Raw genomic sequence first — 72,089 nt, 5'->3', positions numbered from 1 at the left:
TTGAAACAATACTTTATATTAATAGCGTATGATTTCTAAATGGTTACCATGTTTTTGATAGTAGTAGAAGGAGTCTGCCCCGGTTATCTGGGTCATGACAAGGCATAAGTAGGATACATAACTGGATCCGAGGGCCGTAAACACCTGTGTCGACCTGGAATAAAGTACAGCTTTGACCACAGGGGTTTCTCTCGAAAAAAACATCACCTATATATACTGTATATACACATGGGTTTCTCTCGATGGGCAGCAACTGAACCACTTAATACTAACTTGAGGGTGAGGATGCCTTGCGAATCAAAGTCCACCATGCTGGCACATTCCCATGTGTCAATAGATCTCGTGGACGGGTCCTTAGCGGAGACGTCGATGGTTAAACCACTCACTTCCGTCGCGGAGAACGTCAACGTCCCTCTTGTGTTGTCCTCCCATGTCATGCTGGCGAACGCGCTTGGCCAGTTACAGCCACCATCTGAAGAGGTACGTAAGTGTAATATACCGTGGACAAATACTTCACAATACAACCCTTCATATGGTTTACTTCATGTCCTTTAGTTTCATTTTTCAATTTGCATTGTTCTGAATGTTTCGCTGGTCTAGATCATTAGACGTCGCCCGAAGGCCATGGTAACAGTCACGGCTTTCCCGCAATACGCACAAATCAAGTAGACCTACTTGACAGTGGATTTCCCAAAGTTAAACTTAACAAAATAACCAGTTACTGCTAAAAGCCAAAAAATGCATTTAAAGATAAGTGGTAAAACAAATCTAATCTAGTTAACCAGTTATTATGTAACTTATTAAGTGGAATTCGCAAACCATTACTAGTTAACCTGTTATTGTCGTACAACTAAAAACAGGTAACAGGGGGCAGTTGTGGGCACTTTCACGCCAGTTTTTAGTCTTATGATATTTATCTTACCAAAAAAGTTTCGCCAATATAAACTAGATAGCTATATAATAATCGTGAAAATATAGTGGTTAACACAAAACAGTTCGCGGACGTTAATCGGTTTCATATGGCAGTTATATGCCACCATAGTAATTTGTGAGTTTATTATAATCCATAATGGAGCTTAGACATGCGAGCGTTCACCTTGGGGTCATGTTTTAATTTATATAATGACGTTAAGCTGGTTTTGATACATACTGAACATGCAATTGTGGCGTACATTATAACCATGCACATGTCTATTAAATAATGGAAATGTACCTGGTGGTTGCAGACAAACCAAGCTCATGTCTCTAATATACTGAACATTGCGTTAGAATTCACATGTCTCTTACATGCAAAGGTTGGGTGCAGAAAAACAAAGCACATGTCTAGAATCTAAATTACAAAATTATTCAAAAATATATATACGATCGACTGTGCTGAGATAAAGTAGACCCATGTCATTTGATGTATCCGTTTACGGATACGTTCAAGTGATATTAAAGAGAAATTCGAGTTTGAGACTTTTGTGTATAATTTTGTGCAAAAATGAAGTGTTTATCAATAAAAAAAATAATGCTGATTTAAGCAAGTGCTTCAGACCTTGAAATTTTGTTTAAAGTTGGTTCAAGCTTATACTGTTATAGAAGTTTTCGTTAACCCTTCATAATAAGAAAAACATAAAGGCAAAATTCCATTTACTTCCTATGGGTCCTATTCTTGCAGTAAAATAAATCGAAAACACGGTTTTGTGTTAAATCAAATTCAACATTTCTACAGCCTATCTACCCTTGACATTTCACACGATCCAGATATTAAGCTAGGCACAGTGGTCCTTATATTAACAGAATTTAATGGAAGTGTTCATTTCGGATTTACAAGTTAATAAATAGTTTTTGGTTTAAATCTTTGTTTGGATATTACATATGAATGCCTTAGCATCCGTTAGCCAAATGATAATGGTGTATACTAAATGGTTTACTTTCACAGTTAATTACAGGTAACATCAGTTTGGGTAAATCCATCAGTTCAGCATACTTTTAACCGTTTCTTTTGCGCCGTTAAAAAAATTAAAAAAAAATAAAAGCGATAGGGGAGATCACTGCGTTCTGTTTAGCACTTATTTGGGATGACCCTAAAGAGGTTGAAGCAGTTTATACTGATCTGTAACCTAATGACGAGCCGACCTTGTCATTTCAAATGTCGTGCTGAATGACGAGCCAGCTAGACATTGACACTTACATTTATCATTTTGTAGGCGAGCTGAAAGAAGAACTGAATGTTGATTGCTGATGGATATGCCAACTCACGCACCCAACTGAACAACGGAGACTGTATAAAACTGGTCTATAAACAATGGTATCATAATGCCATGAAAAATATGATGTCATTAACTACTGTATTTAATAAATGGGAACGCCCAAAGATAGTTTTAACATGCATGTGACTTGTTTTCTTCTGTCTGGAGCTTTAATATAAAGAAATTTTATAAAACAATATATCAAAATAGTTACAACTGTAAAATACTCACGGCAAAGCACTGAAAATACAAAACAGAACAATTGCTAGGATGTATAAGGGCACCACATGGCACAATAATACAAAATATACTTTCACGAAAAACGCTTATAAATATGAAATTGTTAATCTAGAGTAATAAAAGATGCTGCGACATTGTAATGATTAATGTATAATGAGACCATTATAACGTAAGTTACCGTAAGGATAGAACACAATGGATGCCCCAATCTGGGTGTCGCTTGCGTCAACGGCAAGATTTGATGACGTCATTCTGCTTGTGCAACTGTTGTACACGACTGTCGCCAGCAGACTGTTGGACGCTATTGCCTGAAAGTAAAGAAATGAGACAAGCCTTGAATTTCAAAATAATAAGCCTACACATGTATGCTATTATGGGCACAATGATTTGATTGGAATGAACGCTTTGGTGTCATTTGACCTGTACAAAATTTAGTTACATTTAACCTAAAAAAAATCTTCAGATTTATCAAAGGGGTCACTCCAACTAATCTAGTATAAAATCACTGCACTTTAACAATATCAGAAAATATCCAAATACCTAAATAGAGGACATTGAACTACTTGTATGCGGGGAGGGGGTAGCACTCAGGGTGTGCCAAACTTACCAGTTCAACACCTTGGTATTGAATGTGATAAGTTTATTGTATGTATACCTTATTGTGTAGTTGATATCAATGGTTTCTGAGTAAACCCCCTGGTACACTCAACGAACACAGCCTTGTTACATGGTTGGTGTCTGGCGTGAAGTACATACCATACATGAAAAGCGGTACTTTGTCGTTCCGTCAACGTTTCCCTGAGGGTTGTAAAGAGCGGCGAATGTGTCGCTTCCTGACGTCACTGACGCCACACAGTGAACTTCCGCATCTGCAACGTAACATCGACATGAAGATTTTTTTAATAAATATCATTATATACATTGAAGGTCTTTTCAATGTTGAGAGTACCTCAAGACTTCAAATATTCAAGTAAACGATAAATCTTTCAGCTTTTCATAGTTTATGACCATGTAAAAACGTCTGAAAATGGCTTTACCGGCGTAAACAATGGACGTTGTGCATGTATAGGAAAACTCTAGTTTGGTTTTGTCCGTGCAGACGTCCATGCGCTCGTGTCCGTTGGGTGTGTTCTGGGTGGGGTCATTACACATCTCAGTCCCCCCTGCCACCGTGTAGTTGAACTCGAAATGTCCCAGCAGCACGGACGGACACTGGGTATAAGCCGTATTGGCCAAAGCTGTTAGTTAAATTTAGATTAATTTCATTTATTTAAAGGTATTCGGTGAACAGATAAGCTTGTCAATACATTGAGCCATTAACGCTAATGTTGAATTTTAATACATTTTAACCCTGTAAAAATCGATATCATTTAGAATGAGTTACTTACTGTTAAATATGTCACATAAACGACCGGAAATGCATTACAGATACACCTTTATCAGTATGTATGTTCATTCTTTATTTTAACAAAAATCGGTCGTGGAAACCCTATTTACTGATCTTTCAAGGCCAAATGTGCTTGTTTGCATTATATTTTGGGGTATTGTTTTACACATTCTTTCTTTAAACGTCAAACCCTTGAAAATAATACCAACATGGGGTCACCAGGTTATCCAAAATTATCATTATTTTACATCAGATACCTGGATTCAAATCGATTATAATTACGTGTTAAATCAGAAAAATATATAGTTATATAAATGGACATTCTTGTTATTGTTTGTGTCAGCTGGTCATCAAAGAGTGTTAATTTATGATTTATTAAATGTATTGTTGTCTTAAGCATTTCAATTTGGCATTAGAAAGTGTTTTGTAGTGATTAAGGCTTTCCCGCGTTATTGTAATGTCAAACGATAAACTGTTACTGGTTACGGTCGGGTCGTTCCATTCACAGGATACCATAAGAAAGAATAACTCAAAAGTTTTTCTTAAATAAAAATTGATTTTTTTAAGCAATTCTGGAAAGAAATAGTGAACTATTGGTGTAAATATAAGTAATGAATTGCGTGATTGATTTTAATATCAGAGACACGACCGCAGCTGGGCTGGTTAAAGTCCTTCAGACTCCACATTCGACTGCCTTCATACCAAGATAATGACATCAATCAATTAATTCCTTCCTTAAGTATACTTTCCTAAGGGTACGTTGTGGCGTAACGTCGTGAAGCAAGTATTGCGGATCTAACTTTAATGAGATTGACAAAACACGTTAATGAAATTAAAACGTTTGGACAAAGCAACCAATACAAGCGCCACGATGCGACGAAAACATTTTTTTTTAATATGGCCGATCAGAAATTAATGCAAATTAATTTCTTGTTTGAGTTTGGAGAACGAAGCAGCCTTTATCTTTACTTTTATAAAAAGATACGTTACTGAAAAAAACTCTAGTCAAGTAAAGTATGTGTTTAGTTTCCATCAATTCTAACTTAAGTTGATGGGTGAAAACCATTTTTCTGCTTTTGGTTCCATCGACCTTGACCTTGACGAAACACCTTTAAAGCAATCCCAAGCCAGCTGTCTACATAAGCTACCCACACACCAACTTTCATTACTGTCTATCGATTCTAACCTAACCTAAGTAATTGCAGGGAAACCATATTTCTGTTTTTGGTTACAGTGACCTTGACCTTAACCTTGACCCTCACCCCATCAAAAGCATTCCCAAGCTCTCATATCGGATAAGCTACATACACGCCAGCTTTCACCACTATCCATCAATTTTTACTTAAGTTATTGGGCTGAAATCATTTTTCTATTTTACTAACAGTGTCCTTGACCCAATCCCATCAAGAGCAATGGTAGCCACAAACCAATCTCACAGTCACAGGTTAGATTGCCGGCCTGGACGCATGTGAGTTTGGATTGTGGTCACCAAGCCGGACAAGCGGGTTCCTCCGGTTGGTCCGGTTTCACCCACAACACAAGACACATTCGCGTAACATCGTGCCAATGAGAGTATTAAATATAATGTTGTAATAACTTTTTTCACAATCGTTGGAAAATAAATAAGTTTAAACTAAACTAACTAAAGTTATTGGGCACAAATCATAATTTCTTTTTCAAGTAACAGTGACCTTGACATTAACACAGACCCCTCAAAAGCAATCACAAGCAAGCTCATCACATGAGCTTATAAAGAGGAAGGACGTAGTTCTTATTAAGGGAGAATATCCATAAGTTTACGTTTTTACAAACCTTGATTGACTAGAGTAATAAACTCCTGGCCAGTTGCAGCGTTGGCTGAGTCACAAACATCAGATGCCGTGCTAGTATCAATATTTGATGTTTTCACCCGGTTTTTGTTAGCAGTTTGATTTTCGGGTTCTGAAAAAGGTAGCCATGCATATTATAATCCACAGTGATGGCTGCTATAATAGCAATGGAAAGAACAATATCCATTATGCTATCTTAAATATATGTGTGCGATTACGGAAATTACTTTAATAAGCGAAAAAACAGATTATATTGACTGTTACAGATATTTTTACGAGAAAAAAATGATATTTATGTTTTTGCATGCGTCCTAATGTCAGGAACAGTGGACACCTACCGTTTTGTAGATAATAGATGAATGACGAACTTGTGAGTGTCGTCAACTTCATGCAAAAATAGACGTATTAAGGCGTGCTTGCTAGTCCAGGGAAAGATGATTTCGATCTGAAAAGACAATGTTTTGTGGGGTGTAACTATAATCGTATTGCACAATAACTGACTTTTACTGAGGTCAAAATTTCCTTTGGTTGACATATCGCGCAACATTGACCGAGAATAGACTAATGGTATACATACCTAATGAGTAAAATGTTATTTGATGTATATTGAGAGTCATCCTGGCATATCCATGTATCAACCGTTCCGTAAAAAGTATATTCAACCACCAACCCCCCTGCCGATATTTCAGTTGAGGTGAAGGTTAGAGTCCCGTGGGCGCTGTCTTCCCATACTTGGTTGGCGATGGCGGCTGGCCATGTACACTGACCTTCTGTAAAAAGAGGAACCATATTTTTAGTATAAATCTCTGTACTAATTTGATTCAGTCCGATAAGAAGCCTATACGTCGAAACTAGTACTAATATTAATTTTGAGAGGTCACTAAAGGGTGTACACGGTGAAATTCAATCTAATGATGTCGTGTGTAAAAGGCGATCACCCATATACCTCACGACCACTCCGAGTCTCTCTACTTACATAAAGGCGACCACCCATATACCTCAAGACCACTCAGAGCTTCTCTATGTATTCAAAGGCCATCATCCATATACCACACGACCACTCAGAGCCTCTCTATAAACTTAAAGGCCTTCACCCATATACCTCACGACCACTCAGAGCCTCTCTATAAACTTAAAGGCCTTAACCCATATACCTCACAACCACTCAGAGCCCTCTACATAAATAAAGGCATCACCCATATATCTCACGGCCACTCAGAGCCTCTCTATATACATAAAGGCGATCACCCATATACCTCACGACCACTCAGAGCTTCTCTATGTTCTTCAAGGCGATCACCTTTATACCTCACGACCACTCAGAGCCTCTCTAAGTACTTAAAGGCGATCATCCATATATCTCATGACCACTCAGAGCCTCTCTATGTACTTAAAGGCGATCACCCATATACCTCACGGCCACCCAGAGCCTCGCTCTATATTTAAAGGCCATCACCCATATACATCACCACTCAGAGTATCTCTTCGTGCATAAAGACCATCACCCATATACTTTACGACCACTCAGAGCCTCTCCATATACATAAAGGCGATCACCCATATACCTCACGGCCACTCAGAGCCTCTCTATATACATAAAGGTGATCATCCATACCTCACGGCCACTCACAGTCTCTCTATATACATAAAGGCGATCACCCATATACCTCACGGCCGCTCAGAGCCTCTCTATCACCTTTATACCTCACGGCCACGCAGAGCCTCTCTATATATAAATGCCATAACCCATATTCCTCATGGCCACTCAGAGCCTCTCTATTTACATAAAGGCCATCACCCATATACCTCACGGCCACTCAAAGCATCTCTATGTACTTAAAGGCAAACATTTCACAATTTCAAGGGAAGGATTCAATAAGACGCGTTATTTATTTTTTATTATACATGTATTTTGGAATAAAACTATATTCTATTTTAAATTTCTTAAGCTCGATTGTGACCAGAGTGGCTTGATGACAAAGGCTCATTAAAGTCATTATAAATCAGTTCAACTAGCCAAAATTATATTTTACACATACTTGAACATGCATGTCTACAATATAATAAATTGCCTTAAACATAAAATGAGAGTTGACAAAATTCAAAAGTACCCTATACTGTAACATGAACAAAGTGAAGAATGTTCGCACGGCGAAAATGTAAACAAAGACCAATTATCGTTGAACATTATAACTTCTTCGTAAGCTACAAACGAAATACCTAGCTTATAGATGCAGTGGCCAGTTATTTGCACGTTAACACCGGTATCGTTGTCGAGAGAAACAGTCTACGACGAAAATGCTTCAAAATACGAATTATCACAAGCGCTAGCCAGACATTGTTCTGTCAAAATGACGTAGTTCCCGGTTCGCTTTCATAGATAAGCGAAAGCGATCGAAGGACGGGAACCATCGGAAAAGGGTTGAGTGTTCCGGTAGTTCCCGCCCTTCGGCCGCTTTCGCTAATCGATGAAGGCGAGCCGGGTACTACGTCATTTTGACAGAACAATGTCGTCATCGGCATGGGGAAGACGTTACTAAGTTGTTAGAACTTGTGTCCAACCCATTTGCTTTTTTGTACACTCTATATCATTGTTGTAAATACCGATCATGTTGAAAGAAAAAAGGCAATAAAATATGTTTAAATCAAATCATCGGACAAGTGCCCAATTGCTGTAGTTCGGTTTCATCGTTAAATTATTCAGGGGTGAATCCAGGATTAGGCATTAGAGGGAGCGCAACTTAGGGTTGCAGCTTTGGTTATGCGCACCTTCCCTAATAACCGAAATATAATTGTGTGGCGAATCCAGAGCATAGGTACATCTTTGAGTTAGTTATTTGTTAATGTTGCAGCATTTACATTTTTACCTAATTGCGATCATTTGAAGTACGATTTTTTTTTTGGTAAACTAACATAATATAACATAACAATTATTCGGCCTAAATGTTGGCGACAATCATAGCCGCCAACATAAATTATACATCACATTGCCATGAACAGCGGATGCATGGTCAATGGAGTGATGTTGCATTATGTCATACATATTAATAAATTAATAGTATTTTTTTATCGTATTAGGTTCTCGATCGTAATATAAAGTGTTGTTTCGTAGGTCAATGGCATAATAAGGTTTAAATTATTATTTTCTTATTATTATGGAAGGAAATGATATTCATTTTTAATAGCATTCATGTTGCAATCAGCACAAACTCTATCTGTATTGGGGATGTTATGGATGTACCGAAATTAGTCATTGTTTCAGTAGTGTTGGCCCTTACTGTAAAGGATTGTCCACACAAAGATGTTAAGATTTTAAATAATTGCATCAACCGAAAACACTAATTGTATACGTCAATAGTTTCTGTATTCCAATATAATCAATGTCGTAACAAGAAAAAAATGATTCATAGCATCAAGTCGGCGCAATAAAAATAGAAGAAAAACATGCATGTAGATCATAAAAAGTTGCTAATTACTTCAATAATAGCATATGTTCGAAATACATTATTGATGATAATACTGTAACAATTGTATTTGTTTTTTTTGAACACACTTTACTGTTATGAGTAAATGGAACGGATATAAAATAAAGACTATACATTATGAGGGAATAATCTGGAATTTATTCTTTCGAATGACATTTGCAAATCAAACAAGCTTAATGTTAGTTTTTCAAAACTCCTCGTTTCGCTGCTATCCAAGGGATATAACTGCGTAGGAGGTTGAGAAACATATATGAAAAATTGTTACAGTATCATGTTACCACGCGTTTTCTACTCGGGATAAAGTTGGTATTTAATATCAATATTTTAAAAAACAATATCCAGGGCCGTTATTAGTTAAGACTTCGTTATCAATTAAAGAATACATGTAGTTTTTTTTATATAAAACGTACTGTACGTTTCATCGCGCAACGTTGAAAATATCGAAATCATTCTTCTGCAATTTATTAACTGGTCCCTAAGTTGGAGCAATATTTCGAACAATATCAAAATCGCCGGCGTCCTAATAATTAAAATAATCTTTGTCTTAAATCTTCATTCTTACACGAAATAAGGTTTAAAAATATGACCATTTGATACGATCGTTCATCAAAGAGCCTTAATGTTACTGTGAAACATATTAGACGTGGATTGGTTTATATGTTGTTTGTCCGCTTAGTTATATCTTCTTAAAGTCGCTCAGAGTGAGGGATAAATATGCCTGCTTGCCTTCAAAGATGTCATTATCAAACATGATAGTATATTTGTTAGTCGTTTTAAGCATTTTGATCCAAGACAACATTGCAGTTGTTTTTTTAACTTGACCTAAAGTTTCTCAAAAACCGATGGAACCAATGCATATTTTAGTCTTCAAACTTATTTAAAAACTTACCAATTAATTGACCAGTAGATGCAAAAATATAAATCACTAACACAACGAACACAGAGTGACTCATATTGTAACACATCAAAAAAAAATCAAAAACACAAAATAATACAAAATAAAATATAATATATTTAGTTTCCACGCGGACACATTATATCATTATTTCGTTTAAGTATACGTGTTAGTGATCTTGAAGTCACAATGCCTATGTGCGGTCGTGAAACTTTACGCAGACTTTAGCACCTGCATCCATTCACAGATCTAGTGCATTAAAACTTAAAATGTATAATCATGTCATGTCCCTTCGTATACTTGTTAGCCCTTTCATATACTTTTCAGTTCTCAGTGGTGTTCTACTTAAATGAATTTTGTAAAGGACTTGTAATTTTCCGCTCTTTAGTCTGATTAAATCTGGGCTGATATACCAAAGTTGTTTGTGCAGCCCAATAATCGAGTGTCATATTCATAAAAAAAAAATAGTAATGTCAAAAGTTGAACAATCAATGTTTATATTAAAATAGACCATCGCCTTCTCGGTGCTATCGGCTTGAATTGATTTGACAGCAATTCTAAAACATTCAATTCTTATATCACAGTCAGTATTTGCACAGCTTCGCCTATTTTTAGATGTGATGATATCAACTCAGCGTGTTTACAATAGCTGTATCATTAAGGTATTTATATGTTCTTCCTCTGCACATTCAACCCTTTTCAAATGGTACCCACTTATTCAACTATTATGAGGTCACCAGACATCAACATTTTACATTATTGTACATAAAATACCTTGACTGAAGTGCGTGTCTATGATATAAGATGACAATATAGAAGTAATGGTTTTAGTTGCAATATGAATGGTTCATTAGAGGATCACAAATCATGCACAAAATACGATTATCCTACATGCATGCCCCGGCATTATGAAATGATATATTGTCAAAGCATTTAATTCCCCTATATGAAACAGATACCGAGTACTTTCATGATTTTGAAAGTAATTTAACTTATGTTGTTAAAGAATTAATCATATATTTAGGTGCGTAACTGCCTTTACGCGAGTACGCGGCTGAAAACACATGATTCTGACTAAACAAATCCAAAAATTCAGCCAAAGTTGACTTGACTACATGATCCTCAAACTGTCCATTTCCCATTACTAAATAAAGCACCTCAGTACACGTAGAAAACACCAAATTGCACCATGGTTTTTGAGGGATGGCCCCCCGAACACCCCTAGCACAATTATGAATCCACATAAATAGAGGGCTAGCTACGCCCCTGATGTAATATGTAACTTGCGGGACTATTATAATCCGTAATGGAGCTAAGACATGCGAGTGTTCACCTTCGAACATGTTTTAATTTATATAATGACGTCAAGCAGGATTTGATACATGCTAAACATGTAACTGTGGGGTCAATTTAAACCATGCACATGTCTCTTATATAATGGGAATGTTTATGCTGGATGTAGACAAACATGTCTCTAATATTCTGAGCATGCAACTGTTGCGTGCATTATAATCATGTACATGCCTCTAACATACTGAACGTATGTACTGTGCCGTACGTTGTAACCATGCACATGTCTCTATAACATACTGAACATATGTACTGTGGCGTGCGTTATAACCATGCTAATGCCTCTGACATACTGAACATATGTACTGTGGCGTGCGTTATAATCATGCACATGCCTCTTACATACTGAACATATTGTTACGACCTAGCCCCGTGGTCCGTCGACGCTATCAACTGTCCCTTTTAGGGAGACCAAGTATTTGAAGTGTTCCCCTCGTGACTGCCCCTCGGTACTGGTAGCGAAACCTCTCAATGGCAGTTAAATTGTATGTAGTCTAACCATTGCGTGTCAAAAACTAGTTCACCGGGAAGACAACTCAAATCGATGTTTACAAGTTTAATAAACGTTGGAAAACAGTACACCAGCGGAATAAATCATCATTTAAACATCAAAAGAAGAGAAGGTACAGTATGCAAGCGCTGGGTAGACACAGGAAAACGCTATATCATCGTGTTGAATTTTCTTTAAGTCCTTTAAACATTAATTTTCCGCGAATTTCCTATATAACTATTTTTGGATTTTATCAAGGAGACAAATAACAAAAATCGTTTCATTTGTTATCGTTTTCTATTTCCAGATAAATGTCAAAACCAAATGCCAAAATGGACGAAACGCCCGAGGGCGAATCGTACGGGATGTGCTTCAAGCTATGTCCATGTTACGTCTCCTCCCGATTCTGGAAAACCCCGCCTTATATACGCACATGGTCAAATGACCGAAAATCATGGTCATATGACCCGACCGAAAATGACCCGACCGAAAACGACCCATATATTTGGGTCAAATGACCCAAAAATATTGGCTGACAGCCAATCCAAGATGGCTTCGTCATAGATCGTGAACTATTGAAAAAGTAAATAAACAATCTTCTCTACATGAACACGTGGATATTCACGTCTGATTTTCTGTGTCTTTACCCAAGTTTATCAGGTGTGTGAGCAATGAAATCTGAATAAAATAAATGTAGATAGCTTTGTGTAGCATTTGTAATAACTTTCATCCCTGTGGAATGATTGCTCACTCGGCGGTGGCAAAATTCAAACAAGGCTGGCGCGCCTGGAATGTCGGGGCGTTGCTAGTTTCTTGTGTGATTTGCCATTGACCGATAACAACAACAATACATATTATACAAAGAATTAAGTTAAGTGCATATATTTCTAACACAATCGTACATATGCTGGTGCATATCAATATGTACTGTGGCGTGCGTTATAACCATGCACATGCATCTGACATACTGAGCATGCAACTGTTGCGTGCTTTATAATCATGCACATGCCTCTAACATACTGAACATGTGCACTGTGGCGTGCGTTATAACCATGCACATGCCTCTTACATACTGAACATATGTACTGCGGGGTGCGTTATAACCAAGCACATTTCTCTAACATATTGAACATATGTATTGTGGCGCGCGTTATAACCAAGCCCATGTCTCTTACATACTGAACATGCAACTGTGGCGTGCATTATAACCAAGCTCATGTCTCTTACATACTGAACATGCAACTGTGGCGTGCGTTATAACGATGCACATGTCTTTAACATACTAAACATGTGTACTGTGGCGTGCATTATAACCATGTTTATGTCTCTTACATACTGAACATGCAACTGTGGCGTGCATTATAACCAAGCTCATGTCTCTTACATACTGAACATGCAACTCTGGCGTGCATTATAACCATGCTCATGTCTCTTACATACTGAACATGCAACTATGGCGTGCATAATAACCATGCTCATGTCTCTTACATACTGAACATGCAACTATGGCGTGCATTATAACCATGCTCATGTCTCTTACATACTGAACATGCAACTATGGCGTGCATAATAACCATGCTCATGTCTCTTACATACTGAACATGCAACTGTGGCGTGCGTTATAACCATGCTCATGTCTCTTATATACTGAACATGCAACTGTGGCGTGCATTATAACCATGCTCATGTCTCTTACATACTGAACATGCAACTGTGGTGTGCGTTATAACGATGCACATGTCTTTAACATACTGAACATGAAACTCTGGCGTGCATTATAACCAAGCTCATGTTTCTTACATACTGAACATGCAACTCTGGCGTGCGTTATAACGATGCACATACTAACATGTGTACTGTGGTGTGTATTATAACCATGTTTATGTCTCTTACATACTGAACATGCAACACTTGCGTGCGTTATAACGATGCTCATGTCTCTTACATACTGAACATGCATCTGTGGCGTGCGTTATAAACATGCACATGTCTCTTACATACTGAACATGCAACTGTGGCGTGCGTTATAACCATGCTCATGTCTTTAACATACTGAACTTGCAACTGTGGCGTGCGTTATAACGATGTTTATGTCTCTTACATACTGAACTTGCATCTGTGGCGTGCGTTATAACCATGCACATGTCTCTTACATACTGAACTTGCAACTGTGGCGTGCGTTATAACGATGTTTATGTCTCTTACATACTGAACTTGCATCTGTGGCGTGCGTTATAACCATGCACATGTCTCTTACATACTGAACATGCATCTGTGGCGTGCGTTATAACCATGTTTATGTCTCTTACATACTGAACTTGCAACTGTGGCGTGCGTTATAACCATGTTTATGTCTCTTACATACTGAACTTGCAACTGTGGCGTGCGTTATAACGATGCGTATGTCTCTAACATACTGAACATGCATCTGTGGCGTGCATTATAACCATGTTTATGTCTCTTACATACTGAACATGCAACTGTGGCGTGCATTATAACCAAGCTCATGTCTCTTACATACTGAACTTGCAACTGTGGCGTGCATTATAACCAAGCTCATGTCTCTTACATTATGAACATGTGTACTGTGGCGTGCGTTATAACCATGCACATGTCGAGATGCTAAATAACAAAATATTAATTATTTAAAGGAATATATGAGAACATTTATGCTGAGATAAAGTAGACCCATGTCATTTGAAGTGTCCGTTTAATAAGGATACCCTTAAGTGATTTACAAGGAATCAATAACGTAGCCCATTCAACAACTTATAAGTTTGATTTTACAAAATTACACAAACCCAAATTTAAATTTGTTAAATAATTTTGGTATAAATTCACGTTTGAGACTTCTTGCCTTTGTGTATAATGTTGTGCTAAAATAAAGTGTTTATCAATATAATATGTTAATGCTGATTCTGGCAAGTGCTTTAGACTCTGAAATTATGTTGGTTCAAGCTTATTCTGTGATGAAAGTGTACTTTGTTTTCGTTAACCCTGCATAATAACAAGAAAAAAAACATAACGGCAAAATTCCTTTACTTCCTTCGATTGTTATTTTGCAGTAAATGAAGCAGAAAACAGAGTTTTGTGTTTAACCGAATTCAACAGATATTAAACTAGGTACACTGGTTTTAGAATTTTCACCATGTCCTTATGTTATCAGATTTAAATGGAAGTGTTTATCTCGGTTTTCCTAGTTAACGAATATATTTTGAATTAATTTGCTAACAGCCAAACATTTTCTTCATCATCTTATAATGTGCAGCTCGGTCGTGCATTACATAAATTGAACCAATAGAAAAACAGAAATTACTTCAATAAGACTGACAATTTAGCTCAATCTAATTACTTCTGATTTCAAAAAGTTCTAACACTTTCACTGTTAATTACAGGTAACGTCAGTTTACGTAAACCCGTCACTTTGGCATAACTTTAACCGTTTGTTTGCGCCGGTAAAGTTTAAAAAAATATCACAGTTATAGGGGAGATCACTGCGTTTGGTTTAGTACAGTTTTAGGATAACCTTAATGAGTTTAAAGCAGTTTGAAATGATATGTTACAATATGGCGACCCGGCCTTGCCATTTCAAATGTCGAGCTGAATGACAAACCAGTCAGATATTGACACTTTGTCATTTTAAAAAAACTGAAAGCTGAAGGTTGAGCTGAATTACTCTCCAGCTGTGTCATTTTTATTGCCGAGCCAATTGACAAGATATATGGGCATTTAGACATTTAAATTTCAAATCTCAAGCTGTATGTCAAGCTCATTGACGAAATAGATCGCCATTTACATTTTATCATTTTAAATGCTAGCTGAATGTCGACCTGAATGTTAATTGCTGATGGACTCCACGCACCCAATTGTACACCAGAGACTTTACAAACGGGGACTTTAAACACTGGTTTCATAATATGATACCATTTACTCCTGTATTCAATAAATGGGAACTAGTTTGATATAACATGTATCTTGTTTACTTCTATCTGGAGCATTAATATCAAGAAAATTAATGAAACAATATGTAAAAATATTTACAACTGTAAAAGAGTAAAAATCAAGGTACTGAAAATACAAAACGTTGGTTAAGATGTATGAGAACACAACATGGTTCAATAATACAAGAAATACTTACAAGGAAAATATAAATATGTACTTATTAAACTTAAGTAATAAAAATGCAGCGGCGTTGTAATTTTTAATTTGTCAAGAGACCATTATGACGTAATTTACCGTAAAGATAGAACATAATGGATGCCACTATTTGGGTGTCGCTTGCGTCAACGGCAAGATTTGATGACGTCATTGCGCTCCTGCAGCTGTTGTACACGACTGTCGCCTGGAGACTGTTGGACGATATTGCCTGAAGTAAAGAAATGAGTCATGCCTTGGTTTTCAAAATGATAAGCCAGGATTTGGCGTAAGAGGACACTTAACAAAGGGGGCGTAACTACGGACGAGCGTCACTCCAGCAAAACCGAAAATACATGTTTTAAATTAGGTAATGGGGTTTTGCCATCTTCACTAGCACTGTCAATAATGGCTAACTACTTAAGTCTGAAATGATGCATTCTGGTGTATTAAATCTATATTTTACTTTGTTGACATAAAAAACTCTCTTGAAATTCTTGTGTGTGTGTGGAGGGTGAGGGGGGGGGGGGGGGCGGGGGGCACTCAGGGTGTGACAAACTTAATTTGGTAGACGATTAAATATACACTGATACACCATTTCAACACCTTGGTGTTGAGTGTGATGAGTTTATCGTATACAATTGTTTGTGTAGTTGATATTGATGGTTTCTGGGTAGCCCCCTTGGTACACTCATCGAACACAGCCTTGTTACATGCTTGGCATCTAGTGTAAAGTTACAAATACATACCATACATCAGAAGCTGTACGCTGTCGATCCATCAACGCTTGCTTGAGGGTTGTAGAGCGCGACGAATGTGTCGCTTCATGACGTCGATACGGAACCTCCGCATCTGCAAGGTTACATCGTCGTGAATCGGATTGGACATTTGTTGTCTGTGTTAAAAGCAGTGAGAATGCGTATTTTTATAAATATCATCTCGAATTCATTGAAGGTCCTATCGATGTCGGGAGTTCCTCAAGACTACAAAAATTCATTAAAAGTATCAATTAATCTTAACGCTTTTCATAGTTTATGACCATGTTAAAATGTCTGAAAATGACTTTACCGACGTAAACTATGGACGTTGTGCATGGATAGGGAAAATCTAGTTTTGTTTTGTCCATGCAGACATCCATGCGCTCGTGCCTGTTGGGTGTGTACTGGTCATTACACGTCTCCCCCCCCCCCCATGCTGCCGTGTAGTTGAACTCGAAATGTCCCAGCACGGACGGACACAGGTTATGAGCCGTACTGGCCGAAGCTGTTGGTTGTATTCAATTTTATTCTATATATTTCAATTATCATACAATCTTATAGGTTCATTTAAAATTTTAGTATCCATTCTTTGATGTCCTTGTGCATGTATATAATAGGTTGACACGAAAAGCCATGAAAAAGAAGGACATGGTATCAATACTTTCCCGGCCAGTGGAAGCTTTGGCTGAGTCACAAACAAAAGAAGCTGTTCAAATATCATTTGGTTCGCACTATGTCTTTGTTCGTAGTTTGAGTTTCAGCTGCTGCAAAAGGGAGACATCTAATAATCCACATTGATGGCTACTGTGATAACAATGGTAAAACCAATGTACATTATAGTGTTTTATATATTTGTGTAAACGATAAATTACTTAAATAAAGTTTAAGAGCTATTATATTGAATACTCCTGTAGTTGAATATGGAAATAATGTTAGACAATGAATACCCACCGTTTTGTAGATTTTAGGTAAATGAAGAACTTGTGACATTACATGCTTACTAGTGCCTGGCAAGGAGACTTCGATCTGAAAAGACAATATTTGAAGGCTTTTTACTATAATTGTATTTTTACACAACAACATACTTTTACTGAGGTCAAACTTTTCTTTGGTTGACATATCGCGCAACATTGCCCGAGAATAGACATACAGTATACAGACCAAATCAATAAAATGTTATTCGATGTATATAGCGAGTCGTAGTGGCAAATCAATGTGTCTCATGTTGCCACGTAAGTAGGGTATGTAACAACGATCCCCCTGCCGATATTTTGGTTGAGGTGAAGGCTAGAGTCCCGTGGGCGCTGTCTTTCCATTATTTGTTGGCGAAAGCGACTAGCCATGAATACTGACCTTTTGTAAAATTTAAAAACAACATATTTAGTTCAGATCTCTATACCAATTTTGAAAGGTCACTAGAGCGTATAACCAGTGGAATTCAATCGGATGACCTCAAGTGTGAAAGGCGACCACCCATATACCTCACGACCACTCCGAGCCTCTCTATATACTTAATGGCGATCACCCATGTACCTAACGACCACTCAGAGCCTCTCTATATACTTAAATGCGATGACCCATATATCTCACGACCACTCAAAACCTCTATATACTTAAAGGTGATCTCCCATGTACCTCACGACCACTCAGAGCCTCTCTATATACTTAAAGGCGATCACCCACATACCTTACGACCACTTAGAGGCACGCTACATACTTAAAGGCGATGACCCATATACCTCACGACAACTAAGAACCTGTCTATATACTTAAAGGTGATCACACATATACCTCACGACCTCTCAGAACCTCTCTTTACACTTAAAGTCGATCACCACCCTCACGACCACTCAGGGCTCTGTGTATACATAAGGACAATCAACTATATTCTTCACGACCACTTAGAACCTCTCTATATGCTTAAAGGCGATCTCCCATATACCTCACGACCACTCTCACGGTCTATCTATATACCTAGAGGCGATCATCCATATACCTCAAGACCACTCAGAGCCTCCCTATATACATATAGGCGATCACCCATATACGTCACGACCACTCAGGGCCTATCTATATACATAAAGGCGATAACCTATATACCACCTCACGACCACTCAGAACCTCTCTATATACTTAAAGGCGATCAACCTTATACCTTATGACCCCCAGAGCCTCTCTGTATACTTAAAGGCGACCACCCACATACCTTATGACCGCTCAGAGCCTTTCTATATGTTTATAGTCGATCACCCATATACCTTACGACCACTCAGGGCCTATCTATGTACATAAAGGCGATTAACCATATACCCCACTACCACTCAAAACCTCTCTATATACCAAGAGGCGATCACATATACCTCAAGACCACTCAGAGTCTCCCTATATAGTTTAAGGCGAACAAATCATGTTTTCAAGAGAATGATTCAATAATTTACGTAATTTATTTTTTATTGTATTTTGGAATAAAACTATATTTTGTTTTGATTTCTTTAAGCTGGATTGTGACGAATTGAATTCAGGGCATTTATTCTAGAATGTCGTAACATTTCCATATCTGGGCAACTAATAAACCGCCATGCATAAATACAAGATGTAAGAACAGATATACAAACAAAGGGAATAAGAAATTATATAATCAAAAAGTGAGGTAAACCAATGTCTTATGGAGTAGGAGAGGAGGAGAGGAGGAGGTGGTTTTCCATTTTTTAGCGTGATCCTGCCGTTTGTATATCAACGAACAGTAATGAAGTAAGAGTACCTTGATTGGCTAATATAAGACACGTGGTTTTAAGTTTTGGTCACGTGATTTTAGGCGCTAAGACAATTGGCTCTGAAGTCTGAAGATCTAAATATACATCTAAATTATAGCAAACAAAAACATAGATACTTTTATATGGTTACAAAGTTCATTTATGTTCTATTGTTTTCGGTGTAATGGACAACCTGGTTTCACTATGTATTGAAATAATAACAACACGTGTTTGAATTGAATTAAGGGCATTTATTCTAGAATGCCGTTTTTAAGCTATATGTCCATACCTGGAGAGCTAATAACCCGCCACAAGGAACGACGGCCAGATGAAACCAGGATAAACAAAACCCGAACATTTTGTATAATTGATAGACAAATGAAGTGGAAGAATCATTCATATTGAACTGTGATTAACTGAGAACAAAATTGTGTCTAAAAAAATTAAAAAAGAATACTTACTTTGTAAAACACAGATGACTAGAAAATGATGTAATGAAAACGAAATGGGCAAGACCAGCTGGCGGTTGACGAGACCGTTGTATGTACGGCACTCAAATAAAGATAACAAAAGATCATTTATATGTATAAAACATGGTCTAAAGTCAGTACTATCCAGCTGGCTTGACCAGACCGGAAGCAGCAAGAATGGAGAAATCCCAAAAGCATGAATACATAAGCAATACATCAGCTGGCTCTAGCAGACTGTAAAATGAAGACAGTAAAGAAATGTGTTTGACAAATGTTAGTATGTTTAGGGTGGAAAACAACATTGTCCCTCAGGCTAATAACATGTAACTTTTACTTATACAAACCTTTTTACAGCTTCATGACCCTTAAAGATTCATATTGCAATCTGCTGGCTCAATCAGACAGACAGAATGAGATAAGTGTACTGACAGCTGAGTGTAAAAGACATGATGAGATATGTATAAAATTTAACATTGTAAGGCTGCCGGTCGGATATATTTCATGAAAGCATTAGATTTCCATCGGCCTAGCAGCCTGATGCGGGAACCGCTCAGATTTGATTCGTAAGCGTGTGTTGCTCCCCCAATTCTAAATAAATGTGCAGAGTAGTGTTGGGGGTCGACGTAACAGGAAATTTCCGTAGTTATGTCCTAAAGTAAGCATCTGTGACTGAACAACCACAGGCGAAGTGAAATTGACTTATTAGAAATATGTTGAGTGGAATTAAAGTATTGTTAAAGGGAATGTACTGGGCAGTGATTTGTTTTGTTATCTATGAAGAACAATTATAGCACTTTGACCATGTGAGGTTTTGAATTACAACAACTTGAGCGTAGCCGACTTCACTTTTGAGTTTGTACATTGGAATGAGACATTGGAGGCACAAATTGTGTCCTGTGAAGTTGTAGGAGTTACTGTTAGCTTTCCAATACGCAACAAAGCAAAGAAGGCTGTGAGAAACATAGTTTTACATAGTAATTGCGGGTAAGGGTTCTGCAAAACAGTAAGGCTGATTAAAGGCATTTCAGTAAAACATAAGTTATGGACAGGCGTTTGTCCGCAGTTGAATTTCTGCGTAAGCCATACAGCAGTTATTTGACAACAAAGGTTTTTGTTGGGTCGGCAATATGCTATGAACTGGGCTATCTGCTAGGTAGAGATTCGAAGCAATGAGCTGGGACCGTAACAGGAAAGATGGATTTGTATGTAAGTATTAAAGGCATGCCTATAACTGCGTGTAGTAGGTGGAGCTGGAGAGGCACCCAATAATTTTTTGACAGAACGGTTCAAAGATTAAAGAGGTGGTCGGATATGACTATTTGGTTTGCGTCCCTGTGGCTGGCCAATGACCGGAAGCGCTCGATCTGCAAACTTTAAAGTAAATCAGGTTATATGTTGTCTTTTCCTGGGATATGGGCTGCTTTGACCAAAATGTTTTATGTCATACAGGCTAGCACAAGACGTCATGCAGAATCATGTATTTATCTATCAACAATCAACCCCAGAGTTCAAGTGAGCAATTGAGAAAAAATCTTTGAAAGTGATATTGTGCGAACTGGGTGGTGTGGCCAAGCACCGTTACAACAATGTGCCTTAAATATATGCCCATTGCGAGATGCTTGTAATTCAATGTGGTTTCTGACTGTGAGAGGGAGTTCGAAACATGACTTCATGTTAACACTCTGCAAAGACCAATAAAACCGAGTTTGAAATCCTGACTGAAACCTGAAATCAAGTAATTGTAGTCAGTATGACCCTGCAAGAATGTTCACCCGGATAGGTATTATTATTTCAGGATTTATGAGGACGGGAGGATATATTAGCGACTTTCCCGGGAGTATTGCTGGTGAGCGAGTTTGCAGCTTGCTCTTCAGAGGTCTGCTCTGGCATTGAATGTCCAACAGGTATGGTCAAGAAACCGATTCTGCTGTTTTTGGATTTGTTTGGGTTGACCAGTTGAGGAACACAGACCTAAACGAAAGGAACGGTTTTTATCCGTTAGCTTGAGTTGTGAACATTACCAAAACCTCAGTATGCAATCTATCCCAGGGTATGACCGGATCCTCTCGCAGCAGACAAAACTGCATATCATATTGTTGCCATGCCCAACCACCATGTTTTGGGGCAAAGTCTCGGACAATTTCTGCATATTTCATTAAGGCAGGATTTTCATGGGGTGCTGTGCAGGCAGGCAGGCAGGCAGGCAAAATGCTCGCTATCATAAACTGCCCTAAAGAGCATAATTGCAGCAAATAAAACATCGATTTAAGGGACTATCCACCCGATGATACAATTGAATGAAGAAAAGAAAAGTGTCTAACACAAAATCGATATTGTTGTGTTCAACGGATTCGATTTCACTAGTTAACTGATGTATCACATCGCTTACAACACATTTATCTCATGCAGATTTTGCGAATTTTTCAAATTCGAAATTCACTGGGTTTAACTTCCAAGTAATTTTAAAAGTAGGGTCGGGTTTCACATTCTTAATATTCTTTCTTTACGGATGGTGCAAGGAAGCGAAAAACACATCGGCGATGACATAAATCGATGGAAACTTTATGAAAGAGATGATTACTGCTGAAAATGACAGCGAATTGGCTAAAGCGCCTATTAACAGGTAAGTGTGTGAAACGTTCATGTGACTTGCAACGTTTTCTGAAAAAATATGCAGCGCTATTTTAAACCGGGGAAACCATTCCGTGCTACTTTTAAACTGGGAAACACGAAGACAGCGTGTGGGCGACATGACTGATTGCGTTTATTCTTTAAATCATGTTAATTGATGACAACCACATATACTAGCACGTATTGACCATTGTAGGCTTTCTTTGAGGAAATACTGTTTTTGCCGATTTGCGGACCATCTGGTTCTAGTCCCTGTATAGGGTGACGGCTGAAATAAAAGATCCTAAGTTGCAGTTGCGTTAATTTAGCGAGTATGGTAATGACTGTGTGTCATATACGGTATTATCAATCAGTTAACGTAACAGTGAAGCAAAGCATAATCGGGTACATGTATCCCTAAATGACAAGCTTAGAATTAACTTTGAGGTATATACCGGAAAGGGTTTATGTAGACCTGGTAGATGTTGATCAATGCAATTTAGAGCCTGCGAATATATCTAAGCATTGCTGTAGTCATCTCTCTTTCTCCCAGATACGTTCATTTAAATTGTGCACGTGTTCGTCCGTCTGCACTAACCCAAAAAATAAGTTACACAAGGGAGAGAAGAGGGGTGGATCTCGGAACATTTTGATGTTTGTTTTTGTGATATTCCAGATGTTTGGATATATCCGATTTAATAAATCCTTTTGTCAAACCTAAACCCATTTCTATCCTTTTCGGTTAAAAGAAAGAGAAAGGAAATATTATAAATTAAGTTTTAGTGGCTTCGATTGAGATACGCAAAAGTGTTGATATTCGATTATAAGCGGAATAGTTTTCAGTGTGTGTATAAACGAGATAAATTACGTCATCAATGCTACATCCGAAGACAACATTTTGCTTAAAATGAAGACTTAAAACAAAGACAACTGTTTTTTACTACACCATTCTAAATGAAACAAATTGCAGTCTTTGCCGCTTAAGGAGCCCCGCCTTTGTTGTATTACAGGAGTTTGATAAGGTGATTAGTTACATGTACACTCTAATTTATTGATGGGGCGGAATGAACGGATTTTTGTAAATAATCAAGTGCGTTCAATATCTTTTTGCACTCGTTTTATTAAAAAGAGAAGGTTGAAACAAAACAATGATAAAAATAACGTAATGTAGAAACACTTACAAAACACAAAGGAAAAGAAAACAGGTTGTGCTACATTCAAGCAGATAGTCCAGTAACACATGTAAATAGTTCGATTATTTGCCGTAAAACCCTATTTAAGTAACATTATAGGCTTAATTTTCGTTTCCGGTTTCATAACAGTAATTTAAAAAACAAAACCAAAGATACACTTAATGATGAGCTATCCTTGGAGAAAATTTATTAATCGTAAAATTGTCACCAAAATGTCCAATGTATGATTGGGACTAAGAATTGTGATTAGTCGAGTTGCCCACAATGGTTATATGTGGTCTGGCTTGGGAATTCGGGGAAGATTTCCATATCAGATGGGTGTTTGTCACGGTGACATCTCGCACATGCCCGAGAGTATATGAAATATCCGAGCCCATCTCTCAGTTGGTAGAACGATCGACTTGCAGGCAGAGGGTTCCGCGTTTGGTCCTTCGAATTAAGCATGTGACACATATACAAGTGTACAAATACTGAAACGCCAATCCGAGTCCCATAAGGATGCAAGAGTTATGAAATGGAAACTAAATCTGAATACTATGCGCCCAATAAAAACAAATCTTCTTTCATTAAAGATAAAAAACATTGATGAACGTAGAAATCATAAAAATAAAGAAGAGTTTGGCTTTTAAAGGTGTAAATAATAAATGCATCAGCAAAAATGATGTATAAACAATTTGACACTTAATACCTTCATTTCTGTCTTAAAACAGATAGTGGTTAACTAACAAAGAACGCCAGAAAACAATATAAATATGTCACATTTCATCTCCTACGTATATCTAGCTGAGTAGAAATTGGTGGCACAACAAGTTGTAAATCAGGATGGCGACTTCTTGGCAAAGGCGTCAGGGTGTTCCGTTCAAGCGGGGTGGCCGTCAGCGCAGGATTGTCAATTTCTACTACCGTCATGCGAGCGACATGGCCGTTATCTGCTTCGTTAGTTGTGAAACCGGCTAAAAGTACAAGTAGTTACTAAATCATTTAACTTCACCCATGGAAATTGACCAAATGACAAAAATCAATTGCCAGGTCTCACAGTTATTAACTATAAAAAGACAAATTATAATCAATAGTCATTGGTTTATTGTTGCAAACGGATTTGAAATAGAGTAAGAGGGAGGGGGAATTTTTATGTGCGCCCCTATCCCTGGACTAAAAATTATATTGTTTAAATGTGATAAGGGGGATAAGGCTTCTAATTTTGACTGTAAGATGTGAAATTGTGCATTTCATAGTTTGTTTTACTCCAGTTATGACAGAAATTGTTCACTCTGACAGATTGGGGGAGATGGCGCCCGGAGTACAGATTTCCAGATAAAGCGCAGGGTGTAATCGAAAACCGGACAAACGCTCTACGTAGTAAGTAAACTCGTAGTGATTAAGAAGGGCGGTGGCGGGCGGAATTATGTAAAATAATCAAGTAACGTTCAATGTCTTTTAAACTTATTTTATTAAAACTATGAGGTTGAGACAAAACAATGATTAACAACGCAATGGTAGAAAAAAAACATCAACGAAACAGAAAAAGGTCGTGTTACTCCTAACCACACACAAATAGCATTCATGTTAACCATATGGCTCACCAGTTTGCCATTTAAGAAAGGCAACAATTTTGTTATATTTTTTCATATAGTTATTGCAAGGCTAAAGATACGTTTCCTGTTTGTTATTAAACAGTTATTTCAATAAACAAAGGAAGACAATATAGTTTTATTGAACCTAACTTATTATTTGACAAAAATCACCAAAGTATCCCGTGCATGAATGGAACGGAGAATTGGTGTGAGTCGAGAAGCCCACAGTGGTTATATATGGTCTGGTTTGTGAATCAAGGAATTCGTGGACAATTTCCAGCACAGATGAGTGTATGTTACGTATTTGACTCGCACATGACTGTGAGTGTATGAAATATACGAGCCGGTACCTCATTTGGAAGAGCGCCTGACTTGCAAGCAGGGGGTACCGGGTTCCGGACATTGACTTTTCTGAGCATGTGACATATTTATAAAAGTGCATATACTGAAACGCCAATCTGAGTCTTATAAGGATGTCAAGTGTCTACCACAGTGCATAAGTGGTTGGGTAAGGTCAAACATGTGTCAAAAGTTGATGTTTAATCTTTTCATCATTTGTGACATGTTAAGTTGTAAAAAACAAGTTGACCAAATTCTACGAAAGAAGATTTTACGACATTTTGGATAAAAAAGCGTTTGCTTTTTCTTCGAAAATGACTGTCGCTACTAAAAGTATGATTCTGTGTCAAAATGCCCAAGACTACCCAATAAACAATGAAAAATGTTTTTTGAAGATCTCTTTACAAATAAGAAAGCTATTCAATCAAATAATGAAAGAAGACGATTAGATTAATTTTCTGGTTACAAAAATAAAAACTTCTTTTTTAAAAATAGCTTAAATCACCACAAACACCACAATACATTGTTAATAGGATAGGTTTGACTATTTTGACACAAAACATCTTCATTTTGTATAATGTCGTTTCAAAAGAAAATGCAAACTGTTTTATGATTGAAAATCTTCCAAAACCTTCTTTCGTAAAATCTGCTCAACTCCTAATTACACCTATATATGTTACAACGGAGGTATGGATTATGCTTGCTAAATAGTGAATCTCAAAAGTAAGTAAAACAGGATTTAAAAAAAAATATGTTTTCGTCCTTCAAACTAATTTTGCACTGTGAAAAATCCTTAATGGGAATAATGCGAATGACTTGAACATATAATCTGAATACTATGTGCACAATATACAAAACAAACACTCGTTGAATTAAGACTAAACATACATATTTAAATACTGACATCGCAGAAAGTTAAAGTAGAGTTTGGCTTTAAAAAGCATAAATAATACATGTATATACATCAACAATGAAAAGTGTATAAATAATATGATAATTAATACTATCCTGTCTACTTCTGTCCATACAAAAATACTGTTTAACTAACACAGCACGCCGAACACGCGATCTCTACCATAAAAATATATCATGTTTTATTTTTAAAAGGTTTTTGTAGCTGTGTACAAAAAGTGATAATATATTAAAACCAAGGACTCTGCCTTGATAAAACAAATAAGAAATTCAAAAACATTTCTCGAGTCCAGAACATATATATAAAGATATAAAAGTAAGCCTTGATCATTGTGCCTGTAAACAAAAGCGTATAAGAAGTTAAGTTTTTGGGCTACTGGACCTGTCCTTGTAGTCTTCACTGGAATGCTATATTAAACTGTTTGGTTTTGCTTTACTTTCAGATGAATGTCATGAATGTGAACACTCTGATGGATGTTATATAAAACAGATAAGGTAGTTGCACAACACATAGTAAAATGATTTCTTTAAATTAAGGTTATATTCCCGTTGTACACATTTCATCTACAATCAATTTTACACGTGGTTAGGAATTGGTGGCACAACAGGTTGTACATCCGGATGGCGGCTTCTGGGTAAAGGCGTCAGAGTGTTTCGCTCGAGCGGGCCGACCGTCAACGCAGGATTGTCAATTTCTTCCACCTTCATGCGAACCACATTTACGTTATCTGCTTCGTTATTTGAAGAATCGGCTGTAAGTACAAGTAGTCAAATTATCATTGCACTTGATGAAATCGACCAAATGGAAGTAAATCTTTATTTATCACGTGTCACATCTAACTATTAATGTGAACAAATGAAATACAAAGTAATCCAGTAGTCATGTAAATTACTGATTTATTGTTACATATGATCAAAGAGCATATAAATATCTCTATGGCATGTTATAAATGAGTATGACATCATAATGCCTTCGGTGGGCTTTCATAATTAACTTCAACTAAAGGTAATCACCACGAACAAAGCGTTATTCTGGCACAATAAGTCAGACGTGTTGGATTGATACCCAGGATAATAAGCATCCGAGACCTGCAACTTCGTACGTGTTATTGCTTTAAAATGCTAAATTACTGAAAAATTTGATCTGCACAAATATTTTAAATTAATGTTTATGCCGACAATATCATATGTGTCATATTTAGCTTGTATCAGTTACAATTCAAAGCTGATTGGAAGCGATCGTCTGCAGCAACATCTATATATACCAACGCGGAAAACATACTCTTAAATTCAAACCACCAAATTAAATACGCTTTAAATGTGAAAATAATTTACATTCTGATATAAACATTTACCACATGCTATTGATTGTTTCCGGTTTAAGATAAGATTAGATGAGTTTATTTCCAATCATGGGTAATCTGACATGACATGTTAACACAGTGTTCGTAATCCATGAAACATACGCAACTTGTATGGGTTGTTAGAATAGAAGAGTACCAGTACAATAAGAACCACAAAGAAGAGCAGTATTTTATTATTTTAAAGTTCGATGTTGTATGTACTATGACCATTGATAATACGAATACTATTCTATATCAATACAGGACTACAATGAGGTATTCTAGTGTATCTCTTGGTGTGCCTAGATGTAGGTTAAATAACTAAACTATATTGGTGTTCTGATCGTTATTAAATCAAAAAAGACTTTAAAGGGACTGTGTCACAGATTGGCACCAAAAAACGTTTTTTTCTGTAACGAATCTCAGGACAATTATCTAATAGAATGTGTTACGCTTTGATATCATAATTGTAAAAAAAAGTACCAAAATGTAAAAAGAAAAATTGTGTCGGAGACCGGGTTCGAACCCGCTTCGCCAAAATTGTAGTCCAGCGTCTTACTCACTGCGCTTCAAATGCTTATTCTTATTGGGTGACATAATTAAGCTATACATCTACCTCTGTAATATCACGTGATAACACCGACCAGCCAATCACGCATAAGCAATGAATTCTACCTGGTAGACATACCCAGTAATCTTTTTTAATGGAAAAATACGAAATAACTGCTAAACTTAAATAAATTGTAAACAATGTGGTACTTTAGTCAGTAAGTTTCAATGCATTGTACACATTGATGCCCAGTTTGTGTCAGTTTTCGACAATTTTCTCTTTTTTTTTTCGCTATTTTATCATACGTGAGACTACCCCTTTAACTGATACCATGCATACACAAAGTTGGCTAGCTGGGTGTTTACAGCTTAATCTTCATTGCTAAAGGGACATAGAAACTTATTTTTTGTCTGATAATGGTAAGTAGTTTAAATTCTGTGCAAGTTGGACAATTTTACCAAAGAACACAATTCTTTGACAATTATAAGCCTTACATAAACTGATAAAGTGGACTTCGTCTTCAATTCCCCAGAGAGAAAGACCGTGCAAAATCGTGTTCTCGAGAAATACTTTTGTATCTTCGTATATACATCTCTTACTTGGATAAACTGACTCTAAATTTTGTAAAACCTATCTTACTTCTTGGCATGAAACTATGGCTCTTAAGACATGTTTGTTTTAAGTTAAGCATATGATCTTAAGTTTTCCAATATCATTCAACAACTTTTTTCAAATGTGTTTATACTTATTTATACAAATGCTGATCATGGACGGTTTGTACAAACGCTTATCATGGATGTTTTTGCTTAGCAGTTCAGCGTTAGGGGACAAGTCATGGAATTTTTAAATTGGTCAGGGAAATTTTGAGAATGGGCAAAATTCATGAAAAAGTAAGGGGAATTGGGAATCTGAGATCGAGGGCAATGGAAACAATTTGAAAAATAAGAGAAAGAATGTATGATTTTGAATAAGTACCATGTGCATGTTGTTTTTATAAAGCAAATACACTATATTAGAAGAGTTGGTAATGACGGGGATGATGGAGGCCAACATTATTAATTTATGCTCCTATGAACACCGATAGGTTTTTCAGGGAAAATTGAAATTTGGTCAGAAAAAAAGTCCGGGAATTTTATTACCTCTGATTTGTTGAAACCCTGATAACAAATTACTCTCTTCAGGAGCACTTCTTGACAAGCTTTTAGTATCAGATGACAATAAGCTATAGAAATGTTCTACAGTGGTTATGACAATATAAACATACAATTGAAATCGACCTGATTCCCCTATAACTGCTATGTTTGTTGCTTTTTTGTGAACACATACAACATATTTCAAAAATACATGTAGCTTTTCGCAAGATGATAAAAAAATGTCAATCTCTAGTTTACAAGGTCTTGAAGAAGCGGTCTCCCATATTCTACTAGCAAATAATACGACAGGTATACATATCAATTTGTCAGTAAGAGAATGTTACAGGTGATGAGAATAAATTTCCAAGGTCTTTGTAGGATGTTACATGTTTTATTTCTTAATCTTTAAAGTAAAATGTAGCATTTGAAATCTGGCCACCTTTTGAGAATGTGAGTATGGTGTCTTATTCAAATTTACACTTATAAAATGTTGTCGCTGTTCTGTGAAAGTTTATTAAGACAACTGTGTGCTCCCCCACTAGTTGATATAAAAAAGATAACAGCGTGTTTAAGAGACCCGATATTCCGATATTATATTTACTCAGAGTATTAGAACGCTTTAGCAAAATCAACATAGCAAGCAAATAGTTTTGAGCCATTGTTCATATATTTTTTCATAAAAGGTCTTAAAACAATCATATGATCCGACACTCTTGCTTTTCGTTGAAAGCCAATTTCAGCCTTATTGATGATATTATGAGAATCATAATAGTTCTGAAGCCTTTCATTTAAAACACTCTTGAAACCTTTGACGAACATGGCATTTTACCTCTGTAGTTAGATGTATCATTTAGATCAATTTTCCATACAGATCGTGGGTGGGGGGGGGGGGGGAGTTAGAAGTATATGATTAAATATTTTAAGAATACATGGGATTAACACCGTTTGGCCACAATTTATACTTTCATTTGATCAACGATCTGATCGATTAGACATTTTGTTTCAATGTGTCTTTTATTGAGGATATTATTTCCATTTCTTCCTTTATAAGATAATACAGGCCATGCGCTTTTAATCTCTTTTTTACATCTCAATATTTCTTCAAAATGACAATGTGGGTCAAGAAATATATTTGAAAAATGATTTGTCCAATTATCATGAGATATATTTTTATTTTGATCATCATCATTGTGCCAGGTAATCATTATTATATAACATTTTCTAGCGCTATATTATTTACTTTTTAAATTCATTTTTCTTTTTCTTACAGCCTTAACTACCCTCAGACCACCTACTAATTGGGTCAGATAGGATTTGGGAGTATGACAAGCTTTTTTTGTTATAACGTTTTCTTTGTTTTTTATTATCAAGCCACTTCTTTTTACGACTACATGCATTTTTTTCTCTTTAGCCTCTTTTATAAGGTATTTTCAACAACATAATATATGATTTTATCATCATCATCATCATCATCATCATCATCATCATCATCATCATCATCATTATTATTATATAGTTAATAAAACGAGGTTGATTTACAAAATCGTGAATTTTAGACTTTATATCAGTTGATTCGAATGCCTTGGAATAGATAATAGAAGAATCTTTAGTTCAGATGTAACCAGTTGGAACATTAGAATATACTGTTCTGTCATAACAACAATATCATCACAGTCTGCCGCAATTTTCACAAATAGCAAAGCATGTTGATGCAAAAAAACCCAAAAAACTATTGTATTACAATATCGTAATAGAATAAACTATGTAATGGTTATACTATACACGAAACGAGCAACTAGTTTAAATACTATAAATAATTAACAGTAAAGGCGAGAGACAGCCCTGTTTGGCAGCATACGTACCTTCTAACCAATCTTAACGGAGTAAAATAGTAACAACATGCGAACTGAGGGATGAGATGAGTGACTTTTACTAGTACTAGTTACTAGTACTAGCCTCTAGAGGTTTTGTGATACACTAATTCCATATTGTACAACATTTATGTCTCGATACAGGAAACCAAAAGCTCCCTTGAAATCAATAAAACATTAACAAGGAGCTTATGCTTTCCATGATATGTCCGAACGTTAGCCACGTTTGACTTTCTCAAATTCCGTTGGATACATGTTGGATTGTCTATTTTGTTAACTAGAGGAGATCACTGTATCATTTTATTACGTTTATGCCGCATTCAAAATTACTCTACAGAATGTTTTGCGTCAAGTTAAAATTTGTACTATAGAGAAATAAAATGTATTCCCTTGCAACAACAATTGCGCCTGATGACTGGATTTACCCAAACAATAAAGGAAATACTTTAGGTAATGTGAAGGTACATACGTCTAGAACATTTCTGTTTATGATATACTTGACTCAGGCCATTGATATTTTAAATAATTGGTTAGTCATATTTCCTTACTATTTTTATGTTTTGCTACATGTTTGTGTGTTCATCATTTTAAAAGCTGAAAGACTACTCGCCCGTGGCCTTACCTATATATGGTCGGTTTATTTGATTTGTCTTTGAAATGGTATTCGCAGAAAGCATCTACAGTAAAAAGTCAGAAGTGACCGTTACACCGTCATCGTGTAAATTACTGTGTTATACTATATACATGCAAAATACATAGTTTATTGAAAATAGAAATTCATAGAGTTTTTCTTTTAATTGTAATGGTCATAATCATGATTCAGTGTGTATGGTCAAGTCTTTCTTCTACTGAAAAGCGATATATATAAGCGTAGTGTACTAGATGGCGTTGTACCCTAAATACTTAGTTATTGGTGCTATTTGGCTCCGCTGTGTTTGGCGCTGTATAGCCAATTCCACCATTTTCCACTGTTGTTTCCGGGGTAAAGGATGTGGCCTCATTGCCTTTGTGGAGGATTAGTTTATGCTTATATAATTCAAGACAGGAACCATAGGTTATTTAGACTCAAACCTTTCCTGTTGTTGACCACAATCACATAGATATATAACAATAATTTATGTAAAGGGCGCTTGTGAGTTTTGTATGAGGTCAACAAGCCGGACAAGTGGGTTTCCTCCGGGTACTCCGGTTTCTCCCACAACACAATACCATTCTCTAGTGTAACATCGTGCCAACGAGAGTTATTAATATAAAGTTGCAATAACTTGTTTCACAATCGTTGTAAAATGAAGTTTAAGCTTAAGGGGAAAGAGGCCAAGTCATGCATAGTTAGTTGGCACCCTGATATACACTTTATATAAACCAAAGCTTTTGCAAAACGTGAATATAATTTCATTTACGACGATGCCAAACCAATAACACAAACATACATGTAAACCACAAACAAACATCAATGCAAACAGTTAATTATGGCCTTTCCACAATGAAAAGTGGGTGGGGAAAGTATAACATTTCAAATTTTCAATATATACGATGCTATGGTCACCCTTTCTGCAATGTAAAACTGTATATTCTTTGTTACCTGCTTTGCTTTGTTTTGGAAGCAGTTGAGCAAATATTACAATGGAATATAAAACAGTTTTGTTAAAAACTGACTAAACTCCTCCAAATAAGTAAAGGCCCACTTTTTGTTATTAGAAATATCTTATCAAGTATCATTTTCATAAAATTGGTACAGGTGGATTTTAATTTATATTTAAAATAAGAATGCATACAGGAAAAGAACTCAAACAGCGTATAATAGCGAAATTTCAGGTACACAATGCAATGCTTTGGACCTTAAAGAAATGTAATAAATCAATGCAAAGTACAGGGTTTCCTCTCTATATCTAAGATTAAGAATGTTTCTTCAGATTGATATTTTGTTTATGTCTGAGTGACGCACATACTTTATAGTTGTTTTACTTTAGTCCAATCTATCTCAGATATATAATATGATGCTTGACCAAAATTTGAATGTCTGTCGGCCTGATGCAACATAGATTCCTTGAAATAATAACTGTGCTAAACTTAAAATTGAGTGAAATTTCTTGGGAAAAATGCAACATAACTTTTTATTGTTTAAACCAGTATTCGATAGACTCAATTTAGATGTCTTTTATTATATTCGTTTCACATATTGAATGTGCAAAATTATCTGAATTGTGAGGTTTTTAACATATTTTGAGGAGTATATGTCAAAATATTTCTTTGTTATTTTGCTGTTCTCAGTATGCATGTATACATAATGAACATAGTCCATTTACATGTACAAAAAGATACATCTATTATTCTATTGTGCTTTTTAAACGTTGGACATACAACTTCACGTTGGAAGGTGAGTGTGTGTGTGTGTGTGTGCGCGTGCGCGCGTGCGCGTGTGTGCGCGTGTGTGTGTGCGTGTGTGTGTTGCCCTGGTCATCCATGTTTGTAATGAAGCGATCCGTTGAATAATATTGCGTGCAAATCATACCAATTGGCATTTCCGTCGACTGTAACAGTGGTCGCACAGAGGCCATATTTGAAAACGTATTCGTATTAAAAACAAAGAAAATACGGTAAAATGCAAATAATTTTATCAGTTAAATGGAAACAAATAAAAAAGCAAGTGGGTGACTTACGTGGTATGCCGGTTTTTTCATCTGTGTGTTCCGTGACACGGTTCTTCTTCCGCTTCCAGCAATAAATAGCGATGGCAACAGCAAGAAGCAAAAGCAGCAGGCCGACAACAGCTCCAATGATGATTGGAATGATACTACCACCTTCAGGCTCTGGCTGTGTGCCCGCAGTTGTGGCGGACGTGGTCGTGGTTGTGGCCGTTGTCGGTTGCAGAAACGCTTGGTAATAAAAACATGTATATGACATTTACACTTCTCATACGAACTTGACATTAAAACTGCTCTACATATTTTTTTTTATTATTTTTTTTATCATTTAGAGATGCACTCTTACTCCCAAATAAGATTTACCACAATTAATACAATTGTTTTAATATACGAAAGAGGATAACTAAATGTCGAAAACAATGCTTCTTAAGAAGGATATCATGTTTAATTTGAAAGAAAGGTGCAGAAAACACGGTATTTCTACACTATGAGACGATAGTCGATAACAGTAAATATTTTTAGCATTCACCAATCATTTAATATTTTTGCGATTCCGGCTATAGAATACATGGTTAAAATCGTGTTATAAGTAATTAATATTTTCCATACATGCATTATTTAGTAAGAAGTTAAAGGTTTATCAGTCAAAATTGATGTTTGTTATACATGCGTATTTATTGATTTTGAATAAGAGTGTCACTTTAATCTTTATTCCGATAACATATTTTGAACTGCAAGAGGGGTGTGGTATCCACTTTTCCTCATTTGAAATTAAATATATTTCTTTGAGTACTTTAACCGATTATAAAGAGAAATGTCAAAGTAGACTTACGACAGGTTTCTGAAAAGTAAAAAATAAACAAAATTATGTGAGTATTTCTACATTCTGAGTATAACCTATGGGGGTCTCCTTTAATATAATTGAAATTATTATGTTACACATGCTCTTTTACTACTTTGTTTTACAATTTCTCTTCTGTTATACATGTACTAAGTACTCTTCTGTAATACATTTGCTAAGTACTCTCCTGTTATACATGTACTAAGTACTCTCCTGTTATAATCTCCTGTTATACCTGTTCTAAGTACTCTTCTCTTATACATGTACTAAGTACTCTTCTGTAATATATTTGCTAAGTACTCTTCTGTTATACATGTGGAGAATACTCTTCTTTAATAAACTTACTGAGTACTCTCCTGTTATACATGTACTGAGTACTCTCCTGTTATACATGTACTAAGTACTCATCTGTTATACATTTGCTAAGTACTCTTCTGTTATACATGTGGAGAGTATTCTTCTTCTAATAAACGTACTGAGTACTCTCCTGTTATACATGTGCTAAGTACTCATCTGTTATAAATATACTAAGGACTTTTTAACACAAATATTTCTGTTATACACGTACTAAGTACTCCTCTGTTATACATGTACTAAGTACTCCTCTGTTATACATGTACTAAGTGCTCTTCTGAAATACGTGTACTAAGTACTCATCTTTATACATGTAATAAGTACTCTTCTGAAACGCATGTTTTAAGTACTATACTGTTATACATGTACTAAGTACTAGTATTAGGGATGCAAACGAATATTCGAATATTAGATCGAACGTTTGGTGTTCGAATGTCAAATCGGTAATCGAATATTCAATGATTTTTTTAATAGATAAAAGTATAAACTTTTTTGCACCACTGTCTTGTTGTGTATACATTTTGCTTGACTTGTTTTACAACGAATATCCCCTAGTGTCGGAGGCGTGAATGTGATGGTAATACAAACACGCGTCATATGTCAATTATGGACATATCGTCGGGGACTGTAAGTTTACGAAAACAGGCTATTGGACAAGTGATACCGAATAAGTTTCAATTATTTTCGGCAATTTTTAATGATTAAAGGATTTACGGAATCGGCCACCAAAGTATTGTCTTGGCTCCGATTTACCGGAGAATCGCCGTGATGATGTGAATGACATGTGCTAGTAATATGCTATAAACAGTTTTCCATGTTTAGATAGATTCAAGATTCAAGATTTATTTACAGAATATCCAGAAGGCCATAGCATAGTCCATGTGGACAAATATATATACAATATAGTGTTTTCAGGTGATTCCATGCATACAAATAACAAAACTAGACAACCAAAAAAAAAAAAAAAAAAAAAAAAAAAAAAAAAAACAACAACAACAACAACAACATAAATATCAAATACGCAAATACACCAACTTCATAAGTTCAGTAAATCAAAATATTTTATAATGCAATCTATTAATTAAATTAACGTGTCAATAACGTTATATGTTTAATCACAGATAAGTTGAAATAAATACATGTACATATATACAATAGTTGTTCTATAATGAGAGTTGTGTTTGCAAAATATCTGCAACTCCCTATATCGGACAACTTATACAAAACGAAACTATAGGAAGCCTAAGGGAAATCACTTAAACTTTAAAATTCACTTTTGTAATAGTCATATCTGAATTAGGTAAGATTAGATAATGACTGTAAATGTAACAACATTTAGAGAATCATTGTACATGAACACTGTGTGCAAATATAACAATACAAACAGAAAGTGTGTGTCGAAGTGAAAAGTTATATTTAATAAATACTTATAGATTTAAGCAATCATGCGTACTTTTAAAAGCGTATTTATTTTGTTTTAGGTACAGATTCTTCACCAGAAGTATTTGCATACATCATTTATGCAACTATCACTTTCGAATTGTTTTACTAAATAATAAAAGCTGAACACTCACTTATATTAAAAGTATATCATACATGTTTGTTAAACTAGTTAATATTTATAACTAACTACACAATACAAAACGTTACATGATAAACGGATAGATCACAATGCACATGCAATAATTAGGACGCATACATGTCAACTGATGTAACTAAAGATGCATTGTAAACATATATACTAAGATTTCTTAATATGCCTTCTTTATCAGATGTAATTAATTGGATAAACGTTTGCATGTTTGGTCTACGTCTATAAAATATTGTTATATATTTACGTCTTATATCAGAGTATAGGCCACATTCCAGAACAAAGTGGTATTCGTCTTCTAAGACTTGACATGTATTACATTTTCTCTCACTAACGGGTATTGGATTGGGTTACGCCCATCTTCCACTCTCGATCATAAGTCTATGTGCAGATACACGTAATCTTGATAAACTAAATCGAAACTTTTTAATACTGCATGAGATTAAGTAAGTTTGTAGTTTAAAACATGCTATATTATTATAAAACAAAGCTCTACTAGAGGCTTCTAATCTTCTGTTCCAGTTTTGGATAAAATTATCATTTAGTCTCTGTTTAACATAAGCAAGAAATAATTTATCGTTCCCTACTTCTTGGAAGAGCCATACATCATAAAAGCCGAGTGAACTCAACAGATCTCGTAATAACGAGCACCAACTTTTCTTATTAGAGTAAATTTCACAGTCATTCAATAAAGTAAGATATATTTTCTTATTAAACTTATTATCACTTGTATGTAATAACTTTATAATATTACTTATCTAATTGTCTGATAGTTCACACGTCCAAGCTCTCCATAAATAAAATCATTCTGTGTACTTCTTTTAACACCCAACAATCTTTTACAATATTGCATATGTATTCGCTCTATGGCGTTACCTTTGACAAAGCCCCAGACTTCACTACCATAATTTAGAATGGGCGAAATAAGCTTATCAATCAAATCTAACTTGTGTTTAATAGTAAGGTCCGTAAATTTATACAAATACTTGTTCATCTTAAAAATTGCTTATAAAGCTTGACCTGCAATTGTATTTTGGGCATCTGAAAATGAGCCCCTGGGAGTAAAAACCGTTCCCAGATAATTAAACTTATTAACAATCTGAATTTCATAACCATTATAATAAAAAATAATATTTGCCGGAAGCCGTCCTCCCTTCCTAAAAACAATTATTTTTGTTTTATCAGTATTCACAACTAATTTCCAACGTTCACAATATTCTGACAATAAATTAAGACTTTCTTGCAATTCCACAGCATTATTAGCAAACACAATAATATCATCAGCATACAGTATTAGAAAAAGTTTAAACGAATCAATATTGATACCATTAATACCCTTTTCATAGAAAATTGACTCTAAATCATTTAAAAACATCGAGAACAAGAAAGGCGATAAACATTCTCCTTGTCGTACACCTATCACACATTCATATGTTCCACTCAACTGGTTACAATACTTTACTCTGGATTTCACTGACGAGTACATGGATTTAATTATACCAAAAACTTTTCCTCGTAATCCTAACTTAATAACTTTACTCCAGAGATTATTCCTAACAACATAATCAAAGGCTTTAGTAAAATCGATGAATACACAGTACAGTTGCTTACATTGATTAAGAACATGCGTTAATAAACCATGAAGTACAAAAATATTATCTATAGTACCCATATTCGACCTAAATCCAGCCTGCGCTTCAATATATACAGAGTAACCTTCGGCCCACTCAGATAGTCTGTTGTTCAAAATTCGTGTAAAAAGTTTCCTCAGTAGCGTTATACCCCTATAGTTATTTACATCATTTATACTACATTTCTTATGTAATGGCACAACAAAACCTTCAGAACAATATAATTTAGCATTTTTAAATCTAGCTTGCTCAAGCTTTTTAGTCTGTAACTTATCATAGATAAGCCTATGATCTTATACATGTTTTATATTCTGACCTGGCAGCATTAAGTAAAACCCTATGTTCATCCGAATTATCTTTTCTATAAATATTCAATTGTCTATTAAATATATTTCTTTTCCTAGCACACTCAGTAGTAAACCAAACTTTATGAGCAGAGTTGCGATCAATATTAGCATCAATATTGTTAGTTCTTATTTTTCGTTTAAAAATAGTGGATACAACTGTATCTAATATGTCATTAAGCTGTAAAGTACTAGCATCGATATCATGCATTTAAGTACCATTACTAAAACATCATTCCATATATTTAACCTATCAATAGTATTTTCACTGCATAATCTTTCTTTATATGTTTGTTTATGGTCATTCTGTTATACACGTACTAAGTACTCTTCTGTTATACATGTACTAAGTAATAATCTGTTATACATGTACTAAGTAATAATCTGTTTTAGACGTTCTAAGTACTCTTTTGTTATACATGTACTAAGTACTCTTCTGTTAAACATGTACTAAATACTCTTCTGTTATACGTGTACTAAGTACTCCTCTGTTATACACGTACTCAGTACTCTTCTGTTATACACGTACTAAGTACTCTTTTTTTATACATGTACTAAGTACTCTTCTGTAATACACATACTAAGTACTCTTCTGTTATACGTGTACTAAGTACTCTTCTGTTATACGTGTACTAAGTACTCTTCTGTTAAACATGTACTAAGTACTCTTCTGTTATACGTGTACTAAGTACTATTGCACTATATATGTTCTAAGTACTCTTCTGTTATACACGTACTAAGTACTCTTCTGTCATACATGTACTAAGTACTCTTCTGTTTTACACGTTCTAAGTACGCTTCTGTTATACGTGTACTAAGTACTCTTCTGTTATACACGTACTAAGTACTCTTCTGTTATACATGTACTAAGTACTCTTCTGTTTTACACGTTCTAAGTACGCTTCTGTTATACGTGTACTAAGTACTCTTCTGTTATACATGTACTAAGTACTCCTCTGTTATACACGTACTAAGTATTCTTCTGTTATACATGTACTAAGTACTCTTCTGTTATACACGTACTAAGTACTCTTCTGTTATACGTGTACTAAGTACTCTTCTGTTATACGTGTACTTAGTACACTTCTGTTATACATGTACAAAGTACTCTTCTGTTATACACGTTCTAAGTACTCTTCTGTTATACGTGTACTAAGTACTCTTCTGTTAAACACGTACTAAGTACTCTTCTGTTATACATGTACTAAGTACTCTTCTGTTATACATGTACTAAGTACTATTCTGTTATACGTGTACTAAGTACTCTTCTGTTTATAGACGTACTAAGTACTATTGCACTATATATGTACTAAGTACTCTTCTGTTATACACGAATTAGTACTCTTCTGTTATACATGTACTAAGTACTCTTCTGTTATACACGTACTAAGTACTCTTCTGTCATACGTGTACTAAGTACTCTTCTGTTATACATGTACTAAGTACTATTGCACTATATATGTACTAAGTACTCTTCTGTTATACACGTACTAAGAACTCCTCTGTTATACATGTACTAAGTACTCCTCTGTTATACACGTACTAAGAACTCCTCTGTTATACATGTACTAAGTACTCTTCTGTTATGCATGTACTAAGAACTCCTCTGTTATACATGTACTAAGTACTCTTCTTTTATACACGTACTAAGTACTCTTCTGTTATAGATGTACTAAGTACTCTTCTGTTATACACGTACTAAGTACTCTTCTGTTATACAGGTACTAAGTACTCTTCTGTTATACATGTACTAAGTACTCTTCTGTTATACAGGTACTAAGTACTCTTCTGTTATACGTGTACTAAGTACTCTTCTGTTATACACGTACTAAGTACACTTCTGTTATACGTGTACTAAGTACTCTTCTGTTATACATGTACTAAGTACTCTTCTGTTATACGTGTACTAAGTACTTTTCTGTTATACATGTACTAACTCTTCTGTTATACATGTACTAAGTACTCTTCTGTTATACACGTACTAAGTACTCTTCTGTTATACACGTACTAAGTACTCTTCTGTTATACACGTACTAAGTACTCCTCTGTTATACACGTACTAAGTACTCTTCTGTTATACACGTACTAAGTACCCTTCTGTTATACGTGTACTAAGTACTCTTCTGTTATACACGTACTAAGTACTCTTCTGTTATACGTGTACTAAGTACTCTTCTGTTATACACGTACTAAGTACTCATCTGTTATACACGTACTAAGTACTTTTCTGTTATACGTGTACTAAGTACTCTTCTGTTATACACGTACTAAGTCCTCTTCTGTTATACACGTACTAAGTACTCTTCTGTTATACGTGTACTAAGTACTCTTCTGTTATACACGTACTAAGTACTATTGCACTATACACGTACTAAGTACTTTTCTGTTATATGTGTACTAAGTACTCTTCTGTTATACACGTACTAAGTACTCTTCTGTTATACACGTACTAAGTACTCTTCTGTTATACGTGTACTAAGTACTCTTCTGTTATACACGTACTAAGTACTCTTCTGTTATATACGTTCTAAGTACTCTTCTGTCATACACGTTCTAAGTACTCTTCTGTTATACATGTACTAAGTAATAATCTGTTATACATGTACTAAGTAATAATCTGTTATACACGTACTAAGTACTCTTCTGTTATACGTGTACTAAGTACTCTTCTGTTATACATGTACTAAGAACTCCTCTGTTATACATGTACAAAGTACTCTTCTGTTATACATGTACAAAGTACTCATATGTAATATATGTACAAAGTACTCCTCTGTCATACATGTACAAAGCATTCATATGTCATACATGTACAAAGTATCTTATACTGTACGCTTGCAGTTTAAATATTTAAATACAAGTTGGGTCCACCTTAATCAGTTGTAACTTTACTGTAAAACCTGTATTAAGTACTCTTATGTATTAAATGTATTAAGTAATTTTCTGTAATACTTGTATTCAGAAGTACTGATATAGAATGCGCTTGCAATTGTTACATTGTATGTATTCAAAGTTGGTCCATCTTAATCAGTTGTAACTTTACTGACCTGTAGGGGTCATGGTGACCTTGAATCCTATGTTGGTGCCGCTGGAATCCTGAGCGAACACCGTCGGCGTCTGGCTCGTCTGTCCGCACCGGCCGGAAACGAACGTTGCCGCCGTACCAGCAGAATCGGACACCTTTATTTTGGATAATCGGAATCAGTATCATAAATGGAAAGTGATACATTACACCAATTATGGCGAGCTATTTTAAACCTGTACATGAAAATCGTCTATATAAAGTAAAAATATGCATGGTCAAATATTATAAAATCATATTTAGCTCAAACATAGTTTATTCATTGTTTTTTATATTGTGTGTTTACATGTTTACAAACTCTTGTCATTCTTTTTTAGTCATTGATAAGCAACGTTACTCAACGTTATTTTGCCACATGTTATTGTTAATATAAGCAAGCCAATACACCTACCACACACGAGAACTTTGTCACATGTTATAGTTAACATAAGCAAGGCATTGCACGTACCACACACGAGAACTTTGTCACATATTATTGTTAACATAAGCAAGCCATTACACCTACCACACATGAGAACTTTGTCACCCGTTATTGTTAACATAAGCAAGTCATTACACCTACCACACACAAGAACTTTGTCACCCGTTATTGTTAACATAAGCAAGTCATTACACCTACCACACACGAGAACTTTGTCAACCGTTATTGTTAACATAAGCAAGCCATTACACCTCCCACACACGAGAACTTTGTAACCCGTTATTGTTAACATAAGCGAGCCAATTCACCTACCACACACGAGAACTTTGTCACCCGTTATTGTTAACATAAGCAAGCCATTACACCTACCACACACGAGAACTTTGTCACCCGTTATTGTTAACATAAGCGAGCCAATTCACCTACTACACACGAGAACTTTGTCACATGTTATTGTTAACATAAGAAAGCCATTAAACCTATCACACATGAGAACTTTGTCATCCGTTATAGTTAACATAAGCAGGCCAATGCACCTACCACACACGAGAACTTTGTCACATCTTATAGATAACATAAGCAAGCCATTACACCTACCACACACGAGAACTTTGTCACATGTTATTGTTTAAATAAGCAAGCCATTTCACCTCCCACACACGAGAACTTTGTCACATGTTATAGTTAACATAAGCAAGCCATTTCACCTACCACACACGAGAACTTTGTCACATGTTATAGTTAACATAAGCAAGCCATTTCACCTACCACACACGAGAACTTTGTCACATGTTATAGTTAACATAAGCAAGCCAATACACCTACCACACACGAGAACTTTGTCATATGTTATTGTTTAAATAAGCAAGCCATTTCACCTACCACACACGAGAACTTTGATGAAGCCGACGCGTCAGTATTGTAAACCACGACGTATTCATATGTCGACGTCAGATTGACCATACACACCACCGTCCCAGTAGCTTTAAAACAGAATCAAAAGACGTTACCATATACATTGAATGCTTATTACTCCGAGCTTTGTAACACATCAAAATTGTCGTACGATCCAATTCTTGTTGTTGTTTTTTGGAAATGAGAAGGGGGGTGGGGGGGGGGGGTAGGTTAAATCGAAATAATCTCATTTAAGTATTTAAGTTTCCTATCCCTCGAAATAATGTCCATGCATGTAACGAAAAACTTCTTACCTGAATACATCATTTCTGTAGGACATGTCGAGTAATCGAATGTCATTGCTGTTCTATCCGTGCATACGTTCCAGTTATCCGTTGACGTATCACACGTAACCGCCCCGCTGGCGTCCGTTACCTCGTAATCAAACTTCGCCAATAGAGAAGGCGAACAGTACTGTTTGGACGCCGTCTCAGACCCTGTTTGGAAAATGATCACTTAAATATAAAATTTGAACTGAATACTTTTAATATTTAATATAATATATAGAACTACTTTCATATACTCTGATAATATCATAATATACATTGACAGCCAATGAGATCGCTTGTTGGCCTCGCATTAATGTTAAGTATTGCAGTTTAACAACTTAACTTACATGGCGTCATATTTTATTTTTTATCTTACACTCTTGTGTAAAATCTTTATAACTAAATATGACTCTCTCGTTTTGCTAAGCTCAGCAGATGTATTTACACATAAGGTTGTAAGGAAAAGTGTATGTAAAAATGAACCACGATGAGAATACCGGGTCATTATTTATGATATATTGTGCCAAAACAGACTCGAATTGCTAAACAATGAATTTTGTAAACGTCGTACCCCGTGTTTGGCGCGAAATGACTTTATACTATCCTGCACGCCTTTGATAACATTAATAAAATCACATACTTGATGGAAAACAAATGAGGAGGTTGTTTTTTATCAGATACTGTGTCAAAATGTTTAAATCTGAATATTTTCTGTGGTGAAATTAGCGGAGACAAACGCGTAAACATTTAGAAACGTATTCATTTCATAAGATGAATGTCCCAATATCGTTCCAGTGATTGATCTGTTTAAGCGTCTTGTTAATGAATGCATGCGTCGAACTAACCTGTTTTGACCATAAAGTGAAAATCCTCAGTGGGCACTGTGACGGAGCCGCAAATCTCGGCGGCCGTCGTTAATGAGCCGTCGGTGAAGATCTTCACCCGCTCGTTTAGCGTGCCCTCCATCGCTGAATAAAAAGCATAGAAGGATTTTGACAACAGTATGCTTTCAAAATGGTCCTAATATTCGAATAGACGACGTCCACGTAATTTTGTAAACGTCAACTTCGATGCGTCCTAAAACTGATTGGACGATGTCGATCGCAAATTATACATGCGTCAAACATTTTCTAACTTTAACCAAAACATAACCCGATGGCGTAGAACTAACAAGGTAGCCCACAAGTACTCACAGTAAACGTTCAGGAATGTTTTGTATTGTATTGATGATATATATAAAAATAACTTATAATAACAAAGTATGATATCTAAATGGTTACCATGCTTTTGATAGTAGTAGTAGGAGTCTGCCCCGGTTATCTGGGTCATGACAAGGCACAGGTAGGCCACATAGGTGGCTCCTACTGACGTGAAAACCTGTGTCGACCTGGAATTAAAAACATGTTTAAGAGATCTCACACTATCCCTGTTTTACGCAAAAACGTTTTAAATAACATTTTATTTCGTCCAATATTCAACCTTCATCCTTTGTTCTCAGCTAGTTGATGGCTTGAGTTTCCCAAAACACACACTGTCTTTGTTCTCGGCTAGTAGATAACTGCACTTTCCCAAAACATACATTGCCTTTGTTCTTAGCTAGTGGGCGACTGGAGTTTCCCCAGACAAACAATGCCTTTGTACTTAGCTAGTGGGTGACTGGAGTTTCCCCAAACAAACAATGCCTTTGTTCTTAGCTAGTGGATGACTGCACTTTCCCCAAACACACAATGCATTTGTTCTTAGCTAGTGGATGACTTGAGTTTCCCCAAACAAACAATGCATTTGTTCTTAGCTAGTGGATGTCTTGATTTTTCCCAAACACATATTGCATTTGTTCTTAGCTAGTGGATGACTTGAGTTTCCCAAAACACACAATGCATTTGTTCTTAGCTAATGGATGACTTGAGTTTCCCAAAACACACAATGAATTTGTTTTCAGCTAGTTGATGACTTGAGTTTCCCAAAACACACAGTGCCTTTGTTCTCAGCTAGTTGATGAATTAAGTTTCCCCAAACACCCAGTGCCTTTGTTCTCGGCTAGTGGATGACTGCAGTTTCCCAAAACACACAATGCCTTTGTTCTCGGCTAGTGGATGACATGAGTTTCCCCAAACACACAGTGCATTTGTTCTTAGCTAGTGGATGACTTGAGTTTCCCCAAACACACAATGCATTTGTCCTCAGCTAGTGGATGACTTGAGTTTCCCCAAACAAACAATGCCTTTTTCTTAGCTAGTGGGCGACTGGAGTTTCCCCAAACACACAATGCATTTGTTCTTAGCTAGTGGATGACTTGAGTTTCCCAAAACACACAATGCCTTTGTTCTCGGCTAGTGGATGACATGAGTTTCCCCAAACACACAGTGCATTGGTTCTTAGCTAGTGGATGACTTGAGTTTCCTCAAACACACAGTGCCTTTGTTCTCGGCTAGTGGATGACATGAGTTTCCCCAAACACACACTGCATTTGTTCTTAGCTAGTGGATGACTTGAGTTCCCCAAAACACACAATGCCTTTGTTCTAAGCTAGTGGATGACTTGAGTTTCCCCAAACACACAGTGCCTTTGTTCTCAGCTAGTGAGTGACTGGAGTTTCACCAAACAAACAATGCCTTTGTTCTTAGCTAGTGGGTGACTGCACTTTCCCAAAACACACAATGCCTTTGTTCTTAGCTAGTTGATGACTGCACTTTCCCAAAACACACAATGCTTTTGTTCTCAGCTAGTGGGTGACTGGAGTTTCCCCAAACAAACAATGCTTTTGTTCTTAGCTAGTGGGTGACTGCAGTTTCCCCAAACACACAATGCATTTGTTCTCAGCTAGTGGGTGACTGGAGTTTCCCCAAACAAACAATGCCTTTGTTCTTAGCTAGTGGGCGACTGGAGTTTCCCCAAACACACAATGCATATGTTTTTAGTTAGAGGATGACTGCACTTTCCCAAAACACACAATGCCTTTGTTCTTAGCTAGTCGGTGACTGGAGTTTCCCAAAACAAACAATGCCTTTGTTCTTAGCTAGTGGATGACTGCACTTTCCCAAAACACACAATGCCTTTGTTCTTAGCTAGTCGGTGACTGGAGTTTCCCAAAACAAACAATGCCTTTGTTCTTAGCTAGTGGATGACTGCACTTTCCCAAAACACACAATGCCTTTGTTCTTAGCTAGTTGATGACTGCACTTTCCCAAAACACACAATGCTTTTGTTCTCAGCTAGTGGGTGACTGGAGTTTCCCCAAACAAACAATGCCTTTGTTCTTAGCTAGTGGGTGACTGCAGTTTCCCCAAACACACAATGCATTTGTTCTCAGCTAGTGGGTGACTGGAGTTTCCCCAAACACACAATGCAATTGTTTTTAGCTAGTGGATGAATGCAGTTTCCCCAAACACACAATGCATTTGTTCTTAGCTAGTGGATGACTGCAGTTTCCCAAAACACACAATGCATTTGTTCTTAGCTAGTGGATGACTGCAGTGTCCAAAACACACAATGCAATTGTTCTTAGCTACTAGGCGGCTGCAGTTTCCCCAAACATACAATGCCTTTGTTCTTAGCTAGTGGATGACTGCAGTTTCCAAAAACACACAATGCATTTGTTCTTAGCTAGTGGGCGCCTGGAGTTTCCCCAAACAAACAATGCCTTTGTTCTTAGCTAGTGGGCGACTGGAGTTTCCGAAAACACACAATGCATTTGTTCTTAGCTACTGGATGACTGGAGTTTCCAAATAACACAAAATGCCTTTGTTCTTAGCTAGTGGATGACTGCAGTGTCCCAAAACACACAGAGCATTTGTTCTTAGCTAGTGGGCGACTGGAGTTTCCCCAAACAAACAATGCATTTGTTCTTAGCTAGTGGGTGACTGGAGTTTCCCAAAACACACAGTGCATTTGTTCTTAGCTAGTGGATGACTGCAGTTTCCCAAAACACACAATGCAATTGTTCTTAGCTAGTGGATGACTGCAGTGTCCCAAAACACACAATGCATTTGTACTAAGCTAGTGGATGACTGCAGTGTCTCAAAACACACAGTGCCTTTGTTCTCAGCTAGCTGATTACTTAAGTTTCCCAAAACACACAATGCCTTTGTTCTCGGCTAGTGGATGACATGAGTTTCCCCAAACACACAGTGCATTTGTTATTAGCTAGAGGATGACTTCAGTTTCCCCAAACACACAATGCCTTTGTCCTCAGCTAGTGGATGACTTGAGTTTCCCCAAACGATCAATGCCTTTTTTCTTAGCTAGTGGGCGACTGGAGTTTCCCCAAACACACAGTGCATTTGTTCTTAGCAAGTGGATGACTTGAGTTTCCCAAAACACACAATGCCTTTGTTCTCGGCTAGTGGATGACATGAGTTTCCCCAAACACACACTCCATTTGTTCTTAGCTAGTGGATGACATGAGTTTCCCAAAACACACAATGCCTTTGTTCTCAGCTAGTTGATGACTTGAGTTTCCCCAAACACAGTGCATTTGTTCTCAGCTTGTGGAAGACTTGAGTTTCCCCAAACACACAATGCATTTGTTCTTAGCTAGTGGGCGACTTGAGTTTCCCAAAACACACAATGCCTTTGTTCTTAGCTAGTGGGCGACTTGAGTTTCCCCAAACACACAGCGCCTTTGTTCTTAGCTAGTGGATGACTTGATTTTCCCCAAACACACAATGCATTTGTTCTTAGCTAGTGGATGACTTGAGTTTCCCCAAACACACAATGCATTTGTTCTTAGCTAGTGGATGACTTGATTTTCCCCAAACACACAATGCATTTGTTCTTAGCTAGTGGATGACTTGAGTTTCCCCAAACACACAATGCATTTGTTCTTAGCTAGTGGATGACATGAGTTTCCCAAAACACACAATGCCTTTGTTCTTAGCTAGTGGATGACTTGAGTTTCCCCAAACACACAATGCATTTGTTCTTAGCTAGTGGATGACTTGAGTTTCCCCAAACACAAAATGCATTTGTTCTTATTTAGTGGATGACTTGATTTTCCCAAAACACACAATGCATTTGTTCTTAACTAGTGGATGACATGAGTTTCCCAAAACACACAATGCCTTTGTTCTCAGCTAATTGATGACTTGAGTTTCCCCAAACACACAATGCAATTGTTCTTAGCTAGTGGATGACTTGAGTTTCCCCAAACACGCAATGCATTTGTTCTTAGCTAGTGGATGACTTGATTTTCCCCAAACACACAATGCATTTGCTCTTAGATAGTGGATGACTTGATTTTCCCAATACACACAATGCATTTGTTCTTAGCTAGTGGATGACTTGAGTTTCCCCAAACACACAGTGCCTTTGTTCTTAGCTAGTGGATGACTTGATTTCCTCCAAGACACACAATGCATTTGTTCTTAGCTAGTGGATGACTTGAGTTTCCCCAAACACACAATGCATTTGTTCTTAGCTAGTGGATGACTTGATTTTCCCCAAACACACAATGCCTTTATTCTTAGCTAGTGGATGACTTGAGTTTCCCCAAACACAAAATGCATGTGTTCTTAGCTAATGGATGACTTGAGTTTCCCCAAACACACTATGCATTTGTTCTTAGCTAGTGGATGACATGAGTTTCCCAAAACACACAATGCCTTTGTTCTTAGCTAGTGGATGACTTGAGTTTCCCCAAACACACAATGCATTTGTTCTTAGCTAGTGGATGACTTGATTTTCCCCAAACACACAATGCCTTTATTCTTAGCTAGTGGATGACTTGAGTTTCCCCAAACACAAAATGCATGTGTTCTTAGCTAATGGATGACTTGAGTTTCCCCAAACACACTATGCATTTGTTCTTAGCTAGTGGATGACATGAGTTTCCCAAAACACACAATGCCTTTGTTCTTAGCTAGTGGATGACTTGAGTTTCCCCAAACACACAATGCATTTGTTCTTAGCTAGTGGATGACTTGGGTTTCCTCAAACACACAATGCATTTGTTCTTAGCTAGTGGATGACTTGATTTTCCCAAAACACACAATGCATTTGTTCTTAGCCAGTGGATAACATGAGTTTCCCAAAACACACAATGCCTTTGTTCTCAGCTAATTGATGACTTGAGTTTCCCCAAACACACAATGCATTTGTTCGTAGCTAGTGGATGACTTGAGTTTCCAAAAACACACAACGCCTTTGCCCTTAACTAATGGATGACATGAGTTTCCCAAAACACACAATGCCTTTGTTCTCAGCTAATTGATGACTTGAGTTTCCCCAAACACACAATGCATTTGTTCGTAGCTAGTGGATGACTTGAGTTTCCAAAAACACACAATGCCTTTGCCCTTAACTAATGGATGACTACAGTGTCCCAAAACAAACAATGCCTTTTTTTCTCGGCTAGTGGATGACTTGAGTTTCCCCAAACACACAGTGCCTTTTTTCTCGGCTAGTGGATGACTTGAGTTTCCCCAAACACACAGTGCCTTTGTTCTCAGCTAGTGGATGACTTCAGTTTCCCAAAACACACAATGCATTTGTTCTTAGGTAATGGATGACTTGAGTTTCCCAAAACACACAATGCATTTGTTTTCAGCCAGTTGATGACTTGAGTTTCCCAAAACACACAGTGCCTTTGTTCTCAGCTAGTTGATGAATTAAGTTTCCCCAAACACCCAGTGCCTTTGTTCTCGGCTAGTGGATGACTGCAGATTCCCAAAACACACAATGCCTTTGTTCTCGGCTAGTGGATGACACGAGTTTCCCCAAACACACAATGCATTTGTTCTTAGATAGTGGATGACTTGAGTTTCCCCAAACACACAATGCCTTTGTCCTCAGCTAGTGGATGACTTGAGTTTCCCCAAACAAACAATGCCTTTTCCTTAGCTAGTGGGCGACTGGAGTTTCCCCAAACACACAATGCATTTGTTCTTAGCTAGTGGATGACTTGAGTTTCCCAAAACACACAATGCCTTTGTTCTCGGCTAGTGGATGACATGAGTTTCCCCAAACACACAGTGCATTGGTTCTTAGCTAATGGATGACTTGAGTTTCCCCAAACACACAGTGCATTTGTTCTCGGCTAGTGGATGACATGAGTTTCCCCAAACACACACTCCATTTGTTCTTAGCTAGTGGATGACATGAGTTTCCCAAAACACACAATGCCTTTGTTCTTAGCTAGTGGATGACTTGAGTTTCCCAAAACACACAATGCATTTGTTCTCAGCTAGTGGATGACTTGAGTTTCCCCAAACACACAGTGCATTTGTTCTTAGCTAGTGGATGACTTGAGTTTCCCCAAACACACAATGCATTTCTTCTTAGCTAGTGGGCGACTTGAGTTTCCCCAAACACACAATGCATTTGTTCTTAGCTAGTGGGCGACTTGAGTTTCCCCAAACACACGGTGCCTTTGTTCTTAGCTTGTGGATGACTTGAGTTTCCCCAAACACACAGTGCCTTTGTTCTTAGCTTGTGGATGACTTGAGTTTCCCCAAACACACAGTGCCTTTGTTCTTAGCTAGTGGATGACATGGGTTTCCCAAAACACACAGTGCCTTTGTTTTCGGTTAAGTGGATGACTCGAGTTTCCCAAAACACACAATGAAGTTTAATGTTCCATCTTTTATACTTAAATACAATGATATTTTATTGAAACACACGAAAAAAGAGCGACTTTTGCACATTAAGCAATGCTATTAAAATATGTAAATCAATTTAAGAAAACTTACTCTTGATAGCACATTAATTTTCCAGTTTATGTTCGAGTAAATTCCCTTTGGTACCGTACTCGAACTTCTTTATAGTAGTAAAGCCTGAACCATTTAATACTAACTTGAGGGTGAGAATACCCCGCGAACCAAAGTCCGCCATGCTGGCACATTCCCACGTGTCAATAAATCCCGTGGAGGAGTCCCTAGCGGAGACGTCGATGCTTAAACCGGTCACTTCCGTCGCGGAGAACGTCAACGTTCCTCTCTCGTTGTCCTCCCATGTCGTGCTGGCGAAGGCGCTTGGCCAGTTACAGCCACCCTCTGAAGAGGTACGAATCAAGTGTATTATACCTTGGACAAATACTTCAAAATACAAAATTCAAATACAACATGACCTTTCATATGGTTTACTTCATGTACGTTCGGAATTACCATCAGAGTTTCAATTTACATTGTTTTGAATGAGAGAGAGGGGGGGGGGGGAGAGATTGAGAGAGAGAGAGAGAGAGAGAGAGAGAGAGAGAGAGAGAGAGAGAGAGAGAGAGAGAGAGAGAGAGAGAGAGAGCGGAGAAGGGGTTGGGGCGCTATTTATGCTGAATTATGATAGCTGATACGAAGCAACATATTGATTATTTTTTCTGCAAAACAAAACAAAATCACACAAAGAGCGCCTCAAATCGTACGCTATCGCTTGTCTTTTTGTTTAATTCGAAAAAGTAGTTAACTGGACAAGTTGAGCTAGAGTTACTGGCCGTGCTGTAGAGATGTATACTGCCGTTTACCAATATGAATATCTTAAACTGTTTTTAAGTTATGGCCAAATTGAAGTTTTTTAAACAACGACGCCGACGACGTTGATGACGACACCAAGCCTATGACAAGCCTCGAAAAATAGCCGAGCTCAAAGCGGTCACATTGTTACCGCTTTAATGCTAAATCACTCAAATTCAATGGTCGTTGCCAGCCTTCGCCATGTATAAAAAACCGTAGTCAAAACAGACACTAACATTTATTGTAAAATATAATAATGCATCATGATCTCAAGACATCTTAAGGTGTCCAATGTATACAAATACGCTGTTAAGGTTTGCAATATTTGTTTTGGTATAATATTTACACGCTCATGTTTATGGACCAAAAATTAGTTTTCCCGGTAATGCATCTCAAAACATTTATTTTATCATTATTTTACTCCATGATATCGAAATTGCAGAAAAAAATACAGCAATAGCATAAAAATGTTTTGGCTTTAGTGGGGTTCGAAATCAAGCAGGTAAACTCAAGAAAAAAATATAAAAAAGCCGGGTTGTCCACAAGGCCACCCTGACTTTAACTAAAGTGGTGGATATGTTAACCTGTTAACGATACACTGATAACATCACGTGATAATGTCAATCACCAGTCACGTAATACTACAGCCGTAATTAATTTTCAATCGCGTTATAAACTCTAATGAAAATTGTGATCTGCAAAGACGATATTTGAGCAAATATCAACATTTGCTGAAGGGTTCCAGCTTTTGGTCTTTTGTTTTAACACTCCTTGTGATTTGCCACACTTTATCTCGTAATTAATAAAAAATGCATTTTACAAACCATAAGCGAGTCACTTTAAAACCTTTCAAATGATACCGAACTAGTATAAGGCTACCAGCCATCAAACATCGCACCAATATACCTCGGCTACCTTATATGAATCACATGTATTCCATTAGTAGATGTTAAGATTCAAGTCATGGGTTTCTTGCATTGTGAATGGTTCATTAGTAATACACACAGAAATGAATACGATTATCCTAAACGCATGCCCCAGTATTTTGAATCAATATTTCGTATTGAATATGTTGTCAAAACTTTCAATTCCTCTATATTAAAAAACAAGGTACCGAGTATTCATTCGCATGATGATTAAAAGCAATTTAACCTAAGTTATAAAAGAGTCGTACATATTTTATGTGTTTTGTCAGTCTATTGAATTTCATAATAGAGTTTAGACATCCGACCGTTCATCTTGGGGTCATGTTTAAAACATATATGATGACGTCTAAAATACTGAACATGCTACTGTTTGGTGCTTTATACTGAACATGCCACTGCTGGTTGCTTTAGAACCACGCGCATGTCTCTAAAATACTGAACATGGCACTGCTGGTTGCTGTAGAACCACGCGCATGTCTCTAACATACTGAACATGCCACTGATGGTTGCTTTAGAACCACGCGCATGTCTCTAGCATACTAAACATGCCACTGATGGTTGCTTTAAAACCACGCGCATGTCTCTAACATACTGAACATGCCACTGTTTGGTTGCTTTAGAACCATGCGCATGTCTCTAACATACTGAACATGCCACTGTTTGGTTGCTTTAGAACCATGCGCATGTCTCTAACATACTGAACATGCCACTGTTTGTTGTTGTTGAACCACGCGCATGTCTCTAACATACTGAACATGCCACTGATGGTTGCTTTAGAACCACGCGCATGTCTCTACCATACTGAACATGCCACTGTTTGGTTGCTTTAGAACCATGCGCATGTCTCTAACATACTGAACATGCCACTGTTTGCTGCTGTTGAACCACGCGCATGTCTCTAACATACTGAACATGCCACTGATGGTTGCTTTAGAACCACGCGCATGTCTCTAACATACTGAACATGCCACTGTTTGGTTGCTTTAGAACCACGCGTATGTCTCTAACATACTGAACATGCCACTGATGGTTGCTTTAAAACCACGCACATGTCTCTAACATACTGAACATGCCACTGTTTGTTGCTGTTGAACTACGCGCATGTCTCTAACATACTGAACATGTCACTGATGGTTGCTTTAGAACCACGCGCATGTCTCTAACATACTGAACATGCCACTGTTTGGTTTCTGTAGAACCACGCACATGTCTCTAACATACTGAACATGCCACTGTTTGGTTGCTTTAGAACCACGCGCATGTCTCTAACATACTAAACATGCCACCGCTGGTAACTTTAGAACCACGTACATATCCCTAACATACTGAACATGCCACTGTTTGGTGCATTAGAACCACGCGCATGTCTCTTACATACTGAACATGCCACTGTTGTGTGCATTAGAACCACGCGCATGTCTTTTACATACTGAACATGCCACTGATGGTTGCTTTGGAACCACGCGCATGTCTCTAACATACTGAACATGCCACTGTTGGGTGCATTAGAACCATGGGCATGTCTCTAACATACAGAACATGCCACTATTGGGTGCATTAGAACCATGCACATGTCCCTTACACACTGAACATGCCACTGTTGGGTGCATTAGAACCATGCACATGTCTCTAACACACTGAACATGCCACTGTTGGGTGCATTAGAACCATGCACATGTCTCTAACACACTGGACATGCCACTGCTGGGTGCATTAGAACCATGCAAATGTCTCTAACATACTGAACATGCCACTGTTGGGTGCATTAGAACCATGCACATGTCTCTAACATACTGAACATGCCACTGTTGGGTGCATTAGAACCATGCACATGTCTCTTACACAATGAACATACCACCGCTGGGTGCATTAGAACCATGCAAATGTCTCTAACAAACAGAACATGCCACTGTTGGGTGCATTAGAACCATGCGCATGTCTCTAACATACTGAACATGCCACTGTTGGGTGCATTAGAACCATGCGCATGTCTCTAACATACTGAACATGCACTGAAGGTTGCTGTAGAACCACGCGCATGTCTCTTACATACTGAACATGCCACTGTTGGGTGCATTAGAACCATGCACATGTCCCTAACTTACTTAACATGCCACTGTTGTGTGCATTAGAACCATGCAAATGTCTCGTACTCAAAAATATTAATTATTTCGAAAATTAAAATTGATCGTATGATCTGCAATTGATATGACGTTTATGCCAGATATTTGCCCATGGGATATTTTGGACTACTTATTCGTGAAATAATATTGCAGTAAATTCCAATAAACAAACATTATAAGACCGTCAGAAAACACATAAACTGTACGAGTTCAAGTATTTCGATTACATTCTAAAACCAAAGTAAGAATAAATTATTTTGTTAAAACTTCAAAGTATCATCTGCGATCGGAGGGAGTTAATGATTGAATTTATTTTGAAAGTTTAGAACTCCATTTTAATAGCATACATTGTTAAGGGGGTTCCTATTTTTGTGTGTATTTTGTGTTGTTTTTATATTGTTGTTGGTTTATTACATACACACCGGTCATGATTACGGTATTCGGTCAGTGTAAGCTTCGTTTATCATATACCAAAATGTGTAGGAGTCACGAGTTCTGGTAGGCTGTGTGTTGGTACGCTGTGTGTTGGTACGTTGTGTGTTGGTACGTTGTGTTGGTACGCTGTGTTTTGGTAGGCTATATTTTGGTAGTCAATACCAAAACACGTCGCTACTATAATGAGGCGTATCAAAGCGTTGATTTAACTTAAATGGTTATAAATGATCAGAACACAAACTAAAGTGTCAGGAAAGTTGTGTGTTTCAGATTATACAGAAATATTATACCAGTATGTAAATGTCAATAGATTTGACGTTTGACCAAATAACAGGCAAGCAGATAAAAATGCAGACGGACTGACGGAGGAACAAACATATCGGATGTAGTTCATAATGGCTACAACATAACACTACCAAATATATGAAAAAGCAGAAGTCATGTAGGATAGTTTCTGTGTAAAAAATGGGCTTGGATACGCACCCTGCCTGTTTGACAGTTCACATTTTTCACAAATCTATTTGTGAAATTCGTGAACACCTATTTCACAAATTTGTGATACATATGGCTAGTTGATTGTGTCGCCCAACAATGGAAACTCGTTTACTTACCGATGAAATGGAAAAGAGTCCATAGCGAAATTGTGAAAATTTCAGCAGCTAAAAAATTGATATTTAATCCAAACATTTCATACAAATCCACCTTGCAAACATTAACTATGAACTGCTCTGAATTATGATTTCCGCTGTTGTTTTTTCTAACAAACTTAAAAAAAATAATGAGAAATATCTTCATAAAACGTTGTCATGTTTGTCCGTTCTCTATTCATAAATTTCATTAATTATTATCGATCTATTATCAAACATTTATTGCTTAATAAAATCCTCACAGCGGCAATAACGCTCGATGGTACAACTATCGCTTGAAAAACATCTTAAAAGTTAACCCATGTTTCTTTAACGTTTTCATTCATCATGTCGCTTACAAAAAGGTCTCAGACAAGTCAAATTAAGTGATATTTAAGTCCTGACCAAATCGATCTGATTTCATTGAATAAAATGCCCGTTTGACAACGCACAAAGGGGTGTTGGTAAATGGAAGTAACAGTTTTCCTGTCCTTTCCCGCTGGTATTGATATACACACAGGGATATCTTAAAGCAACTAATGTAAGTATATTTGTCCTCGAAGAAAGAAACGGGAGGTCACAGATCAGTCAATCTTATATGTGGCTAAACTGTTGCTTCTTTTGTTGAAAGGATCGCCCCTAATTCAGAAAGTACTGCTCCTATTTGATTTTCTCATTTCATTTACATTATGTCTTACGCAATGTCTGTGATGTCATGAACATAAAACGGATGCGTATTCAATTCAACTATATTATGAATTATATATTGTTTGAAATGCTGATGATTTTTGCAACATCATTATGTCGTCCTCGTTGTCATCATTTTCATCTTCGTCATCGTCGTTGTCGTCGTGGTGATCATCGTTATCGGCGTCGTTGTTGCTGTTGTTGTTATTTGTGTAGCTTGTTGTAGTAGGTTAACTACGCTATTATCGACCTGAATTATTTTGATAGTCTAAAGTCCAGGACCTTTGAACAGGTGTTAGTAAAACATATGATGTGATTATCACGTGTTAATCATGACGTCATTCCATTCAAACAGTAAAATGGCTACCAAATTGAGTTGAACTGTGTTGACATTACCGTTTAAACAGGTTTATGATTTTCATTTATGAAACAATATTTTCCATAATGCCTAGATTACATATTTAGCTTCCCAATAAATGTGTTTTTGATGATGAATAGGCTGTATACTGCCAGCGATGCCAGAATTCGGACGTTCTCAATTCGGACGGTCTCACTAAGTCTTAGAGGCTTAAGGGCTTGACACTATTGGTGTCACCGTAACTTTTACTCTGGAGTCTTGAATTCTTGCAAGTGTCCTTATTCGCCCTTGTAGCTCTACTGTATTTAAACAAAACTCTAAACAGAACAGCGGTGGGTATATTAATTATGCATAGTCCAAATTCAGATTGGTATTATTGTGAGGTAAAATGGGTGTGCTATTTAAGTGAATGAATGGCGAGGATTGTAGTGTATTGTTATGATCAATGTTTGAAACATTTCCAGAAAAGCAATGGTATTCCCTAAAGATGCGTCACGAACCAGGTAGGCGGATATGTTTCATGTAAATGCGTTACTATTAAAAAAAGCATGTGTCATGATTTCATTCAGATAGATATAATTATTACTGAGAACATCAAAGGTGTTTGATTAAATAACATCATACGCTGTAGACAAATGAAATGATGAATTGAGTCTAAAAATCACAGGCATTTTTAAAGAAATGATCAACAGTAAAAATTTAAATGTCTTATTCTCGCTTGTGAAATCCACTATGGTATTTAAAACTAGCACAATATTGTGAGTAATTGAAAAGGAACACGCAGATGTTAAGCTGCATTGTATAGCAAATAATAGGACCGTATTTATCCTTACATCTCCGGTTAAATACAACTACAAAAGTCTTCTCTGGCTCGTTTTACATTCCCCTCTTTCTAATTCAGTTCGATTTCAAATGAATTTCACATTCTATGGGAATGAATTGATGAATAGAATGGATCATGTGTTTGCTAAATATTAAAGTGAATTAATTATAAAGCTGTCAGCTTTGCGTCATACGTTTTGGTTTTCATTTCCCCCTTCAAAACATTATTTGTTCGCCTAGTTTGTCTATGGTATTTACCGGTAATTGTTTTTAAACCAATCTCAACACAAAATTAAATGAATGGTATCTATATGGAAATATATATTTCTCCTTTTTTAAGAGCCAGTACGTAATTCACTTAATCAATATCATATTCAGTGAATCCTTACATTATTAATCATATCCGAACAGGAAACTATAGAATTATACAAAATCGATTAACATTTCGTCGTGATATACAACTGAATGATTTTGCTTTTAATTAAATTTTCTCTTCAATAAATTGGAATTCATAAAAAGTATAGTCTTAAAATCATATGACTTGTTTTCTTATGCCTGAAGCTTAATTCATAATTAAATAATTATACAATTTAAACAGAGAAATGAAAAAAGAAGAAATACTCACGGCAAAACACTGAAAATACAAAACAGGACTTTTGTTTAGTATTCTATGCGACCACAACATGTACAATAATTCAAGAGAGAATTTTTCTGTTAATTACACAAAAACTATATTTCCTAACAATTAATAAAATAAAGTAATAAAATAAAGTAATTGGTATTGTTTAATTTATTATAATGTCATTATGATGACGTAAATTACCGTAAGGATAGAACACAATGGATCCCCCTATCTGGGTGTTGCTTGCGTCAACGGCAAGATTTGATGACGTCATTGCGCTCGTGCAACTGTTGTTCACGACTGTCGCCTGGAGACTGTTAGACGATATTGCCTGAAAGTAAATAGCCATGACTGAACTTTAGGGCAAATTACACCAATTTGGAAGTGCCTACCAGGGGCGTAGCTAGGGCCTAAAAACTTGTAGGCCCGATGATTCTATGTGAGTTTGTGGACTTTTGTATGTACATTACACACATTAAATAATACTTGCAATGATGACAATAAAATCAAGCAATACACCCTGCACGTACTTTAAATAAACACCAAACTCGTTTTCGTTAAAATAAAAAATAAACTTTTGAGTTGTTCAAAATGTTTGAGTAGCTATTAGTTTTTGTTGCATTTTTTGGGTTATTCAAAATTATCATTTTCCAAAAAAGTTTTAGGCCCGGGCCTATATGTAGGTACGCCACTGGCTACTCATTGCTACATATAATATTTCTTTTAATTGGCACATGAAAGTGAATCAAAGCATGGTAATACCATCTCAGAACATTGGCTACCTTCCACATTTAAACGTTTTGAATTGTTTGTGATTTCAAAAACTGAAACTAATTATTTTTTACTTTTTGCCGCATTGTTTGTCCTCGTACACCAGATATTGTCATTTTACCGAATAACAGTGGTAACGTTCAACCAATGATACTTTTCTTAAGACAAACATAACTTTATTTCCAACTTCGTTTAATGTTTAGTGGAGCTTTCTCCCTATATATGGTGTTGGGGGTCGTGAACCACTAGAAATCAACATTATTTTGAATGCAAATTGCTCAATTCACTTAGACAGTTTGTGGGGGTGCACGCAGTGTGTGCCTGCCTTAGTCTGCTTGAAACTGATATGAATGGTTTCGCGACTGTTGTCTGAGTAGTAACCCTGGTGCCCTGTATTTCATCCTTGTTACGTGGTTATGTGGCTAGTGTCTAGAGATAAACGTACGTACCAGGCATGAGAAGCGGAACGTTGTCGATCCGTCAACGCTTGCCTGAGGGTTATAAAGCGCGACGAATGTGTCACTTCCTGACGTCACTGATGCTACACAGTGAACTTCCGCAGCTGCAACGTAACATCGACGTGAATTGGATGGAACATGTATTGTATATAAATATCTTCGATTTATTGTTGAATGAAGTGAGAAAAAATATTTTTGATTTCCACTAGAATTTGAATAAGACATAAGGCCCTGTCGATGTCTTTGAGTACCTCAAAACAACAAACCTCCAAGTGCATTGTATTCAGTTAATCGTTGCGAATTTCATAGTTTATTACCTTGAAAAAATGTCTGAAAATGACTTTACCGGCGTTAACTATGGACGTTGCGCATGGATAGGGAAAATCTAGTTTGGTTTTGTCCGTGCAGACGTCCATGCGCTCGTGCCCGTTTGGCGTGTTCTGGGTTGGGTCATTACACGTCTCAGTCCCCCCTGCTGCCGTGTAGTTGAACTCGAAATGTCCCAGCAGCACGGACGGACACTGGGTATAAGCTGTACTGGCCGAAGCTGTGGGTTAAATTCAATTAAATGAAATCCATTTTTAAACGTATTCGGTGAACAAATTAGCATGTCAATAAATTGAGCCAATGTGAATATTGAATTTTAACACATTTTAACTTGTAAAAATTGATATCATTTGGAATGAGTTACTTACTGTTAAATATGTTACATGAACGACCGGAAATGCATGAAAGATAAACCTTTATAAGTGTGTATTTTCATTTTTAATTTAAACAAAAGACAGTCATGGAAAACCTATTTACTGATCTTTCAAGGCCAAATGTGCTTGTTTGCAATATATTTTGGGGCATATTTGTAAACATTCTTTCTTCGTCAAATCCTTGGACATGATACCAGCATGGCTATCAAAATTATTGTACATCAGAGACCTTCATTCAAATCGATTATAAATACATGTTAAATCAGAAATAAATATACTTATATAAATGGACTACTTGTAACATGTTCGATTCCATCAAAAGTAATCCCAATCTAGCTCTTCACAAAAGTTACATACACACAAACTTTTATTAATATCCATCAATTCTAACCTAGGTTATTGGGAGGAAACCGTTTTATTTTTTTAGTAACAGTGATCTTGACCTTGACCCCGACCGCCTCAAAGCAATCCCAAGCTATTCACATAAGCTACATACATACAAAATTTCGCCAATATCCATAAATTTGTACTTAAATTATTGGGCAGAGACCATTTTTCTATTTTTAGTAACAGTGACCTTGACCCCTTCACATAAGCTACCTACACACCAAGTAATATCATTATCAATCAATTTTTACGTAGGGTATTGGGCAGAAACCATTTTTCTTTTTTAAGTGACAGTGGGCTTGACCCCATCCCTTTAAGAGCAATGATACCAGCAAACCTAACTCACATGTGCAGGTTCAATTTCCGGCATGTGCGCATGTTTCACCCACAACACAAGACCACACATTCGCATTATTGCCTAACATCGGGCCAAGTAATAAATATAATGTTGTAAAAACCTGTTTCTCAATTATTGTAAAATAAATAAGTTTTAACTAAACTTGCTTTAGTTATTGGGCAGAAAACATATTTTCTATTTTAAGTAACAGTGACATTGATTTTAACCGCGACCCCCTCAAAAGCAATCACAAGCAAGCTCTTCACATAAGTTTCCTACACACAAACTTGCATCACTATCCATTAATAATTACGTTAGTTATTAGGCGGAAACATTTTTTTTCTGTTTAAGTCACAGTGACCTTTACCTTAACCCAACCCCCTCAAATGCAATCCCAAGCTAGCTCTTCACAATAGCTATCTACACACCAACTTGCCTCACTACCAATCAATTCTTACTTAAGATATTGGGCGGAAACCATTTTTCTATTTTAAGTAACAGTGACCTTGACTTTGACCCCCTCCTTCAAAAGCAATACAAAGCTAAATATTCATATAATTCGATCAATGATAGCTGAAGTTATTGGTCGGAAATCAAGGTTTGGTGACATCCCCATTCTCGTTGAAAACCTGGTTAAAATAGGTAGGACGTAGTTCTTATTAAGGGAGAATATCATAAAATTTACGTTTTTTACAAACCTTGATTGACAAGAGTAATAAACTCCTGACCAGTTGCAGCGTTGGCTGAGTCACAAACATCAGACGCCGTGCTAGTATCAATATTTGATGTTTTCACTCGGTTTTTGTTAGCAGTTTGAATTTCGGGTTCTGAAAAAGGTAGCTTTACATATTATTATCCACAGTTACGACTGCTATGATAGCAATGGAAAAAAACAATATGCATTATGCTATCTTAAATATAAGTAACTAAGTAAGTAAATTATTTATTATTGTGATATGTGCAATTCGGGAGACTAGAAATAACACATAAACAAACATTTGCACCCGACCCCTTGGGGAAATATGTCAACATATCTAAATTGTAATGTAAGTAACATAAGGTATGTAACATAAATTGACTAGAATCATAACAAAGTTGGTATGACAGATACATTGTGAGTCCCAATAGCGATAGAAAGTGATCAAATGTCGCATTAAGGGTACATAATAGTTCCTCTTTTCAGGTAGGCATTCATAATATATTTAGACAGTTTTCTAGGGTATTAGGATAATAGAATGGATAATTTACTGTCTATATCATGGTCGACTAATTGACGTGAATTTATTTCGTTCGGGGGTAACAAACGTAGATCATTGTAACAATTGCATTCAAAAAGAAAATGTTTCTCGTCCTTAATATGATTTTGCTGGCATACATATAAATATGTGTGGGATTACGGAAGTTACTTAAATTAGCTAAATGAATAATACAGCTTTTTTACGAGAAAAAAATGACGTTCGTGTTATTGCACGAATGCACTTTCCTAGCGCGTGAGGTTGTGAACAGTGGACACTTACCGTTTTGTAGATAATAGATGAATGACGAACTTGTGAGTGTCGTCAACTTCAAGCAAAAATAGACGTAAAAAGGCGTGCTTGCTAGTCCAAGGAAAGATGATTTCGATCTGAAAAGACAATGTTTTGTGGAGTGTTACTATAATTGTATTAGAACACTATAACTGACTTTTACTGAGGTCAAAATTTCCTTCGGTTGACATATCACGCAACATTGACCGAGAATAGACTAATGGTATACATACCTAATCAGTAAAATGTTATTTGATACATATTGAGAGTCATCCTGGCATATCCATGTATCAACCGTTCCGTAAACAGTATAATCAACCACCAACCCCCCTGCCGATATTTCACTTGAGGTGAAGGTTAGAGTCCCGTGAGCGCTGTCTTCCCATACTTGGTTGGCGAAGGCGGCTGGCCATGTGCACGACCCTTCTGTAAAATTTGGGAACAACATATTTAGTTAAGATTTCTACAAAGTAGTTCAGTTTGGTTAAAAGCTGATATGTATAGAAACCAGTACTGACAGTCAATTTGAGTGTTGAAGAGAACGTGTTCCTGTGTGAAAAGCGATAATCCATATACAAATGTACCTCATGACCACTCAGAACCATTCTATATAATTAAAGGCAAGAATATCATAATGTCAGGAAGAGGGTTCAATAATTTACATTTTTAAATAGTATCTACTATAAAAATAATAAAATAGTTTTTATGTAGTTTTTGGTGAATTTTAAAATGGCGAAATCATTGTGATGAATGTCTATATTTTAACTGAATGAATCGGTATATTTTAGTTCACGGCCATTGGCCCCGAGCCCGATTACTGTATTTGTGCCTGGAAGTAAATCGACTAACATAAAAGGCATGTGCAGTATTATAAATACAATAGATGTCCAGACGGAATTCCCATCCTTTTATTGACAGCTGTATGGGTCAGACACTACTAAATAAATTTCCTACATATCATATAAAGGTAATTTCTCAACTTGCATGCAAGATAATACTGATTTCTAGAGCTTCGCGACCCCTAACACCATATATGGGGAGAAAGCTTCACTTGTACTTAGTATTAATCAACGTACGAAAAAAATTCTCCTAAGAAACTAAAATTGGTTGAATGTAACCACTGTGTATTCGGTAAAATGACAATATCCGGTTGTAAAGGAAAAACAATGCGGTGAAAAAGTAAACAATAAAAAGAAGATCAAGTAGATCCAGCATGTTTATCCTGTTTTTGAAATCAGAAACCATTCAGCTTCAAAACCTATAAATATGAAAGGTGGCAAATCTTCTGAGATTGTATAACCATGCTTTGATTCACAGTCATGTGTTAATTAAAGAAATAAGGCATGTAGCAATGGGTATGCAATTCCGAATTGGTGTAATTTGCCCTATGACATCAGCGTTATAAAAACAAAGGTAAGCAACAATCGGTGTACCTGTAGGCTACACACTACTAAATTACTATTTTTTTCCACAAAATATATGATGATTAATGTTAAACCACGCCAGTGCCTTTATCCATTATTGCGAATTAATGTTGAATCATCATCAAAATATATTCCAGCTTTAAAATAACTTATAATATTAGAATTTTCATATTTAGTGTTGAATCAATAAACCAGTGACACGTTAATTTACTCAGCGGCGAATCCAGGATTAGGGTTTTAAGTCGCAAATTTGGATACGCGATCCTCCCCCAAAACGAAAAATATCAATGTGGTTAGAGGAGTTTGAGGTGACAATGGCAAAGAAAATCGGCCAGAAAATCTACATGCACACTCACTCCACCCGAAAATGCTAAAAATGTGTGAAGCATTCAACGGCATTTGTGTGGTGAATGACAACTACTCACTTACAACAGTTATGAATTGTATCTTTGCCGATGCAGTTATGAACTTCCTACACTTTGTTCTTCAATATCAGCATAAACTAAATCCATTAAACGATGTGGCGATTGTTTGTAAACATACCCTAGATCTATGCCGTGATTTGTGACTTTTGGAATATTTGTTACTTGAATAGAGATACTCGTTTGGTGACTGTTTGACGTTGGTGCACCTTTATAAGCTATTCTGTTTAGATCGATATTGAATTATTAAAATGCAATTAATTAGGCTACACACTTATTAATGAATTGAACAGTTATGATAACTATTTTTTGGCGCAATAAAATTAAAGTAATTGAAAGAATGCAATTGCTATATTCTCTATATATTTTCAACGATATTGGCAAATACATGATCACTTGGTCTGTTTTACGAATTCAGCTACTGTAATTGTTACAATATTAAAAAAATAAGCAGACAGTATTATTTTGTACAGTTTATTTACAATACAATGATATTTGTGTGGTGTTGGTGAGTTAGCATGGAAAATAATAGTTCCTTACAAGTGTCTGAATACCTCGCATAGTTATTAAAAGCATCCTGAATTAGACATTAACCCAATAATTTCGACATCCTGAAACTTTAATACCGTACCGAGATTGGCTTGCACAGGAGGGTAAACATTTGAATTTTCCATAACAACCAAAATCACGAAGTGTATATGTCAGAAGTGTTTGTATTCTTGTATACATGTAATCATAAATCAAAAATCAAAACAATATCGTACGAGAACTGGTAAAGTCTGTCTTTACGAAAATAAATAAGTTCTTTCAGGCATTTATTTCCTTAATTCTGTTGAAATAATACAAATATTTCCTGTTTATTGTGTAAATAATGTGAAAACTCCATCACGTGTCACCGAGGCTCTGCTAACAAGGAAAATAAATTGAAACTTCATTAACGATCTTATCCGCGAACGTACGACTCAATTCATAAGATGAAGAAAGTCAGCTTTTTAGTACGGTATTATCCTATAATTCTTTAATATAAGTTTTCCTAAGCTTTCGGTTGTCCGGTAAGCGCCGTGTTAAGCACACTCGATTATCACCAGTGCGACCCGGTTGGTCGGGTTCGATTATCGGTTTCGGCGCATGTGTGTTTGATTGAGTTTCGCCAAGCCGGCCACTTGGGTTTTTTTCCGGGTGCTCCGGTTTCCCCGCACAACACAAGGTCACACTCTCGCGCAACACCGTGCCAAAGAGAGTGACTTAGTTTAAGTAAATAGAACTTCCCTCAAAATCGTTGTAAAATAAATTAATTTTAAACTATTTTCCCGAAAACAATACGATCGTTGATAGCAAGATCTCAATATTTCCATGAATCATATTTCATGTTAAAATAGGATTAAATGTTGACTGTCCGCTTAGTTATATATTCTCAATGTCGTCCAGGCTGCTGGGATTAATGAACTTGATTCTACAAGTCGAACCTCGTTGACTCGAACTCCTCGGGACCGGCGAAAATACCTCGAGCCTCGGAAAATTCGAGCCAAGCGAGCCAACGTATAAAAATCGGCCCTTTACATCCAGTTCGAGCCAACGAGGAATTCGAGCCAAGCGAGTTCGAACCAACGGGTTCGAATGTGTATATCTATCTTACTAAGTCTGCAGAATAAAGGCTTCAGGTTTCTGAGAAAATGTATTTGACCCGTCGAGTCAAACTTATACATTCAAAATTCATTTTATTCTACATATATTAAACCTGTTGGGTCAATGTCAGGGTCATTTGACATCTGTATTGCTTCTAAATGCGCCTTATTGCTCACAAGACACAAATGGAATGATTTTATTTGAAATTGTCCTTAAAAATTAGAAAGGAACGCCAACAATATTTGAACGCACTGCACAACTATGGTCCTGAAATCCGATGGGAGGGTCTTACTTTACCGGATATTTCCACAAAACTGCGGCAACCAATTGTTTATCAATCCATTCAGCTTATTCTTTTAATTCATACTCGAAATGTACACAAACTTTTTTTCAAAAACTTACCAATTAATTGACTAGAAGATGCGAAAATATAAATCACTATCACTACGAACACAAAGTGTCCCATATTTATCACATTGAATAAACAAAATCACAAAATAAAACAAAACAAAATAGAATATATATAGTTTCCAAATGGACACATTATTTTATTATTCCGTTTAGTCTTACATGTTTAGAATCTTATAGTATCTATGCCAATGTGATGACGTGAAACCTGACGCAGATTTGAGCGCATTACAACAGGCCCATCCACCCATAGAAATCGTTTATCAAACATTATAATATATAATCAGGCAAAATATATTTTGCATTTCCTGTCCCTTCGAACATTCGGAAAAAAATATTTTTGAGATACTGTAACCGTTTAAAGTAGTTTAAATTAGACTTTCAATGTCTCCTATTTAGTATTAAATACAGTCATGTTGTTTGTAAAAGTAAAATGTATATTTTATTCGTGCAACTGCTGACGCTGCTGCTGCGGCTGCTGACAGTGGTGGTTGTGGTGGTGGTGCTGCCGGTGGTGCTGCTGCTGGTGGTGCTAGTGCTGGTGGTGGTGGTGGTGCTGCTGCTGCTGGTGTTGCTGGTACTGATGGTGCTGGTGCTGCTGCTGCTGCTGCTGCTGGTGATGATGATGATGATGATGATGATGATGATGATGATGATGATGATGATGATAATTATGTTGTTGATGATGATGATGATGATGGCGGTGGTGGTGTTGTTATTGTTGTTGTTGTTGTTGTTGGTGGTGGTGGTGGTGGTGGTGGTGGTGGTGGTGGTGGTGGTGATGATGATGATGATGATGATGATGATGATGATGGTGGTGGTGGTGGTGGTGGTGGTGGTGGTGGTGGTGGTGATGATGATGATGATGATGATGATGATGATGATGATGATGATGATGGTGGTGGTGATGATGATGATGATGATGATGATGATGATGATGATGATGATCAGGAGGAGGAGGAGGAGGAGGATGGTGATGATAATGCATATTACACTCTCATTGTAGATGAATATCTTTCCTGTTTATCATTACACATTTTATAATTGTTCAAGTAATTTGGACCAGCTGGCTTGCTTAGTAAAAATAAAAACCCAACTTTCTGTGGCATTGCCTTAGTATTGTTAGCCTTTTCTTATATGTTTTGTTCTCAGTTGTGTCCTCTATTATAAGTGAAACTATTCAGAGACGTGTAATTTTCTCTTTTTCTTTTGTCTTTTAAAAGCAGTGCTGATATTTAAGGCGTTTTGTAGTCCTGTACAGAATACTTAAAACATTTGTTTAGAGTTTCGATTTTCATATTCATGCAAAATTTATTTGGCAGGTCTCAGGTTTAACAGTTATTGTTGAAATGAAAAAAGACCATTTTATGCTTGTGATATTGGCTTGATTTGATTTGATATAAATATTGTTTGATAATCAATAATTTTATTGAATATTCCTTTTCACAACTATTGAAAAGAAAGTGAATAATGATAGTTATTAATCTCATGTAATAAAACACTCTGTAATACCCTATTGTCACGTTCGGTTATACGAATGTTTTTTAACGATTTTACAAGTGCAAATCAGTCTATTTCAAAATGATTTCAGCCTGAGCGATTTACTAATAACAACAAACTATATGTATTGAAATTCTGTATTGATACTAAGAGAGTTGTTGTCAGACACTGGCAAAACTCCATGTAGGCAATGTAGGCCGGAGTCTGAGTTTGAGAATTAAGAATCGAATCTACAAATCTTAGTTTCGTTGTAAACTTACTATTCGAAAAGCAATAAGGGAACAACAATGTTTCACATATTTTAACTAGTATTTTTACCAGTGATTTACACATCTTTTGTCGAAAATGTTTAGATCATAGATTCTATGTACCGTTTTAAAATTTTGCCTCTCAAAATCAGACTCAATACGGCTCAGGTCTTGCATTATTTGAATTTATATGTATTGTTAGCAAGTCAGAAACTCCCGTATACGCGCATTGTATCCACAATTAATTATTATAAATGAAAATTTCAACCGGGTCGGCCGGACGGGCCTACATACAAAACTCCCGGTAAGTTTTAGTCAAACTGATACTGTTTTAGAAAATGTTTAAAAATAAACAAGTCCATTGTAGAGACCCGTGTTACTCCTTATTAATATGATAGCAACATAATAAAATACATGTAGTCCTAAATGCAAAATTTTGTTTCATCATTAGAAATGATTTTTTTGTGTCATTTTCTTGATTTTGCAAAAGAGTAAAAATTGTTTTTCTTAAGCGAAAGCCTAAAACACTTATCATGGAAGTGACTTGCATTATGACGCTTATCATGGAAGTGACTCGCACTATGACGCTTATCATGGAAGTGACTCGCACTATGACGCTTATCATGGGAGTGACTCGCACTATGGCGCTAATCATGGACGTGACTCGCACTATGACGCTAATCATGGGAGAGACTCGCACTATGACGCTAGTCATGGAAGTGACTCGTACTATGACGCTCATCATGGAAGTGACTCGCACTATGACGCTTATCATGGAAGTGACTCGCACTGTGACGCTAATAATGGAAGTGACTCGCACGCTGACGCTTATCATGGAAGTGACTAGCAAGATGACGCTTATCATGGAAGTGACTCGCACTATGACGCTTATCATGGAAGTGACTCACATAATGACGCTCATCATTGAAGTGACTCGCACAATAATACTTATCATGGAAGTGACTCGCATTATGACGCTTATCATGGAAGTGACTCGCACTATGATGCCTATCATGGAAGGGACTCGCACGATGACGCCTAACATGGAAGTGACTCGCAAGATGATGCTTAATATAGAACGTGCTCGTAAGATGACGCTTATAATAGATCGTGCCCGCAAGATGATGCTTATTTTATAACCTGCTCGCAAGATGAAGCTTATTATAGAACGAGCACGCAAGATGATGCTTATTTTAGAATTTGGTCGCAAGATAATGCTTATTACAGAACGTGCCCGCAAGATTACGCGTATTATAGAACGTGCATGCAAGATGACGCTTATTATAATACGTGCAAACAAAAGATCGCTAATCATGGAACGTGCACGCAAGATGACGCTTATTTTGATACGTGCCAACGAAAGATCGCTAATCATGGAACGTGCTCGCAAGATGTCGCTAATCATGGAAGTGACTCGCACGATGACGCTAATCATGGAAGTGACTTTCACGATGACGCTTATCATGGAAGTGACTCGCAAGATGACGCTTATCATGGCACGTGCCCACAAAAGGTCGCTTATTATGATACGTGCCAACAGAGATTCCTCATTATGGAACCTGCTCGCACGATGATGCTTTTAAAGAACGTATTCGTAAAATAAAGCTTATAATGGTACGTGCCAACAAAAGGTCGCTAATGATGGAAGTGCTCGCAAGATGACGCTTATTATAGAACGCACCCTCAAGATGACGCTAATCATGGAAGTGACTCGCACGATGACGCTTATCATGGAAGTGACTCGCACGATTACGCTGATCATGGAAGTGACTTGTGACCCCTTCGATGACGCTAATCATGGAAGTGACTCGCACGATGACGCTTATCATGGAAATGACTCGCACGATGACGCTAATCATGGAGGTGACACGCACGATGACGCTTATCATGGAAGTGACTCGCACAATGACGCTTTTCATGGAAGTGACTCGCACAATGACGCTTTTCATGGGAGTGACTGGCACTATGACGCTTATCATGGAAGTGACTCGCACGATGATGCTTATCATGGAAGTGACTCGCACAATGACGCTTTTCATGGGAGTGACTGGCACTATGACGCTTATCATGGAAGTGACTCGCACGATGATGCTTATCATGGAAGTGACTCGCACTAAGACGCTTATCATGGAAGTGACTCGCACTATGACGCTCATCATGGAAGTGACTCCCACTATAACGCTTATCATGGAAGTAACTCGCACGATGACGATAATTATGGAAGTGACTTGCACTATGACGCTTATCATGGAAGTGACTCGCACGATGTCGCTTATCATGAATGTGACTCGCACTATAACGCTTATCATGGAAGTGACTCGCACTATGACGCTAATCATGGCAGTAACTCGCAAGATGTCGCTTATCATGGAAGTGACCCGCACGATGTCGCTTATCATGGAAGTGACTCGCTCAATGACGCTAATCATGGAAGTGACTCGCAAGATGACGCTTATCATGGCACGTGCCAACAAAAGGTCGCTTATCATGGAAGTGACTCGCACGATGACGCTAATCATGGAGGTGACTCGCACGATGTCGTTAATTATGGAAGTGACTAGCAAAATGACGCTTATCATGGAATTGACTCGCGAATTTTTGGTTACCGGAAAAATTGTCTGCTTTGTTGTAATTATTGATTCTTTTAATGATATCCAGCTGCTCGAATTAGTATAAAATTGTCATGTATATTATAGTATTAACATGTTCTATTTAACGGAAACAATATTGTGTCAGTACTTTTCTTTGTATTTACTATGGTTACCACCAGGAGAGCTACAATTGTAGTTTGATTACCAAACAAGGGAGACTAATCCGGGAAAACTAGTTCCTTTAAAAAACAGTGAAGTATCAAGATGTTATTTCACTGTTTAAAACAGTTAAATATTCCATTTTCTTCACTGATAACTCTCCATAAACCACCGGTAAGCATTAAATGAGAGGAGAGAATTGTTTTTTGATTGTTTGTTTCAATGTAAGATCGTAATATAGTTCACCGATTGAGCACCAAATGCTATATTTCACCAATGGTGTAGCTACAAGTAAGATATTTACTTTTGGTGTTCACGGGGTGAAATATAATGCGATCGTATGATTTTTTTTTATAAATATATGACTAAAAAAAATATCAAAGGAGGAGATTTAATTTTAGTGTTTCAAAAAAGCGCGCAAAATTGTATTTCGGAAATGACGTTGTTGATATTGTTTCCCAGCCCCGTGCGCGCCGACATTTGATTTGGAATCGAGAGCGGGCTAAAATTTCAAACCAGTGAAAATATCAAAATTTTATTACAATGTTGAAATATCATTTTTTATTTCACTGGTAAATCTCTTCAAATCATCGGAACACATATAATAAATAAGACTATTCTTTAAAAAAAAGGGGTTTATTGAATTATATACACATGTACGATGTCTGAAAATCATTTACACACAAAGCTGAACATTCAACTTGTTTCAGAATGCATGCATACACGGGCTTACAAAACAGTATGTCAATACTTTACAAACATTGAAAGTGTTCTGAATGTATATATTAAAACAACAATGTAAGTTTATGTAA

At 36.7% G+C, this 72,089-nt stretch overlaps 3 protein-coding genes across 7 annotated transcripts in view; all 3 read right to left on the bottom strand.

Moving 5' to 3' along the window:
- Nucleotides 1-23,743: 23,743 nt before the first annotated feature.
- Nucleotides 23,744-56,703, bottom strand: LOC128229284 (mucin-22-like). Of its 4 annotated transcripts, none has more exons than XM_052941115.1 (11): nt 56,216-56,703; nt 51,472-51,670; nt 44,963-45,069; nt 44,528-44,650; nt 43,668-43,850; nt 43,342-43,442; nt 42,004-42,136; nt 35,028-35,036; nt 34,211-34,426; nt 32,454-32,554; nt 27,267-27,405 (listed from the first exon to the last, which is right to left on the bottom strand). In XM_052941115.1, the coding sequence occupies exons 1-10, from the start codon at nt 56,397-56,399 to the stop codon at nt 32,454-32,456; spliced, it is 1,356 nt and encodes a 451-aa protein (XP_052797075.1). In that variant the 5' UTR covers nt 56,400-56,703; the 3' UTR covers nt 27,267-27,405. The 4 variants fall into 4 exon arrangements, with proteins under 4 accessions (XP_052797073.1, XP_052797074.1, XP_052797075.1 ...); XM_052941116.1 differs by having other exon boundaries at nt 27,275-27,405; nt 32,445-32,554; XM_052941113.1 differs by lacking the exons at nt 27,267-27,405; nt 32,454-32,554 and adding an exon at nt 23,744-24,781.
- Nucleotides 56,704-57,883: 1,180 nt separating this feature from the next.
- Nucleotides 57,884-66,970, bottom strand: LOC128225664 (uncharacterized). Its single transcript, XM_052935573.1, has 8 exons — nt 66,774-66,970; nt 63,133-63,325; nt 62,891-62,997; nt 62,072-62,200; nt 60,295-60,495; nt 59,940-60,052; nt 58,921-59,050; nt 57,884-57,900 (listed from the first exon to the last, which is right to left on the bottom strand). Exons 1-8 carry the CDS (start codon nt 66,835-66,837, stop codon nt 57,884-57,886), a joined length of 954 nt encoding a protein of 317 aa, XP_052791533.1. The 5' UTR covers nt 66,838-66,970.
- Nucleotides 66,971-71,894: 4,924 nt separating this feature from the next.
- Nucleotides 71,895-72,089, bottom strand: part of LOC128229424 (uncharacterized) — a 10,797-nt gene continuing 10,602 nt past the window's right edge. For both annotated transcript variants that reach the window (XM_052941340.1, XM_052941341.1), the window contains exon 14: nt 71,895-72,089. This exon is cut by the window's right edge and continues 947 nt beyond it. The gene's annotated coding sequence lies outside the window, so the exon portion shown is untranslated.

This window comes from Mya arenaria, chromosome 3, assembly GCF_026914265.1.
Source record: "Mya arenaria isolate MELC-2E11 chromosome 3, ASM2691426v1".
Taxonomy (NCBI): domain Eukaryota; kingdom Metazoa; phylum Mollusca; class Bivalvia; order Myida; family Myidae; genus Mya; species Mya arenaria.
Note: the sequence above shows the minus strand (reverse complement) of the source record. Positions and strands in the feature narration are given on the sequence as shown.

Excerpts from the sequence above, each read along its gene's own strand:
- LOC128229284 (XM_052941113.1), bottom strand. The coding sequence starts at position 56,399 with ATGAAGATATTTCTCATTATTTTTTTTAAGTTTGTTAGAAAAAACAAC. Across the intron at positions 45,070-51,471 it reads CGGGGTATTCTCACCCTCAA|GTCGACACAGGTTTTCACGT; the intron begins GTTAGTATTAAA and ends TTTTAATTCCAG. Across the intron at positions 43,851-44,527 it reads TCACTTTATGGTCAAAACAG|GGTCTGAGACGGCGTCCAAA; the intron begins GTTAGTTCGACG and ends TTTTCCAAACAG.
- LOC128225664 (XM_052935573.1), bottom strand. The coding sequence starts at position 66,837 with ATGGGACACTTTGTGTTCGTAGTGATAGTGATTTATATTTTCGCATCT. Across the intron at positions 62,998-63,132 it reads AATAACATTTTACTGATTAG|ATCGAAATCATCTTTCCTTG; the intron begins GTATGTATACCA and ends TTGTCTTTTCAG. Across the intron at positions 60,496-62,071 it reads TATTACTCTTGTCAATCAAG|CTTCGGCCAGTACAGCTTAT; the intron begins GTTTGTAAAAAA and ends TTTAACCCACAG.